The following is a 64,507-nucleotide window of genomic DNA, read 5'->3' as shown; positions in this document are numbered from 1 at the left end:
TACACATTAAAATAGCGTGTATTACTAGAATATTTAGTAATCATAACACGTGGACCGTACAAATAAATAATATTTTCTTGCAGAGCTTAATAAATGAAATGTGACCTTGACAATATATTCTTGTAAAGGTAATATATACATTACGTATCATAAAATAAAAATATTGTAAGGGTCACACAGTCAAATTGTGTGTATTACTAGATTATTCAGTATTTATAACAAATGGAGTGTCTAAATAAACAAAATAATGTAAACTCCACAAGAAATTCTTGTAAAGGTTATAAAACTTTAGTTAGGCCAATAATAGGTATCGTTAAGAATACAAGTCATCTGATATATATTACATTCTCTTCATTTATGTAAACTTCATTAAATGGTTGATAGAACAAGAAAGTTAGTTACAGCAACTGCATTTATGGTACTCTCTAATAAATATACAATTGCGTTAACGTGTTATATTTTTATCGGTACCTATGAATTTGTCTGTGCACTGTATAGACAACTAACATTTCTTGTAAATGTAAAAAAAGGTTTGTTGTCTATACAAGGTGGTTCAGTAGGATTAAAGGCCGAGCCACGCCAGATACGTGTACGTAGACGTGTGCGTGGCGTGCGCGCTGTAAAGTACGAATCTTCAAAAGAGATGATACACCGCTAGACACACACGGGAAACACGTCACACAAGCGGTGTAATCTCTAATGAGGATTCGTCATTTACACCGCGTACGCTACGCGCACGTCTACGTACACGTATCTGGCGTGGCTCAGCCTTTAATCCTACTGTACCACCTTGTATAGACAACAAACCTTTTCTTACATTTACAAGAAATGTTAGTTGTCTATACAGTGCACAGACAAATTCATAGGTACCTACCGATAAAAATGCAGGTTGCTAGGACCAGTTCCAAGAGACAGAAGCCTAGAGTTGAAACTGGGATCCGGAAACCTGGGTCACCCAGCATATGGAATGGATGCTATGAGCGGTGAAAATTGGTGAATCTGAAAGTAAATAAAATAATTATATAATTTGTTAAAAAATATATTTCAACGATCCTTAGTGCAAGACTTTGTTCATATATTCGTCAGTGTTAATAGAACCGTCCTTCATTTCGTCCAAAATTTATATTTTGCAGAATTTTTCCACTTTTGTTCCACAGTATGGCATGGGTCACAGGAAACTTGCAACCATTGTAAATCATCTGAAAAAGACATTAAAATTTCTATGAATAAATTTTACATTAAGTAATATTCTACGTCCACTTCAGATATATATAAAGACTGTCCACGATAAAAAGTGGTCATATATAACATGGTAAATCTTGAGAATAATGAGAATTTATAAGCAGCATGTTTGTCAAATAATTTGTAGATATTAAACTACATTATAAAAATACAAACAAATTATAAACTTTAGGTGGCCTATGAATTTTAGCAGTATGTATCTCATGATAACAATATTTTTTTGTACAGTGTCTTCTTGCAGTCTTTAAGTACAACAGTTTTAATGACAAAAATATTTTTTTAATGTTTAATTATAATAGCCAAAATATACCCTATTACATACTGATTTTACGATAGTAATAATTTTTCTGATTGTAATCAGATTAAGAAAGTACTGAGATTTTCTAACTTTGCTGAATTCGAATTTTTGACACTTTTTGGCTCTCCATACAAAAACAACTGTCAGTGCTTGGAGTAGAAAGTCTTCCTGACTACCAAAAGTCGAAATGAGTTTCAAAAAGTATTTTTTTGTCTGCTAAGATGTCATTCTAATGTGTGTAAAACAGCTTATAAAAATATAAGTATTTATAAAATTGTGCCAGGAAGCGTGTGAAGTTTGTTAAAAAACACTGTACAAGAAATGAAATGCTTGATGGTATACATTCGGCGAAACCTCAGACACACTAAAGCATTATAAGGAATAGCTTTAATTATTATATAGTTTTATGTATACAGATTTATCAAAATATAATATTGCTTCAAAATGTGCATTCAGGAAGAAAGATTTATCATGTTATGTATGACCACTTTTTATCGTGGACAGTCCTTATTAGTTCAGTATTTAGATTTTGCCCACGTAATGTCGTATGAATTTGTATGCAATGTAAAATGAATACAACATTAAATGCCTTTTTACTCACCATTCTAATTATCTACTAAGTTCTACATGATGTACGGTATGTGACTCACCTGCTTTTGCCAACTCTGCCATCTCCCATCCTTGCAAGAGTTTTTGCACCTCTTCATCCATTTCCTAAAATGGAAACTACCAAACGAATGGATAATACGTAGTGAGTACGTTTAACGATAAATAATATAACCTATTGCGATCCGCGTCCACGCGTGATCTCTCATGACACGTAAATGGCCGCCGACCACGCCGCAAAACATTGCGTTTCGTTACACAAGCAAAACATTTATTTATGCGGACAATATTTTTGTTATAACAATTATTTTTCGGTGTATATTACGAGAATATCATTGTTATTTTTTACAAGAGGCGCAAAGTAAAATCAACTATACTGCTATAGCATTCACTAAGATATACAATGGTACTTAAACATGGCGTTTCGTTACAAAAACGAAACACATATTTATACTAACTAAATACTTTTTCAACAGAACTATTTGTTCACCAGTATACATTACGAGAATATTATTGTCATTATTTACAAGAGCTGCAAAGTAATACCAACTTATAAAACAGTCATATCAACTATACTGCGATGGCATTCGCTACGATACAAATAATAGAGTTGACAGCGATGCGTACATATTTATACAAACTTAATATTTTTAAATATAACTCTTCGTTGAGTTTACATTACAAGAATATTCTTTTTATTTCTTTACGAGAACTACAAAGTAATGGCAACGTATAAAAAAGTTACAGGAAGTATACTGTGATAGTAACCGCTAAGATTAAGATTGTAAAGATAATTTTTATTTTTTTGGCATTACAAGAAGCTTCTTGTTAATAGAATTATCGTAACCTTTATTCTATTAGTTGTAAATAAAACTAGAGTTCTCGTATATGTAATTCAAACAGAACTGTTTAGTGCATATTAATGTTTGCTTAGTTCTATTGAATTCAAAATATAGTAAACGTAACAATACAGTTGTTTTTATTACGAGATTGTAGTATCAGTTACGATAAATCTATTTTACTAAACGTTCTGGTAGTATTGTTAAAATATTTTTTTCCGTGACTCATTTACCGCATTATTCTGAATCGCTTTGTTGTAACACTAGCGATACTAAATAGTTTTGTGTTTTTTATAAGGAGCAGGAGATGGAAAATATAACTAAAGCTAGTTTCATCACCTGATTAATTTATTATTTTGGTTTTTCGATCCTTACCGATTCGATAATAAAATATAAAGTTTTATGATTTTGTTTAGTAATATTTAAAGACCAACTATTCCAACTAACTACACGTTTTTACATTTTTAGAGTGCCCTATGATCTCGCAACTTTCGCAAAAACGCAAATCAAAAGGAGCGAAAAAAGTCTAATCCTTTTTTAGTCGATATGCAAGGAGTCATGTTAACACTTGCGACAAACTATGCCTAGGATGGCTAAGGAATCAACTAGGTCTAGCATAACTTAGCGATATACTTTAAATTTAGACACGAGTGAGCTACCTACAAATAAATGGTCACTACTTGTAGAATATCTCGTATCTCGTAAAACGCAGTAAGTCTATATGCATTTCATACATACTTACTACAATTTTCTTTTCATTGACAGATGAAGATGCAAGTTTTTTTTAAAGTAGTGACGAAATACTAATGACTTCCGTAATTGTTAAAATATTATCCAAATAAGTACTGCAAGTTCTATAGCCGAGCACAGCACTTCAAATACATAAACAAAAACTTTATTATTAATTACCTACTTACTAGTCAAGGGCGCGACGTTCTAAACATAACCTTTAACGAACTGTCCTTATATTGTTTTTCATTTATACATATTTTTGCTCAAAAAGATAAGAAATCTTACAAAAAACATTGCAATTATTATGATTTTTACATTTAAATGTAAAATTCATAATAATTGCAATTATAAGGACAAAATTAAATTAAAAATTAGTAAGTTAACTACAAATCGTTCCTGGTTTTCGAACGATCAAGCGTCACAAGGGGAAAACGAGATAGATTTATACGATTACTATAGCGTCGTCCTTTTCTTGTCAAAACGATTCAGTTGCGGACCGGAGACAATCTCGGTCTTTCATTCACTTGTACGCGGTTCAGTTTCGACTCTGAACATTGGAGATCATGGTAGCAAATTGAGACGCCCAGTTTAGGCACCTAAACTGAACTGCTCTGCGTTTGAATCGTTTTTAAAAAGATCGTGGTAAGGCTGCAGAATATATTGAGTTCAATTGCGCACCGTGAAGGTCGTTAAACTTTATGGGCCGCGACGTCGAGGCCGCCGGATGTACAGTCACCAGCATAAAGAACTGATGATTTCTGTACCTTGTCGCTTTTAATCGTTTTACAATTTTGTATGACAATTCAAACAAAACGTTAATATGACAAGGTACAGAAATCACATCACAAGCAAATCACAAGTAAAATAAGTGTGGAGTGAGCCGCCCCTGGAGTAAGACCAACAAAAATATATAGCAATTTTGAAGCCCAGGTTATGCAAATGTTTTAAAATTATAATAAAATGGTACCGCATTAGAGGGGACGCTGCGAACAAAAAGTTTGCGCTACGAACTCCATGGTCTACAGTTGCCTCAGTCAGTCCCTGCGCGTCTATTCTATTCTATTCTATTTCATCGCTCAGTAGACAAGCAATTATGATCTTACTTCATTTAAGTAATTATTTAAATGAAGGGACGCGCTCTTCAAACGCGAAGCTATCGCCGCCATTTTGTCATACGAAATCATAAATTAATTGCGCAGACATGAAATGTAGGTAATATTGAATGTAAACAGTGTAACATGAGGTGTCCTTTCCAGTTCTCGGGACCATGGGGTCCTGGACTTTTGGGAGGCGTGCGTAGGGCCCAAGCCAAGAGCGCAGAGGCCCTTAATACAGTTTAATTTAAAAAGTAATGATTGTTATTATAAGCCCATATTGTCCCACTGCTCGGCAAAGGCCTCCCTCTTGCTCTTCCACGTATCCCTATCCTTGGAAGTCTCCCACCAGTCTGTCTCAAAGGCATCGGCTACCTCTTGGCCTTGTAATTTGTGGCAACCAACGGGTGGCTATTTTTGCTCACAGGTCACCCCAAACGTGTCCTGCCCAATCCCATTTGAGCCTGGTGGCAGTGTTAGCTACGTCTGTAATCCCAGTTCTGAAGCGTAGTATTGTATAGTTCTGAGAAATAATAAGTAAATAATTGTAATTTTTTTAAATGCTTATAACTCTGAAAGTAGGCGAAATTCAGAAAAGTTTATATGACATTTTAGTCCTCTAATATGATGAGGATACGCTGTTAAAATTATTCGGTTTCCTCATGGTACCGTGTATAATACCTAATTCTGATTATATTCTTTTCCCCTCACTAGCTCGGAAACACGTGTTTTGTGCTTTAATACCAGCGGGTAAAAACGCATTTTATCCACTAGTGGGTAAAGTAATTCGACCTTGAATAAAGTCAAATTAATTGCTTTAAAATTGATAAAAGTAGGTCAATCTAGTAATAAAAATTATTTACCACCTGTGGAACTACTACTGGAAGCAGTGATAAACGCATTTTGTGCGTTGTAGTTTCCTCGCTACAGTGAGGGGAAAAGTTTTGTGTTACAATCGGGTGCAAAAGTATTTTAGTTCTCGTGTGTTAAAAAACTCGCAAGTTCAGGATTCTATTTTCGAACCACTCGCTTCGCTCGTGGTTCAACAACAGAATCCTTTCGCTTGCTCGTTTTTCAATTCCACACTCGGAGTGCTCTCTGATGCTATCGAATTCTCAAATGAGTCCATACGAGAGGAAAACAGGTTCTTCATCTCCCTCATCTCCTCTAAACCCCTGTGCAGTTGCGACAGGACGTCCATGATGGGTGTTGTTGGTGGCTTAGCAAAGTGTGTTCTAACTCTTACTGTTGGTGTGTAAAGGTGTTGATAACAGCTGTTGGCGGTACTTAGGTAATTATTAACTCATACAATAATATGTATTGCAAAAATAATTAGAATAAATAAATTAAATTAAATTAAATTAGCTATCAATTGAAAATTGCGTGTCACTTGTGTCAATGTCAACGTCAGAAAAAATTTTTTTTTAAAGCTTAAAAGAAAAAAATGGCCGACGGGCCGAACTAGGTAATATGCAGACATTAAACGTCGACAACACGAACTCTACATTATCCCAAAGTTTTATCCTTGAGAAAATAAGTTAGGTCTGGCGGCTCTGGGTTTTTAGTCCATATTATAAGCCGGGCCTTTAAGGCCCTCATTCTTAAAGTGTCGGGCGAATCCCGACGCACGCGGTCCTAATCCGGGCGCCATAGGCGCCCTCATACTTCATGTGTCGGGTAAAGCCCGACGCACGCAGTCCTAATCCGGGCGCCATAGGCGCCCTCATACTTCATGTGTCGGGTAAAGCCCGACGCACGCAGTCCTAAGCCGAGCGCCTTCGGCGCCCTCATACTTACAGCGTCGGGCGAAGGGATGAAAAGTGACATAGGCAACTTTTTGTCTCTTTTTAACGCGAGCGAAGCCGCGGGCAAAAGCTAGTATTTAATAAATAAAATAGCAACCCCAAAGCAAGTTAAATAAAAAATAAGTTCAACAACTAAAACCCGACTATGTACTGTAAAATGTGCTCTAAAAAGTTTCAAATAACATAGAATTCTTTTATGGAATTACTAGCTTTTGCCCGCGGCTTCGCTCGCGTTAAAGAGACAAAAAGTAGCCCATGTCACTCTCCGTCCCTCCAACTATCTCGACCTAAAAAATCACCTCAATTCGTCGCTCCGTTTTGCCGTGAAAGACGGACAAACAAACAGACACACACACTTTCCCATTTATAAAATTCACAGATCTGTAATCTTTTCAATAAATAAATTTAATGTTATAATAATTTTGTAAATTTTATAAATACTTTCAGAGATTTAGAAGATAGCCGTGGTCGTATGCTATTTATGTACCTTAAAGTTTATACTTGTGGCATAACCACGGTTACCTTAATAGAAACGCTACGGCTGGAAAATATCAAATGACATTTCGTACATAAACTCATTGGTACGAGCCTGGGTACGAATCCCCGACCTCCCCAATTCCTTGTTGCACATTTGCACAATTGTTGATGGTCGATAGGTACCCTAACATCTAATATGAAGAATACTAGTTTACGCAATCAATTTCATGGACCTTCGACTTTGTAATCCACCCATAAAAAAATAATGAGAAAACTTGGATTGCTTCTTGAATTCGGGGCGTAAAAACAAATTGGCAGATGTAAGAGAAGGCGAACGAAAATGATAACGAACTCCAAAATTATTATATTCTTAAATGTAAGTGACATATATATATGCACTAAGGCTTAAGGTATAATATATAATATAAAATAATTAAACAAACAACTAGTGTATTTCAGATATTCGTGCAAATCTACGCAGATGAACTATTATTTCCTCTGTTTCATAAGGACGTCTCGAAGGTACATTTTAAAGTGACAACTAATTACTATATCACTCAACTTTATATTTTGGAAGGATTAGGTAATACTTAGGAAGCTGTAAATGTCTTAATACCTACCTACAGTTCTAAATCCGTGTAATTCGAGTTTGGTCCATCCTCGAAGTTTATTTTTCAGTTTTTATCTTGCAGGTAGCTCGAAATAGGTATGACCCGACAGACCATAATTATGTTCAATAAAGATTATTGGTGAAATCTCAAAAATCAAAAAGTAGCAGCAACCAAATGTTTATGAATTTAGGGCGCGACGTCCTGTTTCTAGTGTTAAAAGTGAAATCGTACAAGGTTGTAAAAGAATGGCCTCCTCCTTTAATTTCATATTTTTGGTATGATGATAGTGAACATATACAAATGCTAAGAATTACCAGTCCTTGCTACACCAAACCTTGTTAGTGTAATAATGGCAGTAGTGTTAGTGAAATTAATAGTGGGTTCCTTTTATATCTAATGGTTTCGTAATGAGTCTTGTGATGAAGCAAACACGAATTCAACTAATTTAGAACCAAATGAAAGTCTGAGGACGATTTCCAGCTTGCTTGGAATGAATTCCTAGAAATAGTTATCTTTGACTAATTCATCTGCCCCATACTGTAGTAAAACATCTAATTTATGACTATCCATTTTTGCAGCGATATGATCGAGCACGTAGTGTACATGCAGAGCCAATAGTATGGTATGATTTAAGAAACAAAAATTCAAAGGTGTGTATTGTTTACCAGAGACAGACAACATTCTACAATTACAATCTGGTAAAGTGTTTTCAGCATTTTATTAATGATACAGTGCTGTTTGCTTTTTTCAGTATTTCAAACTGGGTGTTGGAATGGATGAATCTGCGATGGGTTACTTTATTCATGTTGTTCCTAAGGTATGTGATACTGAATGTGAAGGTCTTCTTGTCGTTTTCCAAGAACTCGTGAAATAAATACTAGATTTGGCCAACCAAATGTAAAAACAGGCAGTTTGTGCTTGCACCAGTGCAACTCCTATTTTACTTTTAACATACCTAGCAGGATACGATAATCAATAATCCGTTGCTAAAAAGTTAACTTAGTGAATCGTTAAAGCTATATTATTTTGACGAATTTAACGTAAGTTAAAGTTAATCGATGATTCGTTCATTAATACATGATTAAATTAGAATTTTACTGTAGGTAAGATCTACAGTACTGGACAAAATTCTTCATACACCGACATAAAAAAATAAACTTTCTATCATAATTTCTCTACCCTTAAACTTAACATCACAGTTGTGTTGAAAACTTTTGGCTAATTTCATGGCGTACAACATACAGACAACAATATAATTATCAATGATTGTACAATTATTGTTTTACATGGGTATAAATATAAATATTAGTACTTTTGGCTCTGGACAAATTTGATCATACAGTAATTAAAATACGAATGAAATGCAATGTATTAGTGTGTATGGCTTTCATCTGCTTGTCTCGGAGGAACATTTTCAGGTACAAACTGAAGGTATTTATCTAACCCAAGCTTTTTCCTGTGTGCCTACTAAAGCATAGTTCATTTAGAAATGGTACGCGATCAAAGACATATAATTTTTAAATAAAATAGATAACAATATTTTTAATTAATTAATATGAAAGATCATTTATTCATTTAAGCATGTTACATAAATTTCAATTATTTACTTTTGTTATGTATAAAATTACGGACTCTTTTCGAAATAGTCTTCATCATCCTCTGAACAAGGCCACTGTCCACCTTTTTTGCCTGTATATTCCATGTAGACCGCAAAGAGTTGATGTCTTGGACTATTCTGCCTGTTTTATTTAATTTTCCTTTCATAATCGCCCAGTAGTTCTCTATGGGCCGAAACTGGGGACAGTTGGGTGGGTTCATCTCACGTGGTATGAAATCAATGTGATTTGCTGCATACCAGTTCAAAACCTTTTTGGAGTAATGGCAGCTAGCCAAATCGGGCCAGAATTTAACAGGACCATTGTGGTTTTGAATGAAAGGCAAAATTCGTTTTTGCAGACACTCTTTCACATAAACATCTGATGTCATTGTTGCCTTAGTGACGAAAACTTTGGTCTTAAGACCGCAACTACATATACCCTGCCAAATCATGTGTTTTTTTGCAAATTTCTCGAGTTTGTGAAACTTGTATTTTTCCTCAACATTCCCTCTAGCCGATGCCTTGTAAAACTTTGAACCTGGGAGTTGGTTAAAGTCGAGCTTTTCGTACGTCTCATCATCCATCAAGAGGCAGCCGTTGTATTTGGTGAGAATTTGGTCGTACAGCCGACGAGCTCGATTTTTAGCTGCTTCATTGAATACTTCCCGATTCGCCGGATTCCTGTTTTGCCGGATTCTTGTTTCGTCGGATTCTTATTTCGCCAGGTTTTTTTGATTAAGAAATACTATAGAAATATCGCGGCTTTACCTATCTATTAAAATAAAATGCAGACACTTCGTTACATTAATAAAAAATATCTGGGCGACCGAGCTTCGCTCGGTTTTATTTTAATAAATCATACAATAAATAAATATACAAGAATTGCTCGTTTAAAGGTATATTTATTTTATTTGTTATTCAATGTTACCTAATCAGATTACATTTAAGATAATTGGCATAACCTGTTTAAACATTCTACTACTGTTATTCTTCCCTCGACGTAGTCATTGACTATGGCCCTTTCTTGTCGATATCTTGACATGTTAATTCGACGCAACTGTGTAACATCGGGGCAATGTAGCTGCATTTTTCTTATAACAACATCTTGCTGCTGTGCTTCGGCTCTGAGTAACTGTATAAATTGAAAGAGGGATGGTTTTTTAGGGATCCTATGGTTTATTCTGTTATTCCATCCCTCGACGGCGTTGTTGGTTCTGAATTCTTCCTCACTAACGCAAAACAATGAGCTCGTAACTTTACGCATCCAGAAGTTGAGGAAGTAATTATGGAACTGGACTATTGGATTCAAGTTTGATAACGATTCCGAAATCTCCATATAAGCTACTAGAATATCTTCCTTGGGCAATAATGCCAGGCGTGTGCATAATTTGGTATACACTTTTCCTTCTTCAGTCCCTACCAGACCTAATTCCTTCGCCATTCTCCACAGAGCTTTCTTGAAGTGAAAATAACATCCGCTCACAATAACACCTGGATATTCCGCTTGCAAGCCATTTATTGTGGCGATTTCAAAATCGCATTTATATTTTTTTACATCGAGGGCAAATCTGTGCTTTAATATGGAAAATAATCTCTTATATGTTCTTTCTTCTTTATTGGGAAGGAGTGCATATATTATTGGCACAAAACACGTTTTTTCCGGTAACTTGCTTAAGTTTGCTAGTAATATATATAACTGCAAAAAAGGCGGTGGTGTAACTTTAAACGTACCATCTCCAAAATACTCCGTTTCTTTAGACATAACATCTAGAGCAGATGGCGAAGCAAATATCAATATTTTGTCACTACTACCGTCGTTGCAAATTAAAAAGCTCTCAGATAGCACATCCGGAACCACCACTTCCTCTAAAGTTTTAAAAGTACATTTTTCGACTCCAAGCGACTTATTGCGTGCATTATATAAGCATGTTTTATGTTTTTTCCAGCTGGGAATAAGAGAAAAATCGAATTCAGCATCACACTCTTCCACCAAACCTTGAAGAGTATTCTCATATATTGGCTTTACTGGACCCAAATTCTCGCATACCTTTCGCTTCAACACGTTTATGTGAACCTCGACTTCCCGTTTCATGAATTCTGGCTGACAGCTATGGTTGGATTCTCTGATTACTTTATCGTTTTTATCCAAAGTAATTGAAGTTGAGCACAAAAGCCTGTTCGAACACCGAAAATTTCTTGAACCACTTTTATTTTCTTTTTCGAAATTATATTTAAATCCTCCCCGTAGTAAAATACTCTTAGGACGCCTTTTACTATCGATAAATACTATCTTGTTAGTTTCGTCAGTTTCCATTTTCAATCAAAATTTGTATTGAATGCGTATAAGTTTATTTAACGTACCTATTTTGCTTCACCAAGACATTGAAAAGAAATGACATGAAAACAAATGAATATGAATCTTAGACAACGAGGTAAGTATTTAATTAGTGTCCAAGTGGCCAGTACTTCAGGTTGTAAACATGTACATTGGTCGCAAGAATCCAAATATCATTTACTTGAGGTTTTAAGTACAGAGTCTACGTGCTTTAACTTAACCTGGTTACGAATCTCCGGTTTCGTGCGAGGCCGAAGGGGTTAAGCATAAGATGAATAAATCGTTGCGAATTAAAAGACGCTTTTCTCCCATTACAACTTCATAAGCTTAAGAAGTTCTTATTCGCAACTAATTTCCGGTAATAAAAAAAGTTATCTTGATTCTCAACTGGTTGTTAACAAAAAATAAACATTCTTTATTTACACCTGGTTGCGAATCGCAGTTGAGAAAACGGCCGGAAGCAGATCAATTCATACAATAAGAAAATATAACCACATGTTTCCTTTACCTGGGTGATTTTATTGTATATTAATATTTCCGACGAAACAAGAATCTGACTAAACAAGAATCCGACGAAACAAGAATCCGGCAAAACAGGAATCTGGCGAATCGGGAAGTATTCGCTTCATTCTGTTTTATGGTTCGATTTGGCTGCTTGACGGCTCTATAGCTCTTATAGCCTGCTCGAAGGCGAATCCGTCTTACAGTACTCCGGTTTTTTTTTAATTTTCGAGATAAATCATAATCTGAGAGCTCTGGATTCTGTGCCACTGACCTTAAAACATTCTTCTCCAAAATTTTATCTGTAGTCCCAGATCGTCGGTTGATTTGAGGTTTCCTATCGAAGGACAGAGAATCCTTGTATTTTTTTATGACTCTACAAACAGTACTTTTGGGAAATTTTAACGATTTAGCGATCATCGACCCAGACCATGAGGGATTTTCCAAGTATTTGTTCACTATAGATTTTCGCCGTTCAGTTCAACTTCCATCATCGATAATTTACAAACGCAAAAAGTCAGACCAACCAAATTTCTAGCATTCAGTCTTTAATATATTGACAGCGAATTGTGATTGTCATTTTTTTGTTTTTCGAACGCTATTTTTTTTATTTTATGATAATCGCGTGCCAATTCTAAGTGAACTATGCTTTAAAGTAGGCAAAGTGGGTATAATTCAGAATAACATTTGATATTTTCTTTGTTTTTCCAAAAACTTCCTTAAATTTTGGCTAGGATTGATAACATGAGACTATGTCAGCCATTGAAGCTACTTAATCCTATGAATCACAACGAACGCATGAAATAGACATACTAGTATTTTCTTTCAGTCATCTTTTCATATATATTCAGACGGGCGATGGCTGAAAGATAATACCAGTATGTATATCTCATGCGTTTGTTATGATTAATAGGAATGAATAGCTTGAATGGCTAACATAGTCTCATGTAATCAATCCAAGCCAAAATTTAAGAAAGTTTTTGGAAAAATAAAGAAAATATCAAATTTCATTCTGAATTATACCCACTTTGCCTACTTCAGTAGACACACAGGAAAAAACTTGGGTTAGATAAATACTTTCAGTTTCTAACATAAAATGTTCCTCCGAGACAATCAGCGATATCTAAAGCAGATGACAGCCATAAACCTAGTAAAATCCTAGGTTTTGCCGTACTTTGGGCTTTTACAGTAGGTAGCAGTCAGAACGTATTCTTCGCAGCGCAGCTGGAGCCTGTCGTTCTGGATGAACGATCAACGGACTCGCAGAAATTATACGGAAGTTGACAAATCCGTTAACATTTTTTAAAGTTAACTTTAAAGTAAATAGTTCGTTACTCGAGATGTTAACTTCGCTTCGTTATTAAACGATGAACGAATTAACGACTTAATGACGAGCTATGTATTTAATAATATAATTTCAAACATATGGAATAACTAGCGACAAACTGTCACCATCAGCCAATTGTATTTAAAAACTTGATACGCGTTTAAGTATTAAAATACAAGAGGCTGATAGAAAAAACTACTGATTTCAATGGCGCTGGTATAGGCACCTACCTAAATATTTATCGTACTAGTTGACGACATTTGAAATTTCTAGTCTCCAATGTGTCCATGTAATGAGATAGTAAAGTAATAGTATGCAAAACTTGTGCCTACGCGAAATCTTGGGATTAGTTTTCAAAGCGTACCCCAGGCTCCCATGAACCGTGCCAAATGCCAGGATAACGCAGGGAGGATAATGAGTAAATAATAATATGTTATATTTTTTATGTTTTATTTAATATTTGCAGAACCAATTACATAACAGAAGATTTTTCGAATATAACCGATATGAAGGTAGTAGTGTGATAGGTGTCCCATCAAGCCAGTGGCATCTTCCCAACGCAGAACCAATCTTGCCTGGTCACACGCTTATAAGGCCAACGATAGGGATGCTGAAGTCAGCTGTGACGTTCCCTCATGTACCAATTGATATCAGATCTGGCGGAGCCGGCATTTACGGAAATCCAAGTAATTTAGGTATTCGGTGAGTGTCTTACTTGACTCATATCTTCATACTTAGCAGTATCACAAAATTGAAATAAATAATAGTTTGGACTAGTATCTATAATAAAATCCCCACACACTTAAAAACTGAAAAACTAGACTCAGTATTTATAAGCCGATTTAAATCTATACTGGTGGATAAATGTTACTACAAAATAGCAGATTTTTTTAGATGATGATACAATGTAATTTTATAGTACATCTGATCATACATATTATAAATAAGCAAACTGTATAATTATTAGTATTAGTTAGTACCTAAGTGACACATCTGTACTTTGCTACACCCTTATCGGGGTCCATGTATGTAATACATATGTATTGTATGTGGTATGCAAATAAATTCTCTATTCTATTCTCTATTCAACCTGTGCCGTCTCAGTGCTTAATCATAAAATGCAGGGTTCCCATACAAGACATAGCAATAGCCTCCCCATTATAATACCGTATACCGGGAAAATGTAAGGAGGACAAATACAGATTCAAATAAAACTACATAATATGTCAATTACTTATATATCTATTACAAAACATTTATACCTAAACCTATTTTCTTCTATGGTCAGTGCAGTGCTGTATGAGTGTACTGTGTACCTAAATTAAATTTGCTTCATGTAGCTCAAGTTTAGTCTCCATAAAATACTAAATTGTTGATTTTGCAGATATGGTGGCAGAAGTGGTAGAATACTTTACAGCAGCAATAGAAGAATGTTTTCAGACTCCAAGGTATTTTTTTTACTAGCCTGGTTTAGTGTCTCAACCCTGTCACGTGAGTAATCCTGCCAGCGTGGATAAAATGCGTCCAAGTCATTCCGGCATCTCTTTTTCGGTCTGCCTGAACCCCGGCCTGCACCCTCTACGGTGTTCCGTGGGTCCCATTCCGGACCATTCCGGACCGGTGGGGACCATTTTGGCCCACCGTTGATGGTGCATTCGGCAGACATATCCAGCCCAGTTCCACTTAAACGTAACGGTCTTGACACCTCCGTCTGCAACTCGAGTTCTGGAGCGCAGTGTGCGTAGCCGAATGCACAAACGCTCACGATACATAGTATATATTCTTTCGTGTCTCTATCTATCTCTACCGCTCTTGACTATTGGCGCGACAGAGCTAGACTACATTTCTGCGGCGTTTCGCATCGCATATAAATGCCATTCGACTACGAGGCCTGTTCCGTATTTCTGATTCAATACTAATTCGAATATTTTTTTATTTTATTTACAACAACGATACAACTACCATTACAGTTACCTAATACGATAGTGTAGCAATCTTAACCTAATTATATTTTACAATTATCCTAATTAGCATAACACATAACACAATACCAACAAAGTAGCTTTAGTGAAGTCATTCTCAGAGCAATGGAATCTATCCGGGTAGCAACTCGATTGAGCGTACGCAGGGCTCTCGTCCACGGCGCCTACCGCAGTAGGACGGTGCGCGCGCGCGGCTCGGCCAGCAGCAGCGGTCGGCGCCGGCGCCACACGTAATATTTAATTATTCTTATGCGAAAAAAAAATGGAAAATGAATTAACATGAAATACTTCATTACTTCTTGGTTTTAAACTAAGTCTGTCTTTTTATCCGGTATGTTATTTATTCCATGATTTTCATTAAATATCCCACTTATAACGATCATTTTAGAATCTATCAACTTTTAGGGCGGGTGCTGTTTTTGCGTGCGTCCCATTAGGTCAGCATTGATTCGGTACATACCCCTTAATATCTTACATAATTTTAGTGTCAAAAGTGTCTCTACGTGTTGGCTTCGGCTCGGCACGCCTTACAAAGAACCGGATTAGGGAGAAAGACATAAGTAAATGCTACTTATATTTAATTGGAATGCACTAACTTTATTACATTTTCAGGTGAATGCGAGGCCAACGGATTCGAGGTCAACGCATCCAAAATCCAAGTTATTATGTTTTTGTACTGTTTTAAAAGCGTAAATTTAAATATGCGAGTAAAATAATACATTAATTCCATTTTTAGCTATGAATGACAATAATAATAATAACATAACCAAAACGAACTGACCGAAGTGACGCAAAGCTAGAAAAAATATATTATGATTTATTTATTTTACTCATGTTGTCTTTAATTGTCATGTTGTCCTAGAAATGAACAGTGATTTTTATACATACTATTTCAGATATTATCTCGTACCGGTTACTTTAGACTCGGTAAATATGATTTTGTGTAAATCCAACGCTCACGGTCACGCTTTTATCTTACATAGTGTACCCTACTCTCTAAAAAGTTTAAAATAAAAAGTAAAATTAAAATTTTTTGAAAAAAACCCGCCCCATACCTGATTTAAAAAGAATTAAATATTTCTGTTTCTAATTTCAACTTAAATGTGCCTGTAACCAACATGAAATAGTCGTCCAGCTAAATTATTAATGTTACTAAAAAAACCGCAAAGTTTATTCAATGGCAGCCCCCGACGTCTGTTGTTGGAATTTTTATTAAGTTCATAGTTATTACTTGATGATTAACTCTTGTTTCACAATTTCTTCAAGTCAGGGTTTTAATTTTTTTTTCCGTTTTAAATGAGGTCTACGTCATGGCATTTTTCAAAATTTTTAATTTTGCTTTTTATAATTATTAATTATGAACATTTTTTCCTAGGTGAGGGACAGTGAAGCAAAGAAACTGATCATTGACACGTTGAGCAAAATACGTTTTGAAAGAAACTATCAGCACAGGTAAATATAATGCATAGATTAGGACAGTAAAGTGAAAACAGTATCGCTGTCAGCATCGTCCCATACTATATATTATATATTTTTATATTTAATATTATAAATGGGAAAGTGTGTGTCTGTTTGTTTGTCCGTCTTTCACAGAGCGACTAATTAAGGTGATTTTTAAAGTGGAGATATTTGAAGGGATGGAGAGTGACATAGACTACTTTTTGTCTCTTTCTAACCTCTTACTAAATAAAAAATCAAAGACATTCATTTATTTTAATAATAACTTGTCTGTGTGTTTATTTCTGTCTGTGTATGTGCACTAAAAAGTTTTATGTATAGGTAAATTGCCTACCTACGTGTTATTTACTCATACTCAAATATTATTTTTAATTTCAATGTTACTGTTGTTATTTTCAACTTGATATACCGCGGCGGTGCAACCATAAGTGATCACTCGTTATTTTGACAGTAATAATATTAACTTCAATTTCAATATTCGTTCGCAAAAAAACATATACTTAGGTACGTGTTTAGTAAAACCGAGTTTTATATTTTTCAGGTCTAAGGTATGGGTAAAAAAAAACTACTGACAAAGCTAGAACACTGATGTGAGAGTTATCATCATCAAATCAGCAAGCGACGGGAACAATTGTATATGGCTGGCTAGGTGCACGTCTCAATATTAAGTTGTATATATTAACAAAAAAATAAGTACAGCCCACAGAACTTTGTTTAGATAGAAGAAACAAGTAATCTATTTGTTCTAAATAAATTGTGCGAATAAATATGTCGGCTCTTGATTATAATTATGATTAATTGAATATCACGTAAATGTTTTGATTGAACTTTAAAATTGATCATGGAATGGCAACTCAGTACTGAGTTCATTTGAAATAAATAAATAATCGTGGTACAAAAAGGGTAAACGATTAAATTATGATTATGAAAAATAACGTTTACGAAATAAAAGCCTTTTCACATTATCCGATCCGATATCGGATGTAGGACCTATATCCCATACATTTAAGCCGCCATCTTTGATTTTTGCCTTTGCAATCCTTCCGACATCCGATATCGGATCGGATAGTATGAAAACGCATTAATTCTGCAAATTACAAGCAACGAGGTAAAATAATATCTTCCATCCATCTTATAAGACATTTATCCTCTAAACCAAAAATAAATACCTTAACATGCCGTAATAAATGGTACATTTACCTTACTCATAGATCTAAAGGAACTTAGAGGGCCTAAAAGCTAATTTGTATCAGGTCTTGTCATAGTGGTAAATTCTTCTGTTTAGATAAATGGACTAATAGTCTCGTCAATTATGGTGGGGTACGCGGAAACCTGAAACTCAAGACGCATAACCCTATTAACGCTTAAGATTCCACTGCAAAACAGTTTTGTTAAAATTAACCTAAAGTTTCCTTGGGCTTCATTATTGATATGATATTAACTACTGTACCAAGTCTTCTTACTGTGGGCTTTTGTCAGATAAATACTGTGTTTATTATTTCAGAAATATTATTTACCACGGAATGGGTTAAAGAGAAATATTTATGAGAGTGACTACGATGGTACAACAATTAGTAAGAGAAGGACTCCGAAATTGTCGTTATCAAGAGAAAACAAAATGAAGCAGTTTTGGTTGACAAAAGTATAAACAATACGTATTTACTATTATCATCTATAGCATATGCCATTTCATCATAATTAAGAAAAATAAAGCTAGTACTAAATAGTAGATTAAGGAGATACTTGACAAAAATAACCCTACAAGAGCTAACAGAAGTATAGTTTTTGTCCTTAATCCTCTCACATTTTGATAAAAAATATTATAGTTGAAGACTCAATTTTCTTCCAGGTTAAAAGTACTATTTAGTTAACCAAAATGAAAAAAAAGATTGTATGATAAAGTTAAATAATTTTAGAGATTAGTCATAATTCATGAATTTGGTTTTTTTTTCTGCCGGCTGAACCACTGAGAATTTTTCAAAAAACCTTTGCACAATCGTACTATTAAGTAAAATCAGCTCCTAATCATAAAGGGCATTTTTTGTTCCCTTATCCTGCTACGGCCTTTCAAACGTAAATTTTGCCTTGCATAAAAAATTACATATCATTTACGTATGTGCAATAAATCAGTTTGTTTTTTGTATCAAAAGAAATAACGGGTGTTCTGCCTTTTTGCAGAACTATTTTTGGCCGAATTTCATTTGCCAACCAACATTTCGCCCAAGTTTCATTTTGACAAATAACGTTTAGCAACTTTTTCATTTGGCAGAATTATTGTAAAGCAGATTATTATAATCCATCTAAACGTTTGGCAGACTTATCATTTGTCAAATCTTTCACTTGGTCAAACAATTCTTCGACGAATAATGTTTCGCGATGAAACATTAGGCAATTTACAAATATTTTTTAACATCACCCATTCGGAAAAGTTACTTTCCTTCCATGTTAGGAGGGAGCAAAGTAGCACTCTTCTGTTTAAGGACTATGTTGCCAGTATAATCGTACAAAACAGAGGCCAGTTAGGTGTGACGACGAGCGAAGCGAGGAGGAGCGTGTTAGGTTGACCGTGAGCAGGCCGGAAAAAGCTTTTTAAATATAAATTAAACAATATTCTTGTAAAAAAGTAAGTACTATTTAAAAACAATATACACCGTGTTTCACTTAACACTAAAAACCTGAAAACCGTTTGTTCAGAATCGAGAGTAGAATCGATTGAGCTATATCTTGATGGGGGTAATATTTTTATTTAAATTAGTATTATTAGTTATTTTTTATGTGCCTATTCTATTGTATTCGTAATTACAACATTATTTTTTTTAAACAAAAAAGAAAATGTACACAAGCATATCATTAAAGTTTCGCCAAACTGTAAAACAGTTTGTTGGCGATGCGCTCCATCTTATCTAAAAATAGCAATCTACCTATTAGATTTGTTTATGTCGCATTGCTAGAGGTTGTTTACCTTATTTAGTATTTGGGGGTATTAATACTGGCTGGTTACTTGGACGAGTTTGACGTTGTTTGTCAATTAAATCTTAATGTTTATCCAAGAATCTTATATACAATGTTTATCATATCATAAGTCATAACAAATTGAACTCGTACCTAATTACAACCTTGTCATTTTGAATATTGGGTTTAAATTTGCTTACTGCGATTACCTGTCCAATTTGAAGTTTACTGTGACAAAGCTTTAAAGTCTTTTACAGTGACATCGTAGCTGTCTATTGGTAAACCTTATGTCGTTGCAGTAACGTACACAAATAAATAGTTTAATGGTTTATGATGGTAGTTAGCAATTATTTTATTGAGTGTAGAGCTAAAAGTCAAGTAGAGCTGTACAGAAAATTAAAAATTCAATTTAAAAGAAAGTAACCATCAGATTAAAAAATGAATACCTACTCTAGATTAGTTTAAAAAAATAAAAATCAGTTGGGGTGTCTGAGGTTTTGAGTGGTACCGGAAACACGTTGTATATCGTTTATTCAGTATAAGAGTAAGTTTACATTTTTCTGAGTTGGGACACTTGGAACCTCTTTTTAAGTAACAGTTACTTGTATTAAGAGGCATCGAAAATTGCATCCCTGTCAATAAATTTAGAAGTTCAGAGGAGACTCAGTATTTTTCGAAATACGCCATAGATTGTATTTTTGGTGTTCAATAAAACATTTCGTATACAATAAACAACTAGTTGTTTATTATGCCAAGTAAAACATTCGACAACATGGAAGTTAGGTTTTAAAAAAAGGCCAAACCTTAAGTTGGTAAATGTAAGGTTGGCAAATAAAGAAAACAATATGATAATTAGGGAAATTAACGTTCGGCGGAATAAAATTCAGCGAAACGTGAGTTGGGAAGTGATATTCTGCCATACAATTTTCGGCGATAAATAAGAGAACCCCATCGTACCTAACTTAAAAACGTAGGCAACGGATGTACCTTTCAAGCTTTACTTAGTTACACGTTGTAAAATTAATCGGTAGTAAGATTCTGCGTAATACAACATTTTTACTAAGTTTACCTATCCTATAATGTTTCATTAAATTACCAAACAATCATTATTTACTTTGTTTTAGCATATGTTTGACCACATAAAAATAAACTCAAATAAGCCAGAATTATCGGATTTAATACCACCGGATAGAAATAAAGTTAACCGAAACTGGTGGTATTTCAATCAGGTTAAAGTATGATTTGTTTTATTCCGTTCCACATGTAATGGTACAACGATATCCTTCTTATTCTTCTTTATTTCTTTCATTGAGTCTACGTGTACTGTATACGTGTACTCTACGATTTGTAAGTGGGAGCGAGAAATAGTTATTCTTTTCTCGCTCCCACTTACAAATCCGGTAAACTATTATCAAAATTGAACGAAACTCCCCAATCTATATCATATGACAATGGGAAAGCGAGGAAAATCAGGAGCCGACATAGTGTGGTCACCCTACTTGATACATTTGTATGAGAAAAGTTATATCTGAATATCTTTAAAACCAGACAACGAATATAAAATATTAGATGGTGGATATTTAGTAAAAAAAATTACTAAATGTTGAAGTACTTTCGAGTGTCTGTGGTGCTATAAATCTTAAGATATTTACATTTTTAACTGTCTCAAAACGTGTGGACTGAGTGAGCACTTACAAAAATTTATTATAAAAAAACCTGACACGTTAGTGGTTCGTTTTGTATTTTACAAATTCCCATTTCACTTTTACTAAACTATACACATATAATAGCGGTCTAAATCTTGTTTTTCATCAAAATTCGGCTTTTCAAAAGTGTGAGGATTGAGTGAGCATAAGAAACTATTTGTAAAAAATTAAATACGTCACTAGGTAATCTAAAATTTATAGAGGTAGGTTGGCATATTTTTTACTAAATGTTAGTATATCATACTCATACAACAAATAAGCACTTTGAATACAATTTACCTACACGGTTTCTTGCTTTGTTTTGTGTAGTTGTTTAAGTTTAGGACCAACTTCATTTACTTCGGTCAAGAGATGTAAGCCATAGTTCTTCGCTGTAAGTAGTTTGAGAATATTGTTCGGTCGTCTCTTTAATCTAATTCGTTAGTTATTTATAGAAACATAGGATTCGTAACATTACGCCATCGAACTGGGCAACCGACAAATCCTTTTACGACGAGAGTCCGTCCTGAGTAACAATGCAATAAGGCATACTAAAATGCTATTGTACTAAATAACATATCCTTTAAGTCATTTTGCCAAACTATCCACAAAATATCGTATATATTTGGGAGTCAGATTTCCGGTACGAGTTTGTTGTCTTTGTAATTAACCTCTTCAAGGATTGTCTGTAACCTTGGTCTAGATAACGTTAGTAATAATGCATGATTGAGTATTCTAACCGTTGGTCGATTAACGGCAGTTTGAGGTCAATTTGTAGTACATATATGTATATATCGTACTTAGAAAACTTTCCGAGCTGTAGCTTTTTATTTCTAAATGAATTGGTTCAGAAGTCTCTACTGGGTCGATTGTTACAGAAGTAATACGTTTGTCAGTTCGGTATACTGAACAACATATACTGGAACATTATCCGCCATTAGTCCGACTGGATGTTTCAGCCGGACAGCTATAAGTTTGCTGAAATACAGACGAATATCCAGGTTTCACAGAGTAATGAGCCTAGTACAAGAATTTTCCTTTGCGGTAAGTTATTTTGTAGCTAATAGTCAACATTTGCTAAGTACCTGAGTGGTTCTTCTGCATTTCTAAAGTCCGTATCAAGACCCAAGACCATGCGTCAATTATTGACGCCCGTGAGTTGATGAGACTAGAGCTCTAATTATTCATTTAAAAGAATCTGCACTCTAGGAATAGCGTAAAACAGTGGCATAAATTAATGGATTTTCTTTTTCCCATTGGTATCTCTTCGCCGCCCCCTCTCCCTTTCTGATTGGGCAAGAAGGGCTTTGTAATATAAAGTGGTTTTTCATTCTGTTTAGCATCACTATTATGTATATTTCTTAATTCGCTTAGTATCTGACAACAAAGTGCTAGTTAATTGCTACCGAAGCTCCACCCACACGTTTTTAGATGTGGAAGTGGATTTTCACAACGTCAAACCTGCTAATAAACCTCTATCATGACGAGCATTCTAAAAGTTGACATGACAAATTAGGTTGGCAATAACGGCGTTGCTTTACAGTAATTGGATCACACATTCGTCATCATTATGGCCGTTCAGATATTCACGAGTGAGATAAATTTGGACATTCCTCACAATCATTCATCTGTTGGTCAGGTGACCACGCTGATTATGTATTAGCTAATTAGGCAATTGAGACGACGCCGATGTCGTTCACTTTACCTGTATAAAACGACCCCACTTATGAGAACCCATCACGTGATGATTATTGTCTAATAAGACAATGACTAAACTGTGTAATTGTGTATGTCTCAGGTTAACACGTACGCTGTGGTTCTGATTCGAAAGACCTTCTACGAAGAACATATGTTTAGAAATACCTTATACAAAGTATGTTTAGTTAAGAGTTGTGCTAATTACCGCAAAGTAGATGTTAAAGCGACATAATCTCATTGAGATTCGAGTACAAATACAACATTTTGCCTCGCGATCATAACGCTCGTCTCATGACACGAAAGGTGAATTAGTGCATAGCATGTAATAACCCAATGGGTTCTCACAGGATGTCGTAAATCATCGCATAGGGCAACGAAATCCAAATTTCAAGTCGCTGCAAAGTTTAATCTTTTACGGGGCGACGCTTGTCAATTTATATGACAGTGTACTTTTTCGCACAGCACAACTTTACTCATGTTGTCTCTAATGACGAATCATGTCTGCACAATGAATGATCTCCTTTGTCATATCACGAGGCGATACCCTACCGGATCGTGGGCCCTATCTTTTCATAGGCCAGGTTGTCTAATGGGACCTCATCTGTCGTTTCAAAACATCTCTTGTGTCCTGTCACCTCACGAGGCGAAGCTATGACTTTTCAAGGGACGAACCTATGTCGTCTCACGGGACGTCGCTCTGTCTCGTCTTACGTGAGCGTGGCATTTGTCCCTTATATTCTTTATGACGGTGCATAGGATTACACTGCGTCCCATCGCTGTCAATTTTCTTCATCGTCTCCATGCCACCACACAGGAACAACCCTGTCGTCTTGTGGGACAATGCAATGTCGTCTCATTGGACGACGCCTGTCATGTCACCGCACGACGCCATGTCGTCTAACAGGACGACATCTGTCGTCTCACGGGACTACGCTATGTCATCTCACTGGACGACGTCATGTCGTCTCACGGGACGACGCCTGTCGTCTCACGGGACGACGTCTTTCGTCTCACGGGACGACGTCTGTTGTCTCACGGGACGACATCTGTCGTCTCACAGGATGACGTCTGTCGTCTCACAGGACAACGTCTATCGTCTTACGGGACGACATCTTTCGTCTCACGGGACGACGTCTGTCGTCTCACAGGACGACGTCTGTCGTCTCATGGGACGACGTCTGTCGTCTCACGCGACGACGTCTGTCGTCTCACGGGACGACGCCTTGTCAGTCTCACGTGAGTGAGTCATATGTATCCGCGTATTTATGACGGTGCCTACAGGAGGTCACTGCGTCTCGTCGCTGGGCCAAAGGCACCGAGCGGAATATCACGAAGTTAGAAGTAATCATAATCTTTTCGATGTTTTAAATTTTTCGAACTTTTTAAGACTTGCTTTTGTAAACGTGTTGCTCGGCCGAGTTACAAAAGCGTACTGAGGAAAAAGCAGCCGAGCGCTGGTAACAGGGCGACACTAGTACTTGACTGGCGCGCTAGATGGCGCTACTAGTCGAGGAATTCACTCGATTAGGGCCGAGTTATGAAGGTGTTAATCTCATTAGTGGTTCAAGCGAAGGCACGGACACCTAAATATAAATATTATATGTTAAATGAATACATTCACTGTTTTTATTGGTGGTTTGTGAGAACTGAGTGAGCACATGTTAATGACTGTATCTTTTGATTTATCTTTTTACAAATTCAGAGATTCGTTTTACAATTGTTTTAGAACTTTTACTAAATGATGAGCATATTTTTTTTTATTTTTGGAAGGTGCTCACTCAATCCACACGCACACCTAGTTTTTGTGTAAAAAAAATAAAATCGAAATAATTATAATTTTTCTTCGGTATTTTTTTTTACTTATTTTACATATATTGTACAGTTATTAGAGATGATTAAATGACAATAATTACATTTTCACTATTTCGTAAAAAAAAATGCTGTTTAAACCTTTCACATTTTTTTTACAGGTTAGAGACCGCTCCAATTTTTTCACTAATAATACAGTGACCAGCGTCCTATACTTGTATTTTTTTTTTAAATTTTAGCTGAGGAAGAACATGGAGAAATGTTAACATCAAATTCTGCGGCAAAACCGCTATAGGATAATAATGCAAGGCATATGATAAAAAGGCCTAGGAAAGAAGTCGAGTGTAAACGGGTTTTGTGTGTAGTTTAATTTTAATTGAATGTTCCGTTTGGCTTGTATCTGGACCTGAAAAAAAAGCTTATGAACCCCATTTACAGGACATATACGCCTTGCCTTATAAATAAAAAAAGATGAAATATTAATATGTTGAAAATATTGACGTTATTTGATTTAATATCTAACACATTATTCATTGTTATTACGGAAAATACCAATGTTCATGATATTGATACTTATTCCCATATGAAATTACGTGACAACGAGCACTAGACGGTCTTGTCTTATCGCAGGGCGACGGTCAACCCGCCGAGCCTTTGAAAAGAGTATTTTTTCACATAAGTTTAACATTTGTTTCTAAAGTATTATAACAGCTTTGTAAAATATAATATTTATCAGCTCATGGAACCATGCGGATCATTCCAGTCCCACTACTTTAATTAATCTAGTTTTATCCACTCAAACATTATTTCCAATAAAATATGCCGTTTCCTGGCCTAAATGCTTTTGCTTGCATACACTGCTCCAAAAATACCTTTGCTGTTAAGCCATGTAGGAATACGCGGGCCAAACTGAAAGTTCTTATTAAATCAAAAACTAAGCAAACTAGCAAGTTATTCGTTATAAAATAGTGTTCCTTCACATCAATACATCGCTACATCCGATGGACCCACTGAGAAAAGCACTTTGCCCACTCGTACTTAGGGGTAGTTTTTGGGTCTCTATCAAATTATGAGGTATCTAACGGGCACAATGCCTCCTGACTACAAAATGTCCATTGAGGATTTTGTGCACCTGACTCATACCGATGCCTAAGGCTGTCGGAATATGCTGGTAGGTCACTCTTTTGTCAGTCTCTAACTATCATATGCCGCACAAACTGATGTTATCTTCAGTCATCGTCTTAAAAGGCCGTCCCTCACGCTGATCATCGGTGAAATAAGTGCGACCACGTTTAATTTTATTAAACCATTTGTAAACAGTGGCACGAGATGGGGCTTCATTATGAAAAGCCAAACGAAGTCTATTATAACTCTTTTGTTGACTTAAATGACATCGAAAATCATAGAAAATACTGACGTGAAACATACAATTTAGATTTTGCAGCCAAATCATGAAACAAATAATAAATTAATGAAATGCACACACAATAATATTGGCAAAGAGTTATATTTTCCAAATGTTAACGTAATTTTTAATTATATTCTTTACACTTGTAAAGCGCTAGTTTTAAAAACTATCAGTGTCGCCCTCGCAATTAGGCTAATGTACTCAAGAAATCGTCTTATAATATACCTGCTCCACGCATGATACCCATGTCTAGCCATATTGACATATGTATTTTATCAAAAGTACTTATACTATTTATGCAAACGCAATTAGAAGCCTATATATATCTATAACCTAACCACAAAATTTAAATTTTCATCGACACACACACACACACACACACACACACACACACACACACACACACACACACACACACACACACACACACACACACACACACACACACACACACACACACACACACACACACACACACACACATATTTTGACTTGATATCCGAAGCTGACAGTTCAAGTGATTAATTGATTTCTACTATATTAAGCATATGAAGCATCATTGCTGCAGTGTTGGATTGTTCTCCAAATACTGGAAGCAAAGCTAATGTAAAATACCCTATAATGGACGGTGATGCCATTATAAACAAAAAAACACAAATCCTTAAAAATAAGTATCTAAAATTAGTTTCTAAAAACTGACGGCAATGTACCATAAACTAGAGTTGTAGAGCTGTTTAATTTTGAAGTTTCAATTAATTCGGTTATTTCTGAAGGATTTGGCGGCGAGGTAAAATTCACCAGTTTACTGAAAAAAATATCAAGACTAATTCTTAGTAATGTTGCTAAGAGAGTTGAGTTCATGTATAAAATAATAAAAAAATAATACTCGGTGTAAACTTGAATGAGTTTTACTTACTGCATTAAGCATGAGACAAGGTATAAAACATACCTACTAGTTTGTTGCTCCAAAGATATAAAGAAATAGCGTTATTTTGCGAGTGTCCATTACTGGAACCGGAAAACTGCGTACCTCCTATGATGGACAAGGAACAATTTACAAAACCAAAATTTACAAGAAACAATCCTATGTTAAAATAACCCAAACTAATTTTATTTATGGCAATGGCATAAATAAAATTGACTCATTGAGTATCAGTTGGCTTTAAAAGTAAAATTTTAAACTTATTTCACTGTCCATAATGGCGGATCTATTACTGGAGAACTGCCGTCCATGATTGGAGAAAAATCACCTAGTTTTAATTTGTTAACTATGAAGAAAGCAATATTTTATTCTACAATACTCTTGAAATGTAAAAGAAAGATAGGGCATTCAAGATTTAAGACGCTTAGCGGTATAATTTTTACATTTATCAGTGAAATATCAAAAACAGGCGATTTTTTTTCTTAAACTGTCCATGATTGGGTCCGTTACCTTATAAGTGATGGCTTTTTTTCTCAGGTGACTCGATCGTGATGTGCTGCACATGGCTTACTTACATTATTTCAAACTTGTTGTTTCTAGCCGATATTGTTTACCAAAAGTCTTGATGTTTGATTAGGTAAAAAAAGCCTTTTCTCTCTATAAAAACCGGCCAAGAGCGTGTCGGCCCACGCTCAGTGTAGGGTTCCGTAGTTTTACGTATTTTTCTCAAAAACTACTGAACCTATCAAGTTCAAAATAATTTTTCTGGAAAGTCTTTATAAAGTTCTACTTTGTGATTTTCTTCATATTTTTTAAAGATATGGTTCAAAAGTTAGAGGGGGGGGACGCACTTTTTTTCCTTTAGGAGCGATTATTTCCGAAAATATTAATATTATCAGAAAACGATCTTAGTAAACCCTTATTCATTTTCTAGTGCTAACGGTCACTGAGATTATCCGCGGACGGACGGACGGACAGACAGACATGGCGAAACTATAAGGGTTCCTAGTGGACTACGGAACCCTAAAAACATTGTCATTGTCATATATTAAAGTTTTTTTTATACTACGTCAGTGGCAAACAAGTATACGGTCCGCCTGATGGAAAGCGGTTACCGGAACCTATGGACGCCTGCAACTCAAGGAGTGTCACATGCGCGTTGCCAACCCATTAGAAACTTGTACACTCCCTTTTATATTAAAGTTTTGTTTGAAATGTCATACGAAATTGTCAAACGGTTAAAAGCGACAAGGTACAGAAATCATCACTTCTTTATGCCGGTGACTGTACTACCTAGTTTAGTTTTAACATATTCGGGTGATTTCAACTTCAAATATGAAATTAATTTTTATCTAGGTTACTAACCAGACTTTTTCATATATTGTTTCAGGATGATCTTAGCCAACTTCAAGCCGCAGTTTGATCACCTGATAAAGCATATCAATTTATCAGCTATATTGTACGTAGATATCAAGTTTCTATGAAGAGCTGTAAATAATTATACTTATTAGACGAAAATATAATAGTTTGCATAATATACTGTTTTTTAGTGTGCATTATCTATTGATATTACTCTTGGAGCGTTTCCACATTATCCGATCCGATATCGGATGTATGTAGGAATAAGGATGTCAAAGGCAAAAATTAAGATGTCGCCTTTTATATGTATACATACAGTGTGTTACCACCACCCGGGCATTTATAACAACCAATAATAATACAGTCAATTAGCAATAGTTTGCGCATCTCAACAAATCATAGTTATTTAAATTAACTAAAAAAAATAATCCGAAATCCCAACCCAACATTCAATGTAACGCTTGCACTTCTTAATTATCATTACTCAAATCGCTCATACTTATGAGCTGTCATTGCCCTTACTTGACAAGTGTGTGTGCTGTACATTGCTGGCATTATTTTTTTTGTTAGAAAGTTTATAAAGTCAAAAATTTTAATTATTAATTCAATTAATGTAAGATTAAGTTCTTTTCAAAAAGCCAACTTGTTGTTAACACACTGTATATGAAAACTAATACATATAATAACAATGCATATAAAGGAAAAAAAATCTGTATGTACAAAAACTGATATTTACAAACAGGGCAAAAATAGCTAAAAGAAATAAACACAATTTAAGGAATATTTAGTAATTCATCTTTTTCTTTATTTTATTCGGGATCAGATATTTCAGAGCCAGTATTTGGTTCAGCTGATAATAGCATACCTACTAATTGATCTTAGAAATATAATTTTGCTAGTATGCCTTTCCTTATCTTTTTTATGCTCAATAACAGCCGATGGAAAACATCAAGGTTGCGCTGTTCCCTCAAAAAAATTCTGGCATAGTTCTGCCGATATAAGCGTAAACGCTTATTTCTTTCTTTTGCTGCCTCTTACGACAACTGTGCAACAGGTAATGCATATAGTGATTTATTCGTGTTTCTTATGATTTCATACTGTCGTTTGATTAAATCTGCTTAAATGAGCATTAATGTCTTGGAGATCTTCCAGAGTCTCGATACCAGTTTTATCCCACCATGTAAGCTTTTATATGACGTCTTCCAGTACCGCCGTAAAAAGCTTGGGTGAAATGGTATCTCCTTGCCCCCTTGCCTAAGAAGGGTATAGCTGAACATACGAGTAATAATCACAAATTATTTTCTCAAAGATGGGAAGTAATCTCGGGGCATCCAAATTTCGCATAATGATGACTGGGATGCCTAGTTTTATTTGAAGCTTGTTTGAGGGTACACCTGACAGTTCCAGCGAATTTAGAAACACGGGATATGATGTGCTCTGTTCTGTATCCGTAACTGAGTCTATTGATAAATACTCTGTTGTATCTCCTGGTACTTTACTTAATATATATATATATACCTACCTATTAAGTAGGTATGTCTGTTTTATTTTGTTGACAATATCATTTTTAGGTAAGTACTAAAATTGCTTTCGCATGGCAAAAAATATTGCGGAATGCTCAATACAAACTTCAACCCCCCATTTTAGAGAAGTGGGGGTTAGAAAGAGATAAAAAGTAGCCTGTGTCACTCTCCATTCCCCACTTAAAAGATCACGTCAAATCGTAAGATTTAATTAAATTAGCACTTGGACACTCACTTAAAACGGCATAAGTAAGTAATCCGTATTCAACTCTAAGGTGGTTTGGTTGTCACACTGCAGATACTTGAACGAACTCGCATGCAGAAGCAACGCACCAACGTCCGAGTTTTCTCCGTGTCTCCGCCCAAAACTGCGATGATGAAAAAAACATACTTGCAACATAAGTATATTAATGTTACCTACAAGACAACTTGTTGTCTTAGACAAGTCGCGGTTCCCGCACAATTTGCTGTAAATAGGGTCGTTGCCCGACATCTAGGCGATAAATGAGTAAATACTAAAAACATCTAACTTCAAACAACGATGAAATTTCAAGTGTACGTTCAGTCTTAATGCGTGCACTTTACAATAGATGGCGTTCAGCGGTATTAGAGTTACGAGTACGAGCTAGAAATGAAATTTTAAGGCGCGTATTTATATTTAACCGGTTAACTAAATCGAAATTCGGCAGCTCATAAAAATGGCTAACATAAGTAAGTATAACAGTTTGGCGACTAATTTGAAGCCTTCAAATATCCCACTATAGGTAGCATTTTGATGCCGTTGCAGGTTTGGTTTATTCTAAGGCCACCCCACCTACTTATTTAGCAACTGATATTGGAGTTGGAGAGTATTGGAGACTATTCATTTAGTGATGAAGTTTCCGTTAATTGTCATTGTTATATTGCGATCATAGACCAATTAATGCTAAAAACATACTGTCAGAGGTTTCCATTCAGACATAAATTAAATATAACAAGATCATACCATCCCATACATTAAAATGCGATCGCCTACGAACGCACTTACACTCCACCACACATAGATGGCGCCACAAAAAATGCCTTGTTGCCACCGATTATTTGTAGATTGGCATTAAGTGTCAATTCCGAGCCGTAAATCTATGTCAAAAGTGACACTTAACGCCATCTACAAGTATAATCGGAAGCTACAAGACATTTTTCCCCTCACTAGCTCGGAAACACGTGTTTTGTCCTTTAATACCAGCGGGTAAAAACGCATTTTATCCACTAGTGGGTAAAGTAATTTGACCTTGAATAATGTCAAAATAACTGCTTTAAAATTGATAAAAGTAGGTGAATCTAGTAATAAAGATGATTTACCACCTGTGGAACTACTGGAAGCAGTAATAAACGCATTTTTTGTGTTGTAGTTTCCTCGCTATAGTGAGGGGAAAAGTTTTGTGTTACACTCGGGTGCAAATGTATTTTACTTCTCGTGTGTTAAAAAACCCGCAAGTTCAGGATTCTATTCTCGAACCACTCGCTTCGCTCGTGGTTCAACTATAGAATCCTTTAACTTGCTCGTTTTTCCATTCCACACTCGGCGTTAAAATACAACTTTGCCCCTTGTATAACAATATTGTGGCACCATCTATGTGTGGTGGAGTGTAAGCGCGGTCTTAGGCGGTCGCATTTTAATGTATGGGATAGTATGATCTTGTTATATTTAATTTATGTCTGAATGGAAACCTCTGACAGTAAGTTTTTAGCATTCATTGGTGTATGATCGCAATATAACAACGACAATTAACGGAAACTTTATTTTGTTGGCCATTGAAGTGGAAAAAATCAAGCAAGTTAAGAGCTTTTGTCGAATACGCTGTCCAGAGAGATATGCGTAAACAATGTTAGAATAATCTCTCTAAAACATAATAAGTAGGTACCTATACCTATCTTTCAGCGGATCGCTAGTTTTTTACAATAATATTGAGTAAGTCAGACCATGTTAAAGTTACAGCTATCATGATAAGGTCCAAATTGCAAGGGTTAAGTAAACATAATTTGATAGAAGCTTGACATATAAATTAAGCCTTGCGCTATCTGGTATAAAACATATTATCATTTTAGCTTGGTCTGACTCTATGATATAATTAGATAAATCTGTTCATGAGTTAATTACCTATCAGTCTGGGTCACTCTAGTTTATCTTCAAACGGACAGAGCGGAACAAGTGTGAACAATAATTTTAAAGTTAAAATGTTTTTAATCGCAGTGTTTATCATTTTATCATTTTCGTCGGTTAATGCAAATGAAAGGTAATAAATATTTAGTGTTTCACTCACTGTCTGTTCTCCATTCTATAAAAGAGTACGTATTATAGTTACCAATGACAACGCGCTGAATTACGTAACTAGGTACTTAAACAAAATAAAAAATAAATTATTTATACAATGATTTGTTCTCTAATTTGCCATTGAACTACATTGCATGTTTTAGGACTTGTTTATAATTTTCCATTTTCCATATTTTTTAATATGACTTCAGTCACATTCCTTAATCAGTCCACATCTGGGTTTCTATACAGAAAATGATTATAAAATATTTTAAATATATCTATTATCAGAAAACTTTCTTCTATCAGAATTGTAGTGCATTACATTTTTTCTATCGATTGTGATATAATTTCGTTTGTAAAAACTTACATTTAACCAGGTGGTCCAAATAGTAATAATGGGTAAAAGCACATTAAATAAACAAATAAGAATCATTTATTTTAAAAACCATCTACAAACAGCGCCTTAATCGATTTGTTAGACCTGTATCCTGTATCCCAAAAGCATAAAATTGTAGTAATTCACCGAATCGCATTTCACCTTCATTGAAAAAGATGTATCACTATTTTTTTACCTGACGCACTATTTCTCATAGCTTTGACGACATTAGTATAATTAATTTGTAGTAGGTATTTGATTTTTCGTGTAGTATGTTTCCGTAAGCTCATTTCGCCGTGATCGATTTTTTCGCGTAGCTTTTGACATAATTATAATAATAAGTTTATACTATTTTGTAGTATTTATTTTATGTTCACCGTAGACTCATTTTGCCGCGATCGACTTTTCTTTGGGACTCTAAATTGACACTGGCACAGTCTTCATATTGTTGCGTTGAATCACGCCAATACAATACAGGAGGACAGCTAAGAAGTATTTAACCTTTAAAAACATTGGCGCTGGTGTAGTGTAGAGGCTAGAAAGGGACGCCACTCCACATAATTATGCTCTGTGTGCGTAGCGTAATGCCCAAACGCTTCACGATTCGCTCAGTTTCGTGAAGCGTTTGTGCATTCGGTTATGCACACTGGTATGAGTACCACAGTGCTGGTCTTCCGTTGCGTCCCTGAATGGTAGCTTATAAACAATTTACCTAGATAATGATAAACGTATAAAATAGAGTAATAGATATATGCATACACAACCATTCATTAAGGGTCAGTTTCAGTTTTATGATTCCGAAGGTGAGTATTGTGTAACATTTGCATGGTCCCTGAAAATTCTGACGATTATAAAAATCTCCTTAACATTGGATATTAAAGAATTGACTAATTTATGCCCAGAGCTTATAATTATGTTCCCCACTCTGTGTAGTCCATGAGCGAAACAAGTTGGGTGTCGTATACATATACTAATTTCCTCAATTTACATTGAAATCATCAATGTTCAGGTGTGGAAAGATTTTCTGCCCTTGAGTCATTCTTAACAAAAAAAATACTAGGTTTGGCTTTAAATCACTCAATATCATGTATGCTTCCTTAGTCCAAAACAGTAACATGATTCTCTTTTACAACTCGATATTTCAGTGTTTTTAAATGGTTTCTTATTTGATGAACTTGTAAAGTGCCTTTCAATGGCTTCACCTCAGAAGGAATTAAAGATGAAACTTCAACGGTATCATTTTCTGACATGTGGGATATTGTGAATACTTTCATTACATCGTTCAATATTTCAGTGAAGATACTGTAACGTTTATAAATAAACGTTTTTGTCCCTAAAGACCGCCTTTGCATTGGCCAGCTTAGTTAGGTGACTAATTGTATGGAGATAAAGTCCAGATACAGCACGACTAACATTATTTCGCCCAGTATAGGTAATATCATCCCTGCTTGTAGCGTGATTGAATCTTCGGCGCTCTAAAGTGCATGATTTGAATATCCTTCGTCTCATCGTTCTCAGAGAAATCACAGAGAATTAACGCTTGCTGCTGGTGGTTAACTTTGAAATCATGGGTATCAAAATTTTAGTGTATACGTTTAAGATGAATGAACTCTAAATTTGGCAAGAAAAATGTAAATTTTACATTATTAAAAACTGATAACGGTACCCCGTGGGTGATGTCGATGTGGTGTTAAATAATTTGCAACCTATTACCAATAAATTCGCTGAAATAGGCTATTATTTATTTGTTCCAGACACATATAGCGAAAAACAAGCTGTGCTATAGAGGTTTCTTACATTTGCACCAAGCATCAAATCACAGACAGACTTCGCTTCACTTCTTAGGGTCACCTGTACTTGACGAATCTTTCCCAGAGTTTAAAAACCAAACTTAACTACCAAAAATGTATTCCTTTTCCGACCGGTTACGCCAAATTAATTCCCATATACCTTTTAAGTTTTGGTACAGACTGAGGATACATATTACGGATTTTACATTTATATTAATTTTAATATCATTTATGCCATAAAGATGGCTACAAAATAATTAATTACATATCCATTGAGACTTTCATGGAAATCGTATGTACATTATTATTCATAAAAACCGATGTTCTACAAAAAAACAGGCCAAGTGCGAGTCGGACTCGCCCATGGAGGGTTCCGTACAAACTTTCAATAGTTGAATCATCAAATGTTATTCATGTAACTCTACAGACTTAACTAAATCTCTCAAGACTCAATTTTCCACATAACAAGTAATATTGAATAATTATACAATTTTATTATTAACGTATGCGAAATAAAATTTGCACAAAGTTTATATACTAAGTTTAAAGAGTAAATGAAAAAAACGTGTGTAATTTTCGCGACACACATCCAGACTGGCCGAAGTCGAGGATTGTTAAACACTTTACAGAAATGGGGGAGAGCCGAAGGACGGTTTATAATATATTATCAACCTATTCTCTTCGAAATACGACTACTAGAAAACCAGGTTCAGGCAAACTGTGTTCTTTAAGCCAATCTTTGAAAAGAAGCCAACTGAAGAAAATTACGGTAGGTCGGGTAGCTAAATCCTACAGAGAACTCGGAAAAAAATTTAATTGTGATGGCAAAACAGTGAAAAAGTATCTACATGAAATGGGCATTGTGAAACGAGCACGAAAAGTAAAACCCACCGTGTCCGAAAACCAAAAACTTACCCAAAAGAGGAGACTGACAACTTTGGTCCAAAACATATTTCATGCAAAAAACGACGTAGAGTGCATTATGGACGACGATATTTCACCTTAGACGGCAATGAATGGCAGGGAAACTTTTTTTTCCAAAAGGGCAATGAGCCAGCTGAAGAATCAGTGAAATACGTGGAGCATACTAAGTTCCCAAAAAAAGGTTTGTTATGGCTTGCAATTAGTCCTCGCGGCATGTCGAAGCCGGTATTTTTTGAGTCTGGTTTAGCAGTCAATGCTGAACGATACATGCAGGGTTGCTTGCCAATTGTACGTGATTTTATGAAAACACATCACAGACGAGTTAATGTTATATTTTGGCCCGATCTAGCATCCAGCCATTATTCAAAAAAGACCCTGGCTAAAATGGACGAACTAGGAATCCCATATGTGCCAAAGGATTCAAATCCGCCTAACGTACCACAACTTCGTCCGATTGAAGATTTTTGGGCCAATTTAAAAAGGCGTGTTTATGCAAATAATTTCCGACCGAAAACTATACAGGCTTTAATTCGAAAAATTAAATTAGAAATAAAGAAAATGCCAACATCGACTTACACAACCGCCATGAGTAAAGTACCAGCAAACTGTCGAAAAGCAGCACGCATGGGGCCGAATTACTTTTTACACTAAAATTTGTAGTATATCATTTATAGAAATACATATTTTTTATTACTGTTAGACAACGTCCAAAGACAATTCGACTTCAATAGTTTACGACATCTCGTAAGGGGGTCTCTATTGGTTCCCATAATGTTTGAAGTCCGATTTTTACTATCCATAACGTCTTCCGTCATAATTTTTCTTAGTCATATTATCACTAGTCATAAAATTGAATGTAAGAAATTGTAGTTCCAATTTTTGAAAGTCATAAATATTGTTAGTCATAAAATGTATTAGCCATAATAATCAAAGTCCATAGTTATACAAATCCATAATGTTGAAGGAAATAAAGTTATTCGGAATAATTGTTCTAAGGAATTTATCACAAGTCATAATTTTCAAGTCATAAGCATGGTGTTTCTTCACTAATAGCATTCAATGGGATGTGAATGGGATCTCTATTGTTTCCCATAAAAAATGTTGTAATGTTTTTTTTCTACTCGTCGTCTGTAATCTGTCAATTAGGACACCACAGATTAAACTACAAGGGCTAACTTTTCAGTGCTGGATACTCTATGGCAGTTCCAACTCAACTTATAATGAGATCATTATAGTTAACTTTAGTTAACTATAATAATTTCAAAAATAGAACTTAACACAATTTCTATACTAATTTGCGATCCCTGGCAAATTTTTCTGCATCTGAAACACATTTTTTTTTATCTGTCGCGTTATCGGCCAATCAGAGACAGCTGCTTTGTAATTCACTTGGTTTGGTTGCCAGGCAACTCGATGTTGATACAATACAACAGTGAACGACTTACGACGCTATTGAATGTTGTGTTTTGTGCGTGTGTTTCTGATATATAGGTGAAATTATAAACCCCTGCTTTTAAAATGGCTGAAAGTGACAGCGATGGTTTGGCCGGTACTCCGGAAGATTGCTGCTGCCATTGCTATTATTGTTGCCAGAAAAATCCAAGAATCTGTATGATAAAAGTTACGCTAAATTCATGGAATGGCGGACAAGAAAACACAAATTCTTTCTCAGAAAATGTGCTTCTAGCCTATTTTCAGGAAATGAGTGCAAACTTTGCCCCATCGTCGTTGTGGTCCGAGTATTCGCTGCTAAAGTCAACTTTAAATATTTATCAAAAGGCTGATGTGTCCAAATACACCAAGCTTCACGCATTCTTGAAACGAAAGTCAGATGGTTACAAAACAAAAAAATCAAAGACATTTTCAACATCGGATATAAACACTGTGTGTATAAACACAATATAAACAATATAAACGGATATAATTCAATGAAGCACCCGACAATGTTTTTCTTTTTGCCAAGGTAACATAATTAGGTATATCTATTTTATATTATAAATGTATACTTGATTTCCATTTCTGTATTCATAGAGTCAGAGGACAAAATAAACATACATTCAATGTCAAATGTTTTGTTTTCAGGCAGCGGTGATTTTTGGCATCATGGGTGCTTGTCGAAGGCATGAACTGCACAGTTTACTGAATGCAAATGTGAAAGACCTCAACAACACATTGGTGGTAAACATTATTAACACCAAAAATAAACTAGAAAGGATGTTTACGATTACTAACAAATATTACAATATTATCAAGAAATATATGAAGTTACGCCCGGAAAATTGTAAAAATGATCATTTTTTCATAAGATATCACAATGGAAAATGCTCAAGCCAAAACATTGGTATCAACACTTTTGGGAACATTGGAAAAATGGTGGCTGGTTACATGAAATTACCAAATCCTGAACTATATACTGGCCACTGTTTCCGAAGGACCTCGGCCACCATGCTCATTGATGCAGGTTTGTAATACCCATTTAATAGTATTTCATTTTATAAAATTGAAAGAGATGTCTCATAACTACTAAAGAAAAAGTGACCATGGTCTCCAGTGCTCAGCTCAGGGCTGGAATCAAACCAGTGACATACTGCGTTCGGATTTCATTAGTATTTCATTTTATTTTCCATCATTTTTCTCTGTGGGTGGGTAAATTAATACTCTTGTGTGATAATTATTGGCTAATTTTTTTATGTTTGTTTGCAGGAGGAAACATTGAAACCCTAAAAAGGCATGGTGGGTGGAAGAGCACCAGCGTAGCAGAGGGTTATATAGACAACTCAGTTCAGAGTAAAATTGCTGTGTCCAACACTATATTAAATGCCATAGAAAATAATAATGCTCCACCAACATCAACCTCTACTGTTACAAAAGAACCTCAAGCCCCATCTCCAGCAAGTCCAACATTTACCCCAATGCATTTGTCCCAGTCTCCCAATGCCACACCGAAAGAATTTAACTTGTCACAAATTGTCAAAACAAATACCCCAATAATTATAACTAAAAACAGTATTAATAATCTGCATATCCATTACGTCGAGTCCAATGCGCGCAGCGATGTAGACGCGTTGATGAGTAATAATTAAAATAAATTGCGAATTTAGCGCGGCTTGAGTCGCGTTGGCGATTTGACACGATGGATCTCTCCAAACCGAGTCAACCCATCGTGAACGAGTTCCTCGCCTTTCTGCAACTAAAAAACAAGCTGTTGCGGGAAGGAAAGATGGATGCGGCTGCTGCTATGCAGATAAGTTCTCGTGCGTCGAGTTTTACCATCGAAGACATCTGTCAAGCGAAGCAAGTGCTGTGCCAGTCCCTGGGGATCGTCGGCACATATGTACCTCACCGGAGAGGTGATGAAACCGGAGAGAAGACCCTTCAAGATATTAAGAAGATCCTGAAGGAGAATGAAGACCGGATTCCGGAGTTTTTAGCGACGGATACCATCCTGACGTCGCGTGAGCCGGATCAAGTCGACGTTCGCTGCTTGGAAAAGGAAATCGTGGCCCTTAAATCAAGTTTAGCGGAAGTTAAAATTAAATTTGAAGCTAGCCTAACAACAATAGCCGAATTACGCAACGAAATCGCTGCTTTGCGGAATGCCCCAATTCGGACGGCTGATTCAAATATTAATATGGACATAAATCGGCCTGACACTAGTGTTCGGTCGGTCAGTTTGCGCAATGCTGACACGGTAAAAAGTGCAGCACGTGTCGCCGCTCCGCGCGCGCCCCCCCTGCGCGCGCGACCGCCCCCGGTAAACTCGACACTACGTCAGCGTGCTTATGCTGATGTTGTGGGTCAGCCTCGAACAGCTGACCGGGTCAAGGCACCTACTAAGGTGTGTGATGAACGGGCCCCACTCAAGAAGTCCTCCCGCGCCAGTGTGGATAAGGAGGGATTCACACTGGTGGAAAGAAAAAACAAGACACGCAGGGCGCCTCGAAAGACTCTGTGTGGCACTGCAGAGCCGGTTAATTCTGGTCTACGGGTCGCAACACCGAGTAGGGCGCTCTATGTGTCTCGTCTGCACTACTCCGCCGTGGCAGACGAGGTGGTGGACTACGTTCGCCGGAAGACTGGCTACACGCTGAGGGTGCAACAGCTGCAGTCGCGTCACTACGTGCACTTCAGCTCGTTCGTGGTGCGCGTGCCGCGGCCACTGCAGGACACCATCGCGAGCGCAGACTTCTGGCCGAAAGGTGTGGTTTTTCGGCGGTTCCGGGGCAATTTGCCGAATCCTACACCGGGGCAAACGACGCAACGGAGCCACGCAGTTACGTCATCGCCCAAATCAATTGTTTAGTTTTAAACTTTATTGTTTGTTTTTTTTTTTTTTTTTCATGTTCTTACAAACTGTTTTTTTCTTTTATGTTATCTAAGTTTCGTGACGCATTGGTTTTACTGTAATGTCATGTAAACATGTTTTTACTAATAAATAAATAAATAAATAAATAAATTACCATAAATAGTATTAATGGTAATGGATATGCATATTATTAAGCCTTTGACCGCCAAGAAAGCCTAAAGGCGTTGTATGCTGTCGTACCCACGACGCCAGCAACGCCTAAAGTTGTTATGGCAGACGCTGTCAAAGCAATTGTCCTGCTGACAGATAGGTTTATTTTCGTTATTTACTAGAAGAGGTACTGGCGTGTAGGCCACATTTTGACGCGAGAGGCAAAGCGTTCTAAAGGTTAACCAAAAGAAATGGCTATAATGTGTCATTTTATATGTGCCAATTATAATTGTTGTATACAAGTTGTTTTATTTGTTAGTTTATATATGGGTGGAAGTTTTATTTAAGTGCATTGGAATAATTGCTAGTAACTATTATAGTTCTCATATCAACAGTTTATTGCTTAGAAATGTTTGGTATAAAAGCGTATAATACGTTAGGAATTTTTGCATTAAGGAGGCGTAACTTGAATGATGATATTGTTCGTCCATTGATGATGATGATGATGACTCATAGAAAAAGTATTGTATACAATCGTAACATAATTAAGTTTTTCAATCTCGTATCTTACTTAGGCCACTCAGCAAGCTTCGTGGCCTAAACACGGTACTCGACTGAAAAACTCTTCATTCTACTACTAAATACTATTTCGTCTGCATTTTCGTAAGTTGTAATTTGGCTTACTAACTACCCCAGTATTTATTAAATTTTCATGGCACCTATTAAACCAATTAGTCTCGCCAAGGAGCCGACGTCAACGACTTCTATACCCGCTCTTAGGTAAAGACAAAAGGTAACTATAGCAAAAGGAAACTAACGAACCTACTCGAGGCAAAGGGATACTTTTTGAAACAATTTTGTTCCGCCAATAAGTCGACGGAGCCCCGCTACGCGGGCCTCCTATTTCCGCTCTAAGGGACAAGAGGAAACTAACGAACCTACACGAGGAAAAGGATTATTTTTAAAACAATTTTATTCCACCTATAAGTCGACGGAGCCCCGCTACTCGAGGCTCCTACTTCCGCTCTAAGGAATCATAGGAAACTAACTAACCTAACTAACTAAATAGGGTTACTTTTTGTTTGGAAGTCATGAATAGTATTTTATTTATTATCTCAAATTTTTTTCTGTGCAATTATATGTATGTCTGAAAGATTCATATACTTAAGGAATTTTAGACATTAAATCTACCTCTATATGCAGAACAATCATTAGGGCTTTAAACTATATGCCTTATAATATTTCTGAATAATTATTGATATGCTTTATAAAATTATACACATCAACTTTATGACTTTTAAAGTTATGGCATCCAATATTATGGGTTGTTAATGTTAAATTCGTAACAAAAATTATGACTAGCGATGTTTATGACCACAAAATATATGAATACTTATGACTAACGAAATTCTGACCAATAAGTTTATGGGAAAGAAAGGGATCCCGTCGTAAGGATTCTTCTTGACCCAACCCCATTATATGAGGAAAAACGCGATGTAGGAAATGAGCAGTCAACGTACAGCGACATCTATAGGCAGATGATTTTTCAGGGATAAATAATTTTAAACGTAAATCTGAAAGGCTTTTTATTAATACAAAAAAGTTTTCAAGTTTCGTGTACAATTTTATTTTTCCTGTAACATTTATTATAATAGCCATGTTTGATAAAAAACACAATTTTTTACATTTTCTCTTTTTTCAACAACAAAAAAATAGAAAATTTTTGATATGTACACAACAAAAAAATAGAAAATAGTTTTGATATGTACAGTTAAATAAGTATCTCTTTTAAGCTAACGATACCCCACAGCGGCTTGACCTAAAAAAGTAACTCTGACAGTAACTTGACAGTTTGCCCCCTTAAATAAAAAAAATACTTTCAATTTGTAGAAGTTAATGATGTTCATAATTCAAATTTCAAAGCGATAGCATAAGTAGTTCTAGAGATATTTAGTATTGTGATAGACAGACATACCTAGTCGCATCATAAGGGCACCTTTTGTACGGTAACCCTAAAAATTAAGATATGGCCTGACTTGCCTTATAAGTTAACAAGCAATATCCTCATAAAGCCTTGCGTCGGCATAGCAATATACGTACGACGCATTCAGTATTACGGCGCCCTGGGTGCCCAGTGCCCACCCCCATTGGTATGGGTCTAGCATTTTATCTTGACTTTTATAAGCACATTGTAATATAACTTCTTAATAGTATTTTATGCAACTGGTGGTTAAAAGAGGTCAAAAAAGGTGAGTGGCGTGGGTAACAATTTGAGGCGAAGCCGAAAATTGTTAATAGAGACGCCACAAGCATTTTTTGACTCAGTTAAACACCGTTGCATACAATACTTTTTCTACGACCAAGCACTTATTTTGAAAGAAAATTATAAATTCAACAAATACCTACTTTCAGTCATCTTAGTTATCTAGTGGACCGCCTACCATTTCGAATATGCAGTTTGAGTGCAAAAATTAAAATAAAACTGTCTATGGTATGGTTGTCTATGGTGTGGTACTTTGAAGCCTGGCCACTAAGACGAATCGAGCCGAGTTGAATCGAGTTCTCATACATTTGAATGCGATTTGACGCGTCGCCAATGAACGCAGCAGAAAACGAAGGAGTCTCGACTCTGCGAATTAGTTTGTTAAGTTGGTAGCAATGTATTTACTGAACTGTAACAGCTATATCGTGCTACTGCTACTAAATGTTTTCAGGGTATAGACTAGATAGACTTGCCCTGACATCTTTTATGTAGGGTTTTAAAGTTCTATGCACGACCTTGTAACTCACGAATAACAGTACGGGAGTAGAAAAAATTTTAAATCTTTGTTTCAGCGATTCCATGCAGTTACTAGGACTCAACTAAGTCCCTACTTACTAGGTTTATTACCTACTCGTTATTTTATCCGAGTGTTTTAGAGTGAATTGCCTGATGTTGTTTCAGCTCTCCGTTGAAAAGTAGTAAATTAATAATTGACAACGACGCTGGAGGCGATGATGCAGTGGCCATATTCCTTGCGCTACTTTATGAAAAGCACTTTAATGGGTGAGAACTTTTACATTTTGTTAATTTGCGTTGCCGTATCGTATTGGATAGTATTTCTTATTAATTGGTGGATGACGGACGGGAGATGATCATTATGACCGTATACGCGTAGTCTGACTTTAATTCAAATAAAGTATGCCGGTCTTGCCCGCACTGACCTTACAAAAAAGATTGGCAAAATTAGCTCAAAGTTACATAAGATTTTTTCTTTCTTTTGTCATTAAAAATGCGTGGTTTACATTATTCGGTATTCTCATGTTACACCGTGTATATATAGTATACAGTCTTCGGTCCACAAAGGGCTGATATCGATATTATCTCAGTCATTCCATACACCATTGGCCCGCCTTATGGAAGTTATATTCCGTACGTAACTAAAACGTAAAGCCAAACAGTCGGCGTTTTTTAATAAAATTCATAGTTCATGACATCGACGTACTTCTATTTAATCTATTTTCAGGTCCCAACTTCTAGCACTGACTACGGTCCATGGTAACACAAAAGAGACTAATGTGTGTATCAACAACCAAAGAATTCTAAAAGTAGCTAGGAGACAAAATGTGAGTAATACACTACAGCTAGCACAACTCTTAACCTTTCGTATGCGTCTGTCAAAAAATTGTCATTAATATATTAGTCATAATAACTACATGTTAAAGTTGAAACAATATGGAGCAGATCTGCTCCTAAGCATACGAGAGGTTAAAATCGCCGTTACTCTGTATATGTGAAGCTGAAGTCCGGGGTTCAAATACCTACGTAACCGAGTCGTTTGGCCTATTACACTCATTTCTAACAAGCAGAAACGTCTGCTAACGATAACGTCAAGTATTTATAGCAATGGAAAATAATGACAAAACTTACGCTTCCGGCACATTCTAAATCTATCCTGTGGGTACATTTTGCTAATACTTAGGCCCAAGTCGAAAAAAAATGGAACTGGTGGAAAGTAGAAATTCAAAGAGTAATAAGCCTTTACAGACAATATTGCAGCCCACTAGCATGAACTATATAATGGGACTATCAGAGTATTTTTAGACGCTAGGCAAATACATGAGTAGGTATTATGATATCAGAGACGGAAAACTGTCACTAGTTAGAGATGTCTTCAATTTACTACACGGAAACACTAATTAAATTAGCTTGAACAATGCATACTTTTAGATCCCCATAGGTAACAGAGAATGACATGTGTGTAACTGTGTATAATTTCTATTATATATTTTAACGAAACCATGTGTACACCTACTTTTATGCGAACAAATGTGAATATATTTTTTTAAATGTTTGTATATACTTTCAGATCCCTATCTTTCGAGGAGCCAAAGACTCCCTTTTAAAAGATTTCGAAAGAGGAAATTATTACGGAGACGATGGGCTCGGCGATAGCGGCGAACAGTTAATCAACTTGCTGCCTGCCCAGGAGAAGAACGCAGTGTCAGCACTCATCGACCTAACCAAAACTTATCCAGGTAGTCATTTGAATTTTAATGAGTACTGGTTTTTCTGCTTCTGAATTTACTCATATCATGTAGTCAAGACGCATATACAAGTATTTTATGTCCGGGGCTAACTACTGCCACTTTTAACCCTATAAAAATCCAAATATCTTTAGCATACTTTAATAAGGCCGAGATTCAAAAATCGGTTCCCAGGTCGAGAAATAATCAGATGGCTTAGATGGCCTTAAAATTTACCTTGAACCACCCCGGGAAAACTGGATTCACTGTCTACCCTGTACTACCTTGGATTTGAGGCCTTCATTTGCGATAATTGCCACGGCTGAAAACTGAAATCAAATCTATTGCGCACTGTTACCTTGTACGAATGTATCTCAATGCATACTCTTTACAACACAACACCCTAAGAGTGCGCACGGGACGAAGATTAGGTTTAAGCCTTAATTAATTTTTTGCAAATTGTTGCTTTAAATTTGATTTAAAATAAATATTCCTAAATAACCAAAGTTAAATTTAGATTAGCAATACAAAATGCAATAATAAAGTTATTTTTTTCTTTAGTAAATGTTTATTAAGTGCGTATTCTTTGGCGGCTCTACCCTACATATACATATTATACATCACTACAAAACATATTATAAAAATACCATAATTATTTCAACTACTATACTAAATATAATAACCTAAGAAACAAATATATATAATCACTATAAGTAATAAATAAATTGACTAGGTATCAGTGGCGTGGCGTCGATACAACTCGATTCCCTACGGGTTCCCTAAAATTCTCAAGTATCTGTAGAAGTCCATACAAAACAGATCCCAAAAACCCCTCCGGCTTTATCAACGAAAATTTTCACGCCACGCCACTGCTAGGTACCCTGTTTCTTAAGATTTCGACAGAATCGACAAAAGAAAAAAGTATTTTTTAAACAAGTTAGATCCGGAGATCTCGACGGCCATACCGTCACCGTCAAATCCATTGATCGTCAAATATTTGTCACAGTCTATCTCATAATGTCATAATGCCACAACGGAATAAGCGGGGACTCCGTCCAGTTGATACCGAATACAAGTTACTTTAGTTTTCAAAAGAAATAACGCGAAATATCTTCGATATTTTTGTTGGAAAATTTTACAGTCTAAGGGAAAAGTAGACTACCACTATAAGTTGGGTACAAATTGCCCCACATTATCCTCGACCTATATCGGTCCACAATTACGCTATAGGACTGACAAAGTGCCACGGATAATATGGGAGGCTTTATAATCTACTACATACATATATACCATATAAAATAAAAATTAATAAAAATATATTATGTTTGTACTATTAAGTACGCCGTTGTAGCTTGTTGTGAAATCTAATGCTTATCATACTGATAATCATAACCATTTAATTTTTTATTTTTTTTAAATTTCAGACGAAATTACTCTTATCACATTAGGGCCTTTAACTAACATCGCCTTAGCAATAAGGTTGGATCCAGGGTTTATTGGTCGATTGGCACACTTGTACATCGGAGCTGGTCACATTCACGGTATGTGCTTGTAATATACTAAAATTCTAGGTTTCTCGGGTCCCACTGCGCACATTTTGATTACAGAAATCGCTGTCTGTTTGATGTACCTGGTGAAGTGGTGACCGAAAAGCTAACGACTTCCTTACACAACATATCAGCAATGCGATACCTAAGTAAGTGTCGCCATCGTCCTGGGTACAACATCCCATGGGCATAATATTTTATTCTATTTAAGCTAGCTATTACAGTTCATGCATAGCATCAGTTTCTAGGTGTTCAAATTGGTTCATGTAAATAAATGGATTTTATCTACATCCAAAGCATAAGTACATTAAGTAGGTAGGTACATAATATTATAATATGCTTAAGAGCGGTAAGCAAATTAAGCTCAGATATAGGCCATAATTATGCTAGTGATCATTTGCTTTTATCTTTTATGACATCCGAAACAGATACTTTAACTACCTAAATTCTGAACGTTCTGTTCCGAAGAACCATAATTATTTGCGATTAAAAATCATCGATCAGTCATTTGTTTCGTTTCAAATATCGAACGTTTTATAAGTGAACTGACACTCAATCACATTCACTAGTTAATATAATAGTACATTGTGCAACAAGGGAGGTAAGGGGGATATTATTTACGAGTGTCGTGATTATTGGATTGAATTATACAGGGTGTAACAAAAATGGTGGTGATCCGTTTAAGGGCGTATTCAGTATCGTATTCTCATCAGGAAAAAGTAGGATAAAAATTTTTTTTCGCAAAATTTTTTTTATCTTTGTATGGAGATTCGACCGATTCGCGCGGCCCGGCTCATACAAAAGTGAAAATTTTTTTAGCGATAAAAAACTTTTCTTCTACTTTTTCTTGATAAGAATACGATACTGAGTACGCCCTTAAACGGATCACCACCATTTTTGTTACACTCTGTAGACACGAGTATATAATATCCTTATCTCCTGAGTTACACACAATATTTTTCATCACATTTGAGAGGAAAACACAGTGGAAAAAAAATCATAACGCAAAACCATCAACGGCAGCGCTGCGACCAGTAGTCTATCTTCACCTATATAGGACTCTTTATATAAATGCATTGTCTTTGATTACAAACGCTTTTAGAGCACAAACAAATTCTAAAATATTGAATTATAAATTAAATGCAATGTTCAAAGAAGCATACAATTACACTTAATTTGTGTCCGTCAAAATATTTTGTCAACATTTTCTAGAAGTTTTTGTTGTACCGCCACTTGCTATGGCAACGCGGTCAAGCGCGAATCGCGATGGCCGTCACAATTTCCTATGAGATTGTAAATTATAACGATTTATCTGCGCGAAATTTACAAAATAAATGTAAAACACACTGAAATAATTGTAAAAAATAAATTAAATGCACTTTTTATAATGAGTAATATTTTTAACCCCCGACGCAAAAACGACGGGGTGTTATAAGTTTGACGTGTCTGTCTGTCTGTCTGTCCGCTGTCTGTCTGTCTGTCTGTTTGTCTGTCTGTCTGTGTGTGTGTCTGTCTGTGGCATTGTAGCTCCCGAACGGATGAACCGATTTAGATTTCTTTTTTTTGTCTGAAAGCTGAGTTAGTCGTGAGTGTTCTTAGCCATGTTTCATGAAAATCGGTACACAATATCGCGGTCGGAGGTTTTTCCAAAATTGTAATATTGTGGTTATGTTATTATAGCTTTTTAGTCAAAGTCTGGTAGTGCAACAAAAATCCTTGGCTGATTGAAACATCCTTTGCCTGAAGTATTGTACGGATAGTATTCAAAACTTAATCCATAACTCCCTTGGGAACAAAATAGTACAATATTTTTCAGTATAGTACCTACATTATAAACATCAAATGTAATGAAAACCTCTGTCCTGAATTTAGATTATTTAAATCTGTAAACATTGTAGTAAACATATTATATGGATGTACATAGATATTACAATAGGACCCCATAATACAAGCTGGATTTACCTTCAATGTTTTCGCACCAGCATGAAATGTCCTGTCCAATGTGATTTATAAAGGACATATTCCATTTTTTGGAACTTATAAATTAGAAGCCTGGATAGGCAAAAACTACCTAATTTTTTTAAATGTTTTACCTAAATCGTGATATAAAGGAAAATCTACCATATTTATTAAATAATTTGGTTTAAATTTTATGGCTGAAACTATATATGGTGGGAAAGACGAGGCTATTTCCAGAACGCAACCACCATTGTTCCATGATCCAAGTTTTACTGAATATTTGTGTCGCTTAACTTCAATTTTAAATGAATAATGATTAATTTAATCACATATTTTAACTAGGCAATATTAGAAAGCGACTGTGGGATATGGGTTAAATTGTGGCGTAGGCGAGAGGCTGGCAACCTGTCACTGCAATGTCATTGTTTCGTTTTCTTTCAATCCCTTATTTGCCAAGAGTGGCACCGAAACTTGAGTCGTTTCATGTGCTCTGAAGGGTAGGCCCTTCATGGGATACAGGCGTGATTGTATGTAGGAATATTAACTAGGATCTTTTCTTTTGTGAAATGAAGATTAAGGGCCAGTTGCACCAACCACATTTGACAGACACATCATCGTCACGCAGCAGACGTCTATGGAACTTCCCATACAATAAACTTTAACGAATGCTTTAACGGTGACAGACGGTTTGATCCAACCGGCCCTTAATAGGTTAATATAAATAATTAAAAAGTGGTTTTGTAGATGGGGATAATCCAGGACCAGAATTTAATGCTCGAATGGACCCCGAAGCCTACCATATTGTCTTGGACAATGTTAATCCAGACAAGGTCATCCTTCTACCATTCTCGCAAGTGAAGAAAAATCTTGATTTTAGCAAGGTAATATAGTTTTGTCCTTAGGCAGTGAAGTGTGGTCATGAAAAAATATGTTTTTCGCTTAAACTTCGATAAGATCACATACAGGATTTACAATCTTCGTGCTGAGAATCGTACCTCAATTTATAGCGCCATCTATTAAATATATCATAACTATACTGAATACACTGATGCCTTTTTTTTCAAAATGTGTATTGACGTGATATCATAATATTAAAATAAAGAAGCATGTCATTTGTGGAATGACATGCTTCTTTATTTTATATAAAGAATAAAATCACGCGATAATATTTGGGGAAAATATGATTCTGGCCAATTCCAGGCTGCGAAACAGCGCCGTCTAGTTTTAGGCCTAAAAGGCCCATACATTTCAGGGTTACGCTTTTTTGAATGAACTTTGTCTGTCCCAGTATTACATCGTCCTTGATGAGATATAAAGTTGCATCAACGCCACCTTTATAAAACAAGTGCGGGGCATGCGACAAACCGATATTACCGACTTGTAAAAACAGTAGCGAAATAAAATTAATGTATAATTATTACAGGCAGGGTAAGTAAAAATTTAGGTGTTTGGCCCGACTCGCGTCAAGCTTTGGCTATAAATATCTACTACTCAACTCACCTTTACAAATGTTGTTGGGTTGATCAACTGTTTTATGTTTCCAAGAATGATTTTTATCATTGTTTTATTGAATATCTACTTGTGTCACGTATAAGTGTATGTGAGTGTGTAGAATAATGTTTTAAAACTTCAACGAAAGCCTACTTAATTCCCTATTGAATAATATAGATTACAAGTATCCGAGTGGCATTGACGCTACTCGGATACTTGTAATCTATTTATTATTTATTTATTACTAGCTTTTGCATGCGGCTTCGCTCGCGTTAAACAGACACAAAAATTTGCCTATGTCACTCTTCATCCCCTCAACTATCTCCACCTAAAAAATCACGTCAATTCATCGCTCCGTTTTGCCGTGAAAGACGGACAAACAAACAGACACACACACTTTCCCATTTATGATATTAGTATGGATTATTTATTCAAGGAGTACCAACAGCTATTTAAACAGATAATACAACAAACATAAAAACAAAGAGCCAATTACAGGAACTCACAGGTATCTATAAATATTAGTAGCTATTAACTGCCTGTATCATTATTCAATAGGGAATTAAGTAAAAATACGGTTTTTTGGGTGATTCTCTGTAAGGATGTTCAACAAACAGTCCCCTGGCAATGATTTTTTGAAATATTTATTAATGAAATCCTAAATAGTTAGTATAATTTAATAAAACCCATTTGCCTTAATTAAATTATACAAACTATTTCTGATTTTATAAATAAATATTTTAAAAAATCATTGCCAGGGGACTGTTTGTTGAACATCCTTACAGAGAATCACCCTTTTATTTAATTAACAATACTAAGTAAATTATAAATTATACTAAAAACTAAAACTAAAAATGATTACTCAAAATTAAGGTGTAATGTTACTTTTAATAAAATTTAATAACTAAATACGAGTAGTATTGCAGCATCACATCACATTTCTTCCTTAAAATTCCGGGAAGGAACATTGTTTATGATTAGGTACTGATTTGGTATGACTTACGGCACTAATGCTAATATTATTGCCATTAAAATGATATTAGTGCGACTAAAACTTGGTTTCATGTGCTCTACATACCCCTTCATGGGATACGTGATTGTATATACATACAGTATTATATTATTTTATGCAGGAGTACACCGCTTGCATGCAGGCGTGTATAATTTCTGAAATTGCGTTTAGTCTCTAGTCTTTTGCGCTCGACATGACGTAACAATAAAAATTGATACCACGATTATAATATAACAAAATTTAGGTGTTTGGCCCGACTCGCGTCATGCTCACAGAAATCGCGAAGCGTCTGGGTGAGGTAACTGGTGACCGAAGAGCTGGCGACTTCCTCGCACAACGTATCAGCATTGCGAAACAGCGAGGAAATGTCGCCAGTATCCTTGGTACAATGCCTCAAGGGCCTATTTTAGACATTAACTAGCTTTTATGTTTAGTCTCAGTTTCTTATATAATTATGTAAATATGTTCATGTAAGTAAAGAGATTAAAATGTCACAAAATTTCATTTTCATTCCAGGATTGGAGACAAAATGTCCTAGGTAAAATTGACAATGATGTGGTCAAAGCTATAAATAAATACGAGCAAGTTTCCATGAAGAAGAATGAACGGTGGCGTGCTCTCGACCCTGCCGTCATCGGGATAGCAATCAAGCCAGATATTGTGGATGAATACGTGTATTCTAGGAACAAGATAATATTAAACGGTAAAAACTACGGTTTTGTAGTATGTATGTGTTTTTAAAAATTTATGAAAGGTATAAATCGTTACATTTTGTTAATCGTGTGTATTATTAATTTAGGTGACAAATGTTATAAATCCGACAGACGAAAATAGTAGGTACATAACAATAGAAGTGCGGAAAAAAGGAAGTTCAAATGTTCGAATCGAGTGGCGATAAATCGACACGAGTATTATTGTAAATAAAGTTTAGTAGTAACACGAATTACATAGGAATATGTACCTATCTGTTTTATACATGTATTTATATAAAATAATGTATTATTCCAGGTGAGAAACGAGGCATTAACACGAATGAATTTGGAGATAAGGATATAGCCAACGTCAGGATCGCTACTAACTTCGATAAAGAACAATATAAACAATTTCTTTTTAATGTATTCTCGGCTGAGAAATAATTTTGTCACGCAAATAAAGAGTAATGTGTCTAACATACGCTTTGTATGATGTATGATAAAAATGATGAGTCATCGGTTTATAATATAACTTACTGTTTGGTGGTGTCTTCGTATTTTATTGACTGTAGTTTGCTGGCTAACATCAAAATGTTTTGTTATTATGTCAAAACCCTACTGTTGTTGACTGAGATCGCATCGAAATTGTTCACCAGTCAATGCCAGTGTACATCCGATGCGATATTGTTTAATTTAGCGGTCAGAAACAAAATGGGTACATGGATATTACTATTACCAATCACATGAAAACTTTTTTCAATATTGCCGCTAACATAATTCGAAGTGCAATTTGCAATCTAAGCTGGTAGATGGCAGCACTAGTGTATTCAAATCTCGAAATATAAAAAGGCAGCCCTCGTACCAAGGACCACAACTACTCTGACAAGAGTATACGTATACGAAGAATATAATAACCAAAGACTTTTTACATAGCGCTATTACCTTCAATCAATCAATTAAATAATGTATTCGTTCGTAATCAACTCTCCATGGACTCTCAGCATAATGTTAATCAATAATCATTAATTTAAAGTCACATACAGGTCAAACGCGATTAATTAACATTATTTTACCTTTTTTCCCAACGTTTCGGCCAGGTTTCCGCGACCACGGTCAGTGCAACCTGGCCGAAACGTTGGGAAAAAAGGTAAAATAATGTTAATTAATCCGGTTGACCTGTATGACTTTAAATATGTGTGCAAACCGCGAGAAGTGTTATGTTAATCATTAAGTCAGCGTAATAGTTAATAATATTTATACTTAGCGATCCAAATTTTAATTTTCGACTAAAAATTAATAAGTATATATGTTTTTAATAACTTTTACCGTCATTTTATAACATAATGATTACATTTTATAACATTATGTATGTATGCAATAAATGCTTATGACTTATGTATAGTTGTATACCTATTAAAGACCCCACAATTCTTAAAACTTATGTACTTAGGTATATATGTATGTCTGATTACTTGGCATACATACCGTATAATTATAACATTTTAGATAAATGATAATAACTCAGGCGATTAATAGCTATTTTCTACACCCGAACTGTTATTCGTCATTTACAGGGTCGTGCATAGATCTTTAAAACCCTACATAAAAGTCAATTCCCCTAAGCCTGCCCCCGCCAGCTTCCCCCGCATGCGCGCAGTAACGAAATAGTATTTTATGCAACTGGTGGTTAAAAGAGGTCAAAAAAGGTGAGTGGCGTGGGTAACAATTTGAGGCGAAGCCGAAAATTGTTAATAAAGACGCCACGAGCATTTTTTGACTCAGTTAAACACCGTTGCATACAATACTTTTTCTACGACCAAGCACTTATTTTGAAAGAAAATTATAAATTCAACAAATACCTACTTTCAGTCATCTTAGTTATCTAGGTGGACCGCCTACCATTTTGAATATGGAGTTTGAGTGCAAACATGAAAATAAAACTGTCTATGGTATGGTTCTTTGAAGCCTGGCCACTAAGACGAATCGAGCCGAGTTGAATCGAGTTCTATACATTTGAATGCGATTCGACGCGTCGCCAATGAACGCAGCAGAAAACGAAGGAGTCTCGACTCTGCGAATTGGTTTGTTAAGTTGGTAGCAATGTATTTACTGAACTGTAAAACAGCTATATCGTGCGACTGCTACTAAATGTTTTCAGGGTATAGACTAGATAGACTTGTCCTGACATCTTTTATGTAGGGTTTTAAAGTTCTATGCACGACCTTGTAACTCACGAATAACAGTACGGGAGTAGAAAAAAATTGAAAACGCATTGTTTGGCTATGTAACCATGGCAACGCATTGTTATAACGTTACTGCGCACATGCGCGAGAAGCCGGCGAGGGATGGCTTTGGGCAGCTGGCTAAAGCGCTGACAATTTCAAGAAAGTTATTCTAAAAAAACTATTAAAAACTAAGTGCATAAAAAAGTATTGTATGCAACGGTGTTTAACTGAGTCAAAAAAAACTCGTGGCGTCTTTATTAACAGTTTTCGGCTGCGCCTCAAATTGTTACCCACGCCACTCGTCTTTTTTGACCTCCTTTAACGCCGGTTGCATAAAATACTATTTCGTCGCAACTTGGGTTTTTAGTTATGTGTTTTATTCTATATCATTCTCCTATCCTGAGTGTCTCCTCTTAAATCGAAGACCTGACCCAGGTTAGATAATGATAGACATCTAGCGGGATTGAATGAAACTACAAGAGCTTGTAACAAGCGTTTTCCCGTAGCGGTGCCTTATTTACGGCGTACCGTGTTCTCTTCTCTAACACTCATGTTAATGTCTTTAAAGTATCAATAGATGGAGCAGAAGTTAAAAATATTACCCTAAAACCGACCAATCACACTTAACATTTTCGCAGTTCAGTGCCCTGTATTTGGAGCACGACTAACTAGCTCCATAAGTCCGTGCCATATATAATGTTATATGTCACTAGTACCTAGGTCGAATATTGATTGAAGTAATATGCTGGACTTGTAAGGACATCTTAAAATGTTATATGGAGACTGTTATTGTGAATGTATATCGTTTCCTTAAGGTGTGAATGTGTTCTAAGTCAAATAAACGTACAGTCAACCAACTAGAATTATAGGCCACTAGAACCTTTTCACAGTAGACGGCAAAGTGACTTCTATGGCTAATAAAGCAAGATGTCAATAAAACAGGGTTCTAGAGTGATCTGGGATTCAAATTGATTGACCGTACCTAAAATTAAAATTAAATAGATTGTACAAGACAACCGGACTATTACTAGCAGCTTTTGGGTTGTATAGGTAACACTAATAGTAGACATCAGGTTATACTTACACCAACATTTTGAATTCCATTTGGATCCAAGGTAAAGCGTAACTTACCGAATGTGTAGTTTTATTGTGCGAAGCGATACTTTAATAAATGTCTGGGGTCCCACCGCTAGAGCCGACTGCCTTAAAAGATACATAACAGAAAGTCTTTTTGATGCCATTAAATAACTACTGAAAATAAAGGCATACAGACATGGCGAAACTTTAAAGAGTTCCTAGTCGACTACGTAACAGTACTATATAGGTATAAGTAGGTAGGGTAGGGTTAATAAAAGCTCCTCCTGTCGAAGAACTGTGAAAATGAGATTTTTATACGTCGTATATAACTATTACCGACGTATACTACCTATTATTATATTAATGTCCTTAAATTTATCTCTAAGTGAGTCTCTATGGTTCATTTTATATATTGCTCGAATAGCCCTCTTCTGCAGAATAAATATGGTATTTATCTCTGAAGCACTGCCCCAAAGTAAAATACCATATGACATAATGCTGTGAAAGTAACTAAAATAAACTAATCGAGCTGTTTTCACGTCTGTTAACTGACGGATCTTGCTCACTGCAAAAGCTGCAGAACTAAGTCTATTCGAGAGGTTAACAATATGGGGACCCCACTGAAGTTTAGAATCTAAAGTTATACCAAGAAAAACTGTACTATCTACCAGTTCTAATTCCTCATCCTTCACAACGACACTTGTTTGCTCATTCCTTACGTTACTATTAGTGACAAACTTAATACATTTAGTCTTTTTTTCATTTAATAATAAATTATTAGCATTGAACCAGTTCACTACTTTAGAGATAGCATTGTTTACATCACTGTGAGCTTGTTGCTGTCGGTTGAGTTTGAAAATAAGTGAGGTGTCGTCTGCAAACAATACTATATCATGGTGGGTCTTTACAAGGAATGGCAAGTCATTTATGTAGATAAGGAACAGGAAAGGCCCCAATATTGATCCCTGTGGTACACCCATAGAGACCAATGACCCAGTTGATCTCTGTCCATTGACATCTACCCTTTGTATTCTACCATTTAAGTAGGACTTGAGTAAATCTAGTGCTGATCCTCTGACTCCATAATAATGTAGTTTCCTGATCAATGTTTCATGACAAACACAGTCGAAGGCCTTAGATAAATCACAAAAGATACCTAAAGCATCTTGTGACTCCTCCCAGGCATCGAAAATATGCTTAATTAGCTCAACACCAGCATCGGTTGTCGAGCGACCCCGTGTGAAGCCAAATTGCTTATTATGCATTAAATTACTAACGTTAAAATGTCGTACTAATTGAGAAAGAACTAATTTTTCAAATATTTTACTGAAAGTTGGCAGCACAGATATTGGTCTAAAGTTAGTGGGGTCAGAGTGGCTGCCGGATTTAAATAAAGGAGTTATTTTGCTATGTTTCATTAGATCAGGAAACTCGCCGCAGTCAACACTGTTGTTGAATATAACTGCTAAGTCAGGCGCTACAACCTCAACTAAGGATTTTACGGCATGGACGGAGACCCCCCAGAGGTCACTAGTTTTTTTGACATTAATTGATTTAAATGCCTTTACTATATCTGAGGTACAAACATGTTCAAAATAAAGGTCTCTACAACACTCAGGAACGTTTTCCTCTAATAATGTGACGGCAGATAAGGGTGATGAATTTAAATCCTTAGTTGTGAATGCTGGTATCTCGGTGAAAAATTTTTCGAACTCTGTTGCTACTTCAAAATTGGAATCTATAATTTTGTTATCAATATTCAGTTTAATATCTTTTACTGCGTGTTTCGAGCGACCAGTTTCCACATTAATTACTTTCCACGTTGCTTTAATAATGTCAGAGCTATTTTTTATTTTATTACTAAGATAATTTCGCTTAGCGATATGACAATCTATCTTGAACTTCTTCGAATATTGCTTAACATGTTCTTTAAATTCATCACTCGTATTAAACCGCCGTTCTTCATACAAGGCATACAATGCACGTCTTCGCTGATGTAACTCTGCAGTAGCCCACTCACTAAAAACTGATGCACCACTAACTACGACCGATTTTGAAGTAAATATTGCATTATAATGTTGCAGAAAAGTGTGAAAGAATGAATTATACATACTATTAGGACTCATATCGGAAGACAGGGAGGGTAGCGCCTGAACCAAACTTTGCTTCATTCGTTCCACGCGGTCGGAGGTTACTGGTACAAAAGTTATTTGTTTTCTCAAAGTATTTTTCCTTAATGTCTCAAATACTATCAATTGGCCTAAATGGTCTGATTCTAAGTTGCTAATTACATCTTTAGTAGTAGGAAAAATATCAGTGAAAATATTATCTATACAGGTGGCACTAGTGGCAGTCACTCTAGTAGGCTCCATAAAAATATGATTGAGATTACATGATTTGAAAAGATTCAACAATCTGATACTTATTGTTGAATTTTCCAAGATATTTACATTAAAGTCGCCGCATATAAGTATTTTTTTACTAGAAGATGATATTTTAAGTAGCACAGATTCCATAATTTTTTCAAAAGTTTCAAAATTACTTAATGGCGGCCTATACACACAGACAACAATAAATTGCTCCAATTCTACAGCACTTAGTTCTATAGTCCGTTCAACAGACATGGAAACAATATCCTTACGTTCCTTAAATTTTAACTGACTATTTATTATAATTAACGACCCACCATGTATGGAACTATGTCTGGTGAACGAACTTGCCACCTGGTGATTATTAAATTGAGGCATTAATTCATTGTTTTTTAACCAGTGTTCAGTAATGCATAAAATGTCTACATAAAATTCGTTCATGAATAGTTCAATTTGTAAATCTTTTCCTCTAATACATTGAATATTTTGATGCACCAGGTGGATATACTTTCCTTGCTCACAGTATTGATTCTTATAGTTACTTAAAATTAAATTTAAATTGCCAGAGACAGAATCTTTTGTCTTAGAAGCTAGTTTAAATCATTGGTTATGACTGGAACCAATTCCAAGTTCATACTTTGCTGCTCAATAGGAGCAGAGTTGTCTGCCAAATTCTTGGCAGAAATGTCAAATAAATAGGATAGCGATAAAGCTATTTGTCTTTTATAATAATTTGAAAGGTAACATTTACCTTTAGTCAAAAACACCATAGGTATATGGTATTTACTAACAAATTTGTTAGTGTCAATTATGCTAACCTTACTACTATATGTACAAAGATTATATAAAGCTACATTCAACTTATGTCTAGTGTTATTTTCTTTTTTTCTGCCTCTGACATCTGGTTACAATAGGGGAATGTAAAGAAAATAATTTCATGCACTGCCAATGAGTTTAATTGTTCATAATATTTTACTAAATTATTTTTGTTTACATTACCCCTATTCCCCATAAAGATAAGCAGTGTTGTCTTACTATTGATATTACTGTCGTTTAAAATTTGTTTAATGATATTTTCAAAGCTGCTATGAGGCAGACAGTTATTGATTGTACTAAGTCCCTTTAAGTAAAAATTTAAAAATGAGCTCATATTGCTCCCAATCTCATCACAGTACATAACAACATTAGGTTTAGGTGTGCTTTGTTGTGAAGTGTGGAAGGGGCCATTATCATTCATTTGCCCCTGCGGTAAACTGTCACACAGGCTTGGGTCAAGCGCACTGGTCGACAAATCTCCAGTCACTTGCTTACATGCACATGCCTGGGCATTTGTCAACGACTCAAACCGCTCTGAATTATGCTTAATCTGGGATATTAAATCATCCATGGCTAAAGAATATTCACTAATAACTTTTTTGAACTCTCATTTATCACATCTAAAGATTTTATTGAATCCTCTAGGCTTTGAATTTTTAACTTTAATGCCTGTGTGTCAGTTTCATACTGTAATCTACTGTGTTCTAACTGAGCTGTATACAAATCTAACTTATCTACTAAACTTATATTAACTTTACAAAATCTCAATTTTTTAAAAAACAATTTATTAATTTTTGACATCTTTTGATTTTTTTTGATCAGTTTATTTAATTTTATATACTTCTTTAGTTTGTTTCCGCTGCAATTTACTAACCTTGGTGTAGTGGCATCATTGGTTAAGTCTGTAGTTACTGAAGGGTTTTCAATTGCTGCGGTAACCAACTGAGATGCAGGCCGGACCAGTTCCTCGAACAAGGTCTGAGTGTGTGCCGAAGCTGCTTGGTTTTGGGCCTCCCGTAGCTCGTAGATGTGTTCGTGGGCGTCGTGCAGTGCTCTCTCCAATGAGTCGATGTCTTTCAGGGCCTGTTCATATGCAGCATTACACTCCATAAACCTGTCAACCGTCTCCTGAAGCCGGGCCCGCTCCAAGTTTACATTATTAAAATCACTCTCTAGTGTACACAGTTCCTTTTTTAACTTATCGTTTTTATCAATTATCAATAATAGCTCCTTCTCACTGTCTTCTCTTTCACTGAGCAATTGAGCACTAAACTCCTTGGATTGTTTTAATTCCAGCAAGGTAAGTTGGAGCTTATCACACTTCTCAGGCTCCTGCTGGAGAGCCGCTGCTGCAGCGGCGGCAGCTGCTCTGCGTGTTTGCATTGTAAATGGGTTTTTAAAAGAATTAAAAACAAAACAAAGCAAGGAATTGCCTACTCAAGCTCAGCGGTTACTTACATGAAATAGTGACGTTTCACTATGCCTACACTTGTTCTAGCCTTGTACAATGATTAACACTGAAAAAGAAACACAATCGGTACTAACTAGTGATAATAAGACTCAGAAAGTGTACAAAGGCGAACAGATATTTCAAATTTATAACCTATAACGGCTACAAACCTGAGACATCAAAGACACTTGTAAACGTCACTAAAGCACTTCACTACTTACCTATTTCGAACACCGTATCTTTTTTTTATATAAGTATTCGAAATTCCATCAGCCAGCAAAATAAAAATCTCAACGTTACGTACCTATAGTAATATATTTTTAGTAACGTCGTAAAATAAACATCCGATTTTATTTATGATAGTGAAAGGTATAAACTTTATGGCATTAACTATTAAGATGTTATCATAAAATAATACGGTGGTTATTCGAAGATGGCAAATGAAATTTAGAAGGTAAACAATTCTATTGGATTTGCCTAATAAGTAATTTTGTATACGAAGCACAGTTTCGAAGTGTGATACTATACAGCACAACCACGGATGATTTTATTAATTCTGATGCGGTACAAATTCACGAAAAAAAATGTATTTTTTTGTACTGACGTTTAAAAAAAATGTACCCTTATGATTTTGGATTTTTGGCCTGTGGTCGTGCTAGGTAGGTACTCCCTGGTACGACCACACTATATTTAATGAGATTTTAAATTTCTGTTGCAGTACAAATTCACGAAAAAAAATGTACTTTTTTGTACTTACCTTTTAAAAAAAATACCCTCATGGTTTCGGAGTTTTGACATGGGGTGTGGTCGTGCTAGATAGGTGGTACTTCCTGGCACGACCACACTATATTTATGTTTAATTTGATGGTCAAATGAATACTAAACAAGTGTTTTGAAATTGTACTATGTAAATTACTTCAAAAACTTAGTGCGGTCGTGACAGGGAGTACCTATCTAGCACGACCACAACCCATGTCGAAACTCCGAAACCATGAGGGTACTTTTTATAAAAAGGTAAGTACAGAAAAGTACATTTTTTTTCGTGAATTTGTACCACAACAGAAATTTAAAAAATCCTTAAATATAATGTGGTCGTGCCAGGGAGTACCTACCTAGCACGACCACGGCCCCTATGTCGAAACTCCGAAACCATAAGGGTACATTTTTTTTTAACGTAAGTACAAAAAAGTACATTTTTATTCGTGAGTTTGTACCGCAACAGAATTAATAAAATCATCCGTGGTCGTGCTGTATAGTATCACACGTTTCGAAAATCAAATATCCGAAGTACGAAATTCTCAAAGAAAATTCATAGAAAATCAAGATCGCTAATGTACGAAATTCGTAAAGATACATATCCTACTACACTTTTAATCGAACAAATCACTTTTGAAAGTCAGTATTTCTTTGTTCAAAATGCCTTAATCAATTCAAAAGTCAATATATCTACAGCATTACGATGTGTGCGTGTGGATTGAGTGAGCACCCTCCGAAAGAAAAACATGCTGATCAATTAGTAAAAGTTCTAAAACAATAATTGTAAAACGAATCTCTGAATTTGTAAAAAGATAAATCAAAAGATCAAACTACCAACGAAAATAGTGAATGTATTCATTTAACATATAATATTTATATACTAACATTTAGTAAATAATTTTTAAGAAAAAAAAACCGTCTCTTTTGGGTTCTGGTGAAAGGTACTTCCGAATGTTGGATTATGTAGAAATGTGTACCTAGGTATTTTTTAAAACTGCTTTTAATGTAAATCTTTGATTATTTGATGGAAACACAAATTAATAACGTATACCGTTGAGGTTTGAAGAGTTTCCTCAATTCCTCATGAATCCGATATCCAATTATAAGAAATCGAGCTTGACAAAATTTTAAAACTCAATCAATATGTAAGCATAACAAAGAGAATAAAACTCCGAACAATTAAATGTGACTGTTCTGAACTTAAATGCATGCTGTTTTTATAAAAATACGAAAGTCACTATAAGTGTGCCGTTCAGATTTGAGGAGTTCCGTTCTGATCATCATCAGAAGTTCTACTGCACCAAATGTCACTATTCTGGACGTAAGTGCATGCTGTTCTTATAAAAATATCAAAGTCACTATAAGTGTGCCGTTCAGATTTGAGGAATTCCGTTCTGATAATCATCAATCAAAAAAAAAATTCAAAATCGGTCCATTAACGACGGAGATATCGTGGAACAAACATTTAAAAAAAACATACAGACGAATTGAGGGCGGCGGTTAAAAATATGCCAACTTACCTTTTTAAATTGTAGATCGCCTAGTGACGTATTTAATTTTTTACAAATTAGTTTCTTATGCTCAATTGTTTTAGATTTTTTACTAAATGATTGGCATGTGTTTTACAATTATTTTAGAACTTTTACTAAATGATCAGCATATTTATTTTTATTTTCGGAGGGTGCTCACTCAATCCACACGCATACTTATGATGAGTTTTTGAAGTTAAAAAATACGTTACCTCTTTACTTTAGGCAGCTTATGTTAATGTAGAATGCGATGCATTATGACTTAAGTAAGCCTTTATGAGAACCAATAGAGACCCATGGGTTAGGGCTGTCTAGAGGTGGTGATGCACTTTCTACGAGGTTAGTCGCGGCGTTATGTCCTAACACTTCCACGGTTTTTATGGTATTTTAAGGGTAGAGTACGTATGTACGTCAGCGTCAGGTTTTTTTGTGATCATTAAAATACCTAGTAGCCATTTATAACTCTAGCAGTAAATATTATGGACAATATATAATAATACCTATAGGTCGCAGCAAAAAAGAAACAGTTTATCTCAACGCGTAGAGGTGTTGCCAATTTACATGAAGGACATATCGAAGAAAATTTTACAAGGTAATGCATTATAAAGTGAGCAAATTACTGTTGGAGTACACTGTAGAAGCTGTAGGAGTGCTACTGTAGGAGTGCTACTGTAGGAGCAAATTACAGTACAGTAGGAGTTTGTGAGAGAATAGTAGGTACCAAATAGCCAATTCATATTAATTTCGTAATGTTCCTTCTGGGCTAGGTCGATTAAAACTTTTGTATGATGTAGATCTAGAGTATCAAGTTTGGCTGTGTGTGTATAGAGACATGGAGTGTGTTTTGGAAAAATAATCTATATCTGACGCTCATGGAGTAGTACCGGAAAAAAAAGGATAGGAAAAGGAATATTTTCAGAATGCATTAGTATATGTAAATTGTGGAAATGTGATAATGATGAAGTAAAATGCAGAAAATGTAAATACAACTTTATTTATATACCTCTAAAAAGTCAAACCCTCTGACCCATTTTGTGTCACTGCAACTTTACTACTAGTATTTATGAACCACAGCACTTCAGTTTTTCATATTGCTCCAGTACCCATTGTACCATCTTCAACACTGTTAGCTGTATACCTACATTTGTAATCCTTATTACAACAGCATGAAGTCTACCGATGGTTAGTTACTTAGTTAAGGGTGTTGCTGTTTGTACCGGTCCAAACCACGGCTGCATGTAGCGACAGCCATCTTGTGAGACATTTGCAGAAATCGTAATAGGTACATTTGGAATCTTCCGATCTCGATAGAAATACGTCAGTGCTGCGAAGATACTAGTGTAATACTAGTAATATGCAAAGGAGAATTAGGAATCGTACGCTGCAGGCTGGTACAACATGATAATTTTTTGTCTTTCGCCCGCAATGAACGGCAAAAATATTTAGGTACTTGTACTACCGATTTCAAAAATATATATCCAGCGACAGCGTCTCGCCCTCCGTGATGGGTGATAAGTTTCCAACGAAACTTTCTGGTTTCCCTTAATGAAATCACAGCCACAGATCTGATTTCGCGACGACAGTTTGATTGACGAGTTTATAAAGTTTTATAACAGGTTTTATCTTTTAAGATTAATTTATATTTGTTTATGCCTCATTCAATTATTTCATTGCCGATTTGGGGTTCGAACCCAAATCAAAAGTCTTTCTCGAAATTTCTGGTTCCGCATGTTAAAATCAGTATTTAAAATAGACACATAATCGGAAGGATCTTCACAGACTTAGGAAAGTACAACGGTCTCGGCACCGAATATATTTTTCCATTCGGCGTCGAGACCCTTGCTCCAGGGGGCCCTGGCCTTAGCGCGCTGAGTCTCTTCAAATACATATCGAACGGACTAAGAGACGCCACCGGACCTTTCTCGCTCAGCATATTAGCTTAACAATCCAGCGAAGAGATGATGCCAGCGTTTTCGATAAATACTATGCCACAGGGGCCGTTTTTAGAATTATATTAGCATAATTTTAGAAGAATTTTAGACGTATTTAGTGTAGTTCTATTTTTAGCTAAGTTTATAACAATATGTCATATTATTGTTGTTATCAAATAAATTTTATTGTTAATAAATTAGTCATGGATATTTTTACAGGATCTGGAAAAGGCATACGATAGAGTTCCGCGTAAGGTTCTGTGGTGGTGTATGAGAGAGAAGAGAGTGCCAGAGAAGTATGTGCGGCTTGTTCAGGCGATGTATGATAGAGCTAGTACTCACGTCAGGTCTGAAGCTGGAGTCACCGACAAGTTCAATGTGGCGGTAGGTCTACACCAGGGGTCGGCTTTAAGTCCGTATTTGTTCCTCCTGGTTATGGATGCTCTGACATCGGACATACAGGAGGAAGCACCCTGGTGTATGCTGTTTGCCGATGACATTGTTCTTGTTGGGGAAAATGCACTTGAGGTCCAGAGCAGACTGGGAAAATGGCAAGAAAGACTGGAAAGTGTGGGACTGAAAATCAGCAGAACCAAAACTGAACAGATGTTCTGCGATTTCGGTGGTCTATCCAGTTTTTCCCCTATTGCCTTAGATGGTGTATACCTACCAGTCTGCTCCGACTTCCGGTACCTTGGGTCATTATTCCAAAATGACGGAAGCATCGACCGTGACGTGAAAAATAGAATAAATGCGGGATGGATGAAATGGCGACAGGTCTCAGGGACAACATGCGATCGACGGATGCCCCTTAAACTTAAGGGGAAAATCTATAAGACGATTGTGAGGCCTGTTGTATTGTATGGATCTGAATGCTGGGCGACAAAGGTGGAGGATGAAAGGAGATTGCACGTAGCGGAAATGAGAATGTTGAGATGGATGTGTGGAGTGACCAGAATGGATCGGATCAGGAATGAGTATATTAGGGGAAGTTTGAAAGTTGCGCCTATAACGGAAAAGATGAGGAGTGGCAGGTTGGCGTGGT

At 35.7% G+C, this 64,507-nt stretch overlaps 3 protein-coding genes across 5 annotated transcripts; all 3 read left to right on the top strand.

Moving 5' to 3' along the window:
* The first annotated feature begins 7,381 nt into the window (after positions 1–7,381).
* On the top strand, positions 7,382–28,937 carry LOC125241962. Of its 3 annotated transcripts, XM_048150678.1 has the most exons (13): positions 7,382–7,469; positions 7,553–7,615; positions 8,283–8,354; positions 8,456–8,521; positions 13,931–14,166; positions 14,849–14,912; positions 16,059–16,105; positions 16,343–16,373; positions 16,822–16,898; positions 17,446–17,452; positions 18,409–18,546; positions 20,981–21,085; positions 28,769–28,937. In XM_048150678.1, the coding sequence occupies exons 1-13, from the start codon at positions 7,434–7,436 to the stop codon at positions 28,799–28,801; spliced, it is 975 nt and encodes a 324-aa protein (XP_048006635.1). In that variant the 5' UTR covers positions 7,382–7,433; the 3' UTR covers positions 28,802–28,937. The 3 variants fall into 3 exon arrangements, with proteins under 3 accessions (XP_048006635.1, XP_048006636.1, XP_048006637.1); XM_048150679.1 differs by lacking the exon at positions 20,981–21,085; XM_048150680.1 differs by lacking the exons at positions 18,409–18,546; positions 20,981–21,085 and having other exon boundaries at positions 7,383–7,469.
* A 3,487-nt stretch (positions 28,938–32,424) lies between these two features.
* LOC125241444 (probable uridine nucleosidase 2) lies at positions 32,425–51,858 on the top strand. Its single transcript, XM_048149939.1, has 8 exons — positions 32,425–32,536; positions 43,047–43,148; positions 43,609–43,708; positions 44,452–44,620; positions 46,033–46,149; positions 48,859–48,995; positions 51,134–51,320; positions 51,626–51,858. The coding sequence occupies exons 1-8, from the start codon at positions 32,478–32,480 to the stop codon at positions 51,751–51,753; spliced, it is 999 nt and encodes a 332-aa protein (XP_048005896.1). The 5' UTR covers positions 32,425–32,477; the 3' UTR covers positions 51,754–51,858.
* On the top strand, positions 36,955–38,767 carry LOC125241445. Its single transcript, XM_048149940.1, has 3 exons — positions 36,955–37,609; positions 37,729–38,107; positions 38,350–38,767. Exons 2-3 carry the CDS (start codon positions 37,750–37,752, stop codon positions 38,727–38,729), a joined length of 738 nt encoding a protein of 245 aa, XP_048005897.1. The 5' UTR covers positions 36,955–37,609; positions 37,729–37,749; the 3' UTR covers positions 38,730–38,767.
* Positions 51,859–64,507: the final 12,649 nt, after the last annotated feature.

This window comes from Leguminivora glycinivorella, chromosome Z (assembly GCF_023078275.1).
Source record: "Leguminivora glycinivorella isolate SPB_JAAS2020 chromosome Z, LegGlyc_1.1, whole genome shotgun sequence".
Classification (NCBI taxonomy): Eukaryota; Metazoa; Arthropoda; class Insecta; order Lepidoptera; family Tortricidae; genus Leguminivora; species Leguminivora glycinivorella.
This window is presented reverse-complemented; position numbering and strand designations above follow the sequence as displayed.

Coding starts and splice junctions, on each gene's coding strand:
- LOC125241962 (XM_048150678.1), top strand. CDS start 7,434: ATGATAACGAACTCCAAAATTATTATATTCTTAAAT. Junction 14,913..16,058: donor GAATGTTTTCAGACTCCAAG/GTATTTTTTTTA, acceptor TTACATTTTCAG/GTGAATGCGAGGCCAACGGA. Junction 16,374..16,821: donor TACCGGTTACTTTAGACTCG/GTAAATATGATT, acceptor ATTTTTTCCTAG/GTGAGGGACAGTGAAGCAAA.
- LOC125241444 (XM_048149939.1), top strand. CDS start 32,478: ATGTTTTTAATCGCAGTGTTTATCATTTTATCATTTTCGTCGGTTAAT. Junction 43,709..44,451: donor AAGTAGCTAGGAGACAAAAT/GTGAGTAATACA, acceptor ATATACTTTCAG/ATCCCTATCTTTCGAGGAGC. Junction 51,321..51,625: donor GAACAAGATAATATTAAACG/GTAAAAACTACG, acceptor GTATTATTCCAG/GTGAGAAACGAGGCATTAAC.
- LOC125241445 (XM_048149940.1), top strand. CDS start 37,750: ATGGGTGCTTGTCGAAGGCATGAACTGCACAGTTTACTGAATGCAAAT. Junction 38,108..38,349: donor CACCATGCTCATTGATGCAG/GTTTGTAATACC, acceptor GTTTGTTTGCAG/GAGGAAACATTGAAACCCTA.